The 72,089-nt window shown below is 41.4% G+C and overlaps 1 protein-coding gene across 1 annotated transcript; it reads right to left on the bottom strand.

The window, feature by feature from the left end:
* Positions 1-14,080: 14,080 nt before the first annotated feature.
* CCDC197 (coiled-coil domain containing 197) lies at positions 14,081-62,018 on the bottom strand. Its single transcript, XM_061612816.1, has 9 exons — positions 61,841-62,018; positions 46,137-46,179; positions 44,056-44,232; positions 41,536-41,693; positions 32,320-32,411; positions 20,578-20,750; positions 16,762-16,872; positions 15,616-15,732; positions 14,081-14,233 (listed from the first exon to the last, which is right to left on the bottom strand). The coding sequence occupies exons 1-9, from the start codon at positions 61,939-61,941 to the stop codon at positions 14,081-14,083; spliced, it is 1,125 nt and encodes a 374-aa protein (XP_061468800.1). The 5' UTR covers positions 61,942-62,018.
* Positions 62,019-72,089: the final 10,071 nt, after the last annotated feature.

Below are 72,089 nucleotides of genomic sequence, written 5' to 3'. Positions count from 1 at the left end.
TTAATTACTCTTATATCCTGTATTTCCTCTAAGGAACTAGGGGTAGGGTATACATGGTTTCTCTCCCCTCCTCCATTTTATTTCCGCAACAGCCTTGTGACGCAGGTTAGGCTACAAATAGTGATTGACCTGAGATCACTCAGTGGAGTTCACGGCTGATGGAGATACGAACACAGGTTTCCACCAATCCAGCATACTAACCACTACATCATACTTGCTGTCTTTATGAGTCACTGTGTTTTCATCCCCCCACCACAAAAAGACACTGCAAATGTAATTGGGTGTTAGATTTATGACACGAATAATAAGCGTCATTGACCTCTTCTATTTTTCACTCAAAAAAAAATTAACTGCCTCTTTCTTCAAGTAATTAATGAGATTAAGTCAACACATTTAACATTTCAGCTGCATTTGAAAAACCTTTCATCAGAATCTTTTTTTTTTCATGAAGCCTTTAAAAATAAATAAATACATACGAGGCTTCAAGGCTTCATCAATATAACTCTCTGCTCACTCTCTTTAGATTTCTTAATCTTAAAGAGTTCTACTTTAGGCTAATAGTTTTTCAGGAGACAGGTTTGCAGTACTCGGGGAGCCGGACTAATCCAAACTCAAAAGGATATTGTAAAGCTTCAGAAAAGAGCAACTCAAATGATCAAGGGGATGGCGCAACTTCTTTGTGAGGAAAGGTTACAACATCTGAGGCATTTTAGTTTAGAGAAAAGGTGAGGAAGAAGAAACATGATAGAGGTGTGTAAAATTCTCCATGGTGTGCAGAAAGCGGACAGGTTTTTCTTCTTGTCATATGATATTGAAAGGCAGAGTCATCCAGTGAAGTTGAATGGATCATTTTAGCTAAGCCTTAAACATAAGAGCCTCAGCTTGGCATGGAAAAATGTTTTTTTCCCTGGAAGACCTTGAATAATTCTCAAATTAATCCAAAGTGAGCTTGGAAAATCTCATGCACTTGTACTCTGTGCCTCCTTGAACATACTGTCTTCCTAGGACTGGTCAGTTACTGGATCCAACATCACCAGTTAGGATTTGAGATTATTTCCCAGATTTACTCAGAAGTTCTGTTACCCTTTTAATGTATTATTGGGCGGACATTTGTAAATGAGTCTCACAAGGTTGTTCTACTACGTGAAAGGGGCAAAGATTTTAAAAACTATTGATCCCTTCCCAACGTTTTCATTCCTAGCTCAGGCAAAAAGCTAACGTTATTTTTAGACAGTTTCTTTTAGCACAGGGAGACTACGGACTGAGTTTATTGGAATATATTTCCAAATGCAACTGTCTGCCTGTATTTTGTTTTTAGCAGTGGCACGTCTCTATATCTCAAGGTACAGATATATAAAAGTTACAAAAAATGTTGCTATCACTCAAGTTAAACAACAACTTTGCTGTATTGCTGGAAGGGGACCAAAAGACCATTTCAGCAAAGCATTTATCTAAAGGTAAGGGCATCAACTCACCTGACCTTCACCACTTTAGTCTACTAAGCCACAGTTAGGGATCCTGTGTCCCTCCAGATGTTGCTGAACTCCAGCTCCCATCAGCCCTAGCCAGCATAGCCAATGGTCTGGGATGATGGGAGTTGTAGTCAAGCAACCTCTGGAGGGCCACCTGCTCCCTACCCCTTCTCTGCTAAAAGTAGTCTGCTAGGTATATTGCATTATGGCTTGCCAGAATTTGCATTCTTGTCTGTTGGGTGCTTGACCACAACTTTTGTTTTTGAAGTCCCAACTGGAGATCTTACTAACAGGAGATCTTACCACCTTTGGGCCTGGTGGGTCCCAAGCCGCACAGGCCTGACTTACGCAAGGTCCAGATGATCACAGAGAATGAACAACACAATGTGCAACAAGGTGACCAGGCCCAGCACCAGCGGGTGGCCAGGTCGGGCACTGGCCAAAGGTCCCTGTGGTTGGCTGAAGGCCCCCAAGGCTGTGGCTGGGAGGGTGGAGCTCCTTCTCCATCATCCCTGCCAGAATCAGGTTGTGGGGAGTGATCACAAATTGTGACCAGATGCAGATCATGACGTGGGAGCTCCACTGCCCCAGGTGGCATCACTCCCACATGTGTGTTGCTGACACACACTTAGAAAAGCCTGCTTTTGCCACCTCTTGTGTCGCTGTATCAGTGTTCTGTGTGTGCATGCCTCTCACCACCCAAGATGGGGGGAATCAACATCTTGGGTGATGGCAGATATGCACAGGGGTGATGTCACCTGGGACAGTGGAGCTCTTGTTCCACAATCTGCACCACCGTCCAGTCACAATTTGCAATCACACCCCACAGCCTGATTGCAGAGCAGGAGCTCCACCCTGCCATCCTCAGGGGCCTTCGATTTAAGTCATACACCCTTAAGTCGCTTGATGTGACAGGAGACAAAGCAGAGAGTATCTTATCCTGATAGTTTACACTAGCGTTTGCCCACCTGGTGCTTCCAGATGTTCTGGCCTACAACTCCCATGAGCCCCAGGCTGATGGGAGTTGTAGTCCAGTGCAGTACATCTGGAAGGCACCAGGTGAGCAGAGGCTAGCTTACACACACTCTCCCTTTTGCTTCTTTGCTAGCTTGCAAACACATTTTGCCTCTTTGCTCCCCTCATTCTGATGAATAATGAAAGCTATTATTTTCTTTCAGGCCTTTTAATAGAATTAGTTGATTTTCCGTTCCTTGATTTTTGCCCTTTTGCAAATATGCCTATTTTTCTGTTGAGCATTGTTCGATAGTCACTGTAACTGACAAAAAAGGTTTCTTCCCACGTGTTCCAATGGGAATAAAAATAACTATGCAGCTCTGGGGCTGGCGTAGTCTTCTCCCTATTCTGGAGTTATGGGCTGGGAATTTCTAGGCAGATCCAAAGCCTCTCCTGACTGAGGGCAGATCAGCAATGGCAGTGCAACTTTCCATGAGTGCATTGGGGAGGCCTCTGTCTTCAGGCCTCTCCCCTGACCACCGATTCCTATTTCCACCTATGGAAAGGGAGGTCTGCAGTGTTCAATGGCATCTCAGCTGCCCTCCCTACATAGAGTATTTATTTTATTTATATCCACCATTCCTCCAAGGAGCTCAGTGTGGCATACTTGGTTCTCCTCCTCCTCTTTTTATCCTCACAACAACCTGTAATGTAGGTTAGGCTGAAAAACTGTAACTGGCCGAGTGAGCTTCATGGTTAGCGATGATTTAAACCCTGGTCTCCCTGGTCCTAGTCCAACACTCTAGCCACCACACCGCAATGGTCTACATATTTAATACATTCCCACACAATAAATAGGTAACAAATATTGAGGATGGTTGAATTCCAGCACCAACAAATATGGAAAGAAACGTTCAAAATATTCATCTTATTCAATAAAGATTCTGCCACCAAATGTGCATCCTAACATTTTTACTCTAACGATTTATTCAAAATATTTACCAATATGTAAATTACATCAGTGTAAACAAATAATAACATTTTATAGCAGAACTGTATCTCTTCATATAGTTTATAGAAATATATATATCATATTTTAATTCTTTGTGAGTCACTTGAGAGCTTTTGGCCAAAAGATGGCATAAAATGAATATTACCTTACACATATTTATTTATTACTGAATTTGATTTCTTCTCCACCCTTTACTATAATGTCTCAGGCAGAGCTTGGAAAAGTTACTTTTTTGAACTACAGCTCCCATCAGCCTAATCCAGTGGCCATGTTGCCTAGGGCTGATGGAAGTTGTAGTTCAAAAAAGTAACTTTTCCAAGCTCTGCTACAACAAATAAGACAGTTACAGTCCAGGAGGTTTCCAGACAATTATAGCTAGCAATATTTGGAAAATGGGCGGGGGAAAGTGCATTTGATTTACATTACAGGAGAAATTGGCTCCTTTATGATAGGATAACAAAAGATGGGTGAGAAATGTTGGCATTAGAAAGCTGAGTCATTCCCCGAGTTGGAAAAGGGTTAACAATAAATGACAGCATTGGAGGTGTAAACCACACAGCTGTGCCTTGTTAGGTTGCCGTACTATAAAGCCTAAGAACGGAAGACGGGTTGTGTGGGGGAAGGGGGGAAGCAAAGGTGTACGTGTTGACTACTTGCCAGGCTGTATCCTATAAAGTGGGTTTTGCATATCTATGTGTATGGACTCTCCTTTTGTTTCGGACAGCTCTCTTGCGTGAACTCATACCGCGCCCTGCTGGGATGGGGCACTGAACACCAACAGTTACAGTCCAGGAGGTTTCCAGACAAGATCATAGCTAGCAATATTTGGAAAATGGGCGGGGGAAAGTGCATTTGATTTACATTACAGGAGAAATTGGCTCCTTTATGATAGGATAACAAAAGATGGGTGAGAAATCCCTGTATGCCTGTGTGCCTCAATTTTCCCCATATAAAATGGGCACGTAGGACAATTACCCCTTGAGCTCACCTTCATCCACTTTGATGCAGCCTCCCAACATTCAGCACTCTCTTATTCCATTCTTCTTACATGTTGGAAGTGCCGCATGTATTCATATGGCAAAACAGGGAAATTATATCCGTGTAGAGAAGTGATCTCACTACCTTGCACAGTATAAAAGATTAATCTCATGTGCTCGCTCCAAGCCTTGAAATAAGAAATATTGCCTTAAAAAAAAGAGGTAATCCCAAAACTGATTACTTTGTATTCCTGCTGCTGTGATCATTAGGGTTGTCATTTATTCACCACTTCCTGCAATATAATGAGTCACCTTGGAGTATGTAAGAGGGCATTGTATATAAGCACAGAGTATCAGCTCCTTGCTGTGGTATCTCTGTGACATTTGGGCCACTGATCCCACACATCTTACAGAAATCTGTTTTCATTTCTGCACTGGGAAACAGTATTGATGTTTTCATTAGCACAGCCATTCCATTAATTTTAGCATGTGTTTTTAAATTGCTTTTCAAAAATGTGTTTTTAAATTTGTATATTTGTTTTAATGTTTTTAATTGTTGTAAACCGCCCAGAGAGCTTTGACTATGGGGCGGTATACAAATGCAATAAATAAATAAATAAAACTTTAAGGCAGTATTGATTACAAGCAAACATTCCTTATAATCTCATACATTAGGGCCAAGAACAAGATTTATTAGCATTCTGAATGGTAATCAATCATCATTTCTTTTCATGTACAGTCTGACACTTACATTATATTTGCAAGGTAGTTGTTCCTTCTCTGTAATGAGAACCTACCCTGCACTGGAAACATTATCCGCCTGTGCCCCATAGTCTCATTTCAAATAGTTCTGGGTAGAGATTCTTGAGGAATTTGATGTTTGTGAGTTCCAACTAACTTGATCTGCACCTCCCAGTCAAATTTATGTATTTATTCATTAATCGGCAAAAAACCTTGCGGTTTAAGAACATACCTATAGCCAACAGATATTTCTTTTAAACTTTAAAAAGCAGGGAAATTGGGCAGCTATAGTGAATGCACTAGGGGAGCAGGAGACCTGACCTCCTCTCTGAGATATTGTACTGCCCTACACATTTGTCAAAATGCAAACACAATTTGGGTTGGTCTTTCACAGTCCAATCCACTTCCTGTGTAGCTTGGAAGAATTTGGTAACATGAGAGAGAGTGTGCATATATATACACATACACATGCACCTATTGGGACCTTTTGGTGTCTTACATTGAAAAATGTATACACCTAGTGGCTTTCTAACTGTAAATGATAAGTGATACATGATTAGAAGACTCTTCCATTCCCCATAGTTTTGTACTGTCCAAAAGGATGTGTTGATAATTGTCTTGAACTGGATATATGACCAATACTGAATCTGACCAGCACTCCTATCCAGTACTCAGTTTTCAGTAATTTTGTTGAAGTCCAACAGTGCAATCCTAACCATGTCTACTCAGAAGTAAGCTCTACTGAATTCAGTGGGGCTCACTCCCAGGTAAGTGGGGTTAAGATTGCAGTCTGGACCGTAAGAATATAGATATAATTTAATGATTAGAAGATTATTTCATTTCCTATAGTTTTGTTCTAACCAGAGTAGAGATGGAAGGATCTGTCAATTTCACTTCTCTCCATTTCTCATTTTTCTAATCTCAGATTCAGTTCTCCACATTTCTGTGGCAACTTACAATTTTAAAAAAAATCCACATGAAAATTCTCCAGCATTTTAGTGCAAATATCTCCTCATACAAAAATGTGTTTATGCAGTTTTGACTAATGTACACATTTTTGCAAACAATTTCTCCTAATATAATGCATTTTTGTATGTTATTTTCACTAATATATTCATTTTTATGTACACTTTTGCCCTAATATATGCAATTTTGTAAACATTGGTTGGTTGGCAAACTGCATCACAAAATTCAAATACAGTAGGGCCCCACTCATACATCAGGTTAGGTTCCAGACCCCCGCCGGAAAGTGAAAACCACCAAAAAATGGATCAGCTGTAGTGCGGGGGTCTGGAACCTAACCCGCTGATCGCACCAGAGGTGGAGAAGATCAGATCTTCCCCTCCTCGGGTGCGATCAGCTCAAGCAGGGGAGTCTGGTCACGCCAGAAGAGAAGATTGGCTGTAGCAAGCTACAACTGATCTTCCCCTCCTCCGGCGTGATCAGCTGGAGTGCGGGAAGCTCCAGCCCCCCTCCAGCTGATCGCCCCGCTGGTGCCGTATTAACAGAATGCCAAAAAGCAGGGCACCGAGAAGCAGGGCCCTACTGTAAGTGCAAATTTTGAAGGATAAGTGTTTTGGTTCTCAGATTGTTTCAGAAAGTGAGAAATTGATAGGTTTGCCTTTTAAGATTTTCTTCCTGGTGAGATTTGACAGTGAAGATGGAAGCAAGATTCATGTAAAGGACACTTTGTAAGATTCAGGACTGTTTATGAATCAACTGAAGAAAGGCTTACAAAACTCTTGCTGAAGACACTGAGGGTAAACAACATTCACATTAAGGACTGCTGTGGACATGGTTGTAATAATGCTGAGCCTCATGCTGTGAACATGGTTATGATAATGGTGCCAACATGAAGGAACAACTAATGGGGAATTTTATATATCCACATATATAATCATAGATATTAGAAGGTATACGTTTTAAAATCACAAGCGATTAAGCATAGGCCTGTTGAGACCAGAGCTTGGAAAAGTTACTTTTTTGAACTACAACTCCCATCAGCCCCAGCCAGCATGGCCACTGGATTGTGCTGATGGGAGTTGTAGTTCCAAAAAAGTAACTTTTCCAAGCTCTGGTTGAGACCCTAAGATCCAGTCTCACAGAGAACCCTAAAAATCCATAGGCCTCAGAATCAGACCTGTGAATAAAGGCATATGGAAGCAGGCAAAGTAAATTCAGTTTGAACTCTTGTTTTCTTGGCAAAACTTGGCCAGTGAGTGACTTAACAAGTATTAATTAGTGTATTGTTTAAAGCCATGGGCATATAATCTGTGACTGATATATTATAAGACATAGTTGGCAATTACATTCTTTGTTTTAGTATTTTATAGAGCCAGAGCTCCAACTACTGGAGAAAGTTTTGTAACATTAGCAAAGCAGGAATGAGATAAACTTTACGCTTTAATATTAATTTCTAAAATAACCCAGTGAGTTAAATTGTAATTTTAATAAGTAGAATATAAGTTTGTAAGTGGGTATTAATGTTAAAAAGGGTATTGTGGAGTGGTTTGCCTTTTCCATTCCTCTGAGGCTGAGAGACAGGGGCTGATTCAGAATTAACCAGTGCCTTGTCTTAAATATATGGTCTCCAGGCACAGTACTGTACCTTAATCCTAACCCTTCCTCTATAGCCATGTATTTTTATAGTAATAATAACAATAATAACAATAATAACAATAATAATAATAATAATAATAATTAATTTGTTTGTTGCCTATCTGGCAAATAGCCACTCTAGGCGACGTACATTAAAATGAGATAAAATACAACAATACAACAATATCAAATGCAGTCATGTTAATAACAGTAGATAAAATACTGGACAGTCATCAGTACATATAAAAGCACTTATATTAGCAGCATATGATAGATGGTAAAATCATGAAGATTTACCCTTCCCAAGGACCTCAAAGGCCTGTTGGAAAAGCCATGTCTTCAGGGCCTTGCGGAATACCTCTAGGGAAGGGGCATGTCGAAGGTCACATGGGAGGGAGTTCCAGAGAGTGGGGGCCACCACAGAAAAGGCTCTCTCCCTAGTACCCACCAACCTAGCTGTTTTGGTTGGCGGGATTGCGAGAAGGCCTTGAGTGGCTGATCTAGTTGGGCAGCATAATTGGTGGCGGTGGAGGCGCTCTTTCAGGTAAGCTGGGCCGAAACCGTACAGGGTTTTAAAGGTTAATACCAACACCTTGAATCGGGCCCGGAAAATAACCGGCAGCCAGTGTAGATCAAATAATACTGGCGTAATGTGGTCTTGGCAGCGGCTGTTGGTAAGTAAGCACGCCGCTGCATTCTGTACAAGTTGTAATTTCCAGGTCGTTTTCAAGGGTAACCCCACGTAGAGCGCATTACAGTAGTCCAATCGAGAGGTGACCAGGGCATGCACCACGAGTGGGAGCTGTAAGGAAATGGGATTTCTGAGAAAGTATAAGGAATAAGAAACCTATAGCAACAAATACAGCTGTAGCTGCTTATAAACTTTCAGGCCCCCTAAGCTAAGCCAAACCCAACCTGACATTGTTAAGGAACATGTTAGCCTGGCCGATCAAGAACAATGGAACAATGGGTGTACCAGGTTTGCTTGAAGGCACATTAACAATAGTAACTGGTTTCAACTGGCCTGGAAGACCATTGGTCAAAGTGGACAGCAGAATAATGGTGATATTAGTAAGACAGACAGAAAATTGGAATGAGAAATACATTACCTAATGCTTTCTGATTGGTTTAGAAAGATTGCAGAGGAGAAACTGTGATGTTATGTGGGAAGGAACTTGTGGGATTGGTGAACTAATGTCACATGCTGCGTCTGTACTGCTTAAAAGAGCTTGCACAAAGTGCCTCAGTGCACTCTCTCCTGGATGTCTCAGAGGGACTGACCCTGGATATGCTTATAAAGAACAAAGGCCTACCTTTTTGCTTCAAGCCTGTGTCTTCAAATTTCTTCAAAGACCCCCAGCAAAAGATCCCATAGGAGAAAATTCTCCATCACAACAACAAAAGGTGTCCAGGTAAGGTTACTGATGAGCTTCATTCGTACTCTGTGGCTGTTATTCTCTCAATCTGATAGTTTCAGATGCAGCCTCATCATCAAAAAAAATCTATTACCCTTTTTGGCAAGTTATAATACATCTTCATACTATTCTCTGACTCTGTTCAATGCTGGCAGATACTAAAAGACAATGTGTCCAACCTCACCATGAAGCCACTAAGTGGTACTCACTGGGAAAGCTGGATAGACAGTGTGAAGCCTATTTGATATCAAACAAAAGATGTTGATGCTCTGGTGGAAGTAGCAGAGTTGCCTCAAGCAGATGCAGGTCTTTGCCAGGAAGCACAGTGCCTAACAGACCAGCTGCTGGACTTCAGGTTGTTGACATCAATAATAATATGGTACAACATTCTGTTCTATGGTAATATTGCAAGTGAGGCTCTAAAATTGCTTTACCATGGACATCGTAACTGCTGCCTCCTTTGTTATGAATGGACCTTGGACTTCCTCATGAGCATAGCTCACTAGAAATGCAAGTTCCCCTGTTGCGAGGGTAGCATGACCTTTTGCTGGAGTTATCCGCATGTCACCCCTAAGCCTGTATAAATTTACCCTTAACCCAATGACACACACAGAGAAAGTAAAACAAAGAATGGTTTTATTAATAGAAGAAATGAGGAAAAATACAGTTTACAATTACAATTAACAATGAGCAACTATTATTCATTCATTCAGCAACACTAGATAGACTAAAGCAAAGAGACTCAACTTATGCACACTTTCACATCAAGCTCACCCACACAGAAAGAATAAGGAAAGAAAGGAGCCCAGAAGTTGCATATACCTTTCCTGGAGAGTTGCTGTGAGTCTAAGGCTGAGAGAGACGTTCGTATCTGGCCCAATGAGCCAGGCTCCGCCCTTGTGTAACCAGAGCTAGATTTGAAAGATCTTGCCCAAATCCTTAGCTCTGAACTTCTGCAATTGTCCCGAAGATGCTGGGGAGCGTTGATAAATAAGGTAGCTGTTGAGTCCTCCAAGAGGAGGAACTGCTGATCCCTTCAAGCCCCTCATGTTTTATACCTTTTCTAACTGAACTGACGCCAATGTAAACGTGACCATGGAGATGGGGATGTGACAGATAAGAACAATGAAAGAGCACCTGATTCTTCAATTTTTCATAGGAGTCAGGAAGTCTATACCCTCAGGCTTTCAAGGTATGTAGCTACTCAGAGGTCACGGGGAGGCTGTTTCCCAGGAATCTTTGCTGTCGCAGGTTTTCCAAACTCTGGTTCACTGAGGTGAATCAAAGATTTAAAAACCCCAGTATTTTGTTCCTCATTACACCCTTAAGAATATAAGGAATCCATCACATTAAAACTTACCTGCGAACTACCATGGCGGATTAGAGCCTCACATCACTAACCTATCCATCGAAAATGCTCAAAACCGTGACTGTTCAACCACTGTGCTACAGCTTGCACAAGTCAAAGCCCCATTCTGAGCAGTGGCAGTGCACTATGCAGCACAGCAGAACTATCACAGGTTTTACTTTTTTTGTTGCTCTTACCTTTTGGTAAGCATTCTTTATTATAGAATATCCATTGTTTTTATCTTAAAAATAATAAAGAAAAGTTATAAATAAAAAAGGTGTCCAGCTGACCTCTTACAGCTTATGGCTTTTAAAAATTATTTATATAGTGCTTAGAGTGTTTGCAGTATTTGAAGTGCTAGGTAGTGTTGCCTCAAAGCTGTGTTCCACCGATTTTTACCTAGCGCAAATGACATCAGAGTGGACATTGACAACAACACCTACTTTAAAGCTAATTGAAGGAAGATAAGTTTAGCAGTTTAGTACCCAAACAACCTGCAGAACCTTAAAATATATGTATTACAGACACTTGCTTTTTGCCACACTTGCTTTCTGCCTCCCTGCTAACAGCAGTCAGTACATTAAAAAAACAGCCACTGAGCTCAGCTGGGCACCCTCTTCAGCTTGGCATCCCAGGTAACTGCCCAGCTCACCCACCCCTAAGGAAGGAAGGCCTTCAGATATAGTACTTCTGAGCCATTTAGGGCTTTCTAAGTTAAAACCATCACCTTGAATTGGGCTCAGAAACACTCTTTCTTACCTCACACTCTTTATCTCCCCAGCCCTCTTTCCACTGCTGGGTAACCTTTCCTTCTCCTGCAATACTCTCAGCTATCTCCCCCCAATGCTGCTATTAAGCTTTTTCCTTAGCTTAAGAGCAGTGTGTGTGGGGGGGGGGAAGGTTCAAACTTTCCTCTCCCTGCACATCCATTCTTTTACATTCTAGTCCTCAGGATACTATAGAACCATCAGAAACCCGCTGTAACAAGTTCACTGGGCACTTCCAAGATAAAATCTCACGCATCCACCGGGACTTAGACTCCAGTATTATGGCAGTTGAACCTAATGAGGTATCCAGAGCACGGTCTTGTCCTCATTTATTGGATGAGTTTCAGTTGGTACAGCTTGAGGACATTGACAAGGTGTTTGGACTGGTGCATGCAACCACCTCTGTACTGGATCCTTGCCCCTCTTGGCTAGTGAAAGCTGGCAGGGTTGGAACAGCCGGCTGGGCCAGGGAAGTGATAAATGCCTCCTTGAGAGATGGAGTGGTCCCTAGTTGCTTAAAAGAGGCAGTAGTGAGACCACTACTGAAGAAACCTTCCCTGGACCCAGATAATTTGAACAACTATAGACCGGTAGCGAATGTTCAATTCCTGGGCAAGGTCTTAGAACGGGTGGTCACCAGCCAGCTCCAGGTGCTCTTGGATGAAACCGATTATCTAGATCTGTTTCAATCTGGTTTTAGGCCCGGTTTTGGCACTGAAACAGCCTTGGTCGCCCTGTACAATGACCTATGTCGGGAGAGGGACAGAGGGAGTGTTACTCTGTTGATTCTCCTTGATCTCTCAGCTGCTTTTGATACCATCAACCATGGTATCCTTCTGGGGAGACTCACGGAGTTGGGAGTTGGAGGTACTGCTTGGCAGTGGCTCCGCTCCTACTTGGTGGATTGTCTCCAGAGGGTAGGGCTTGGGGAGCATTGTTCGACACCCTGGACTCTCCATTGTGGAGTCCCGCAGGGATCGGTCTTGTCCCCTATGCTTTTTAACATCTAGATGAAGCCGCTGGGTGCGGTCATCAGGAGCTTTGGAGTGCATTGTCACCAGTATGCTGATGACACGCAACTCTATTTCTCCTTTTCATCTTCTTCAGATGAGGCTGTTAATGTGCTGAACCAATGGACTGGATGAGAGCTAATAAACTGAGGCTCAATCCCGACAAGACTGAGACGCTGTTGGTGAGCGCCTTCTCTGACCAGATGGTGGATGTTCAACCTAGATGGGGTTACACTCCCCCTGAAGGAACAGGTTCATAGCTTGGGGGTTCTTTTCGATCCATTCCTGTCTCTCGAGGCGCAGGTGGCCTCAATGGCACGGAATGCGTTCTACCACCTTCGGTTGGTAGCCCAGCTACGTCCCTATCTGGAAAGCGACGACCTCGCTTCAGTTGTGCATGCTCTGGTAACCTCTAGATTGGATTACTGCAATGTGCTCTATGTGGGGCTGCCTTTGAAGACAGTTCGGAAACTACAGCTAGTGCAAAACGCAGCTGCTAGACTGTTGACGAGGACTAGGCGATCCGCACATATAACACCTGTTCTGGCTCGTTTGCACTGGCTACCTATTTGTTTCCAGGCCAAATTCAAAGTGCTAGTTTTGACTTTTAAAGCCTTACACGGCGTGGAACCACAATACCTAGCGGAACGCCTCTCCCGATATGAACCTACCTGTTCACTACGTTCAACATCTAAGGCCCTCCTCCGAGTTCCGACTCACAGAGAAGCTGTAACAAGATCTAGGGCCTTTTCAGTGGTTGCCCCCAAATTATGGAACAGTCTCCTCGATGAGGTGCGCCTGGCGCCTACACTTTTATCTTTTTGGCACCAGGTTAAAACCTTTTTATTCTCCCAGGCATTTTAATCTATCTTTTTAGCTTTTAATATCAGGTTGTTAATTGTTTAATATATATGCTTTACTGTTTTTGTGATCCTATTGTATTTTATCCTATGTTGTGCACCGCCCTGAGAGCCTTCGGGCTGTGGGCGATATATAAATCGAATAAAATAAATAAAATAAAATAAAATAAATAAATAATTTGTGCTGCTCAGCAGACAGAAACAGATGAGAATGGTGAAAAGGGGGCTGGACTACAGACAAAAGGTTAATATTTTTCTGGAGGCGCACACCTTCCTGCTGTTCACCTTATCAGTGGGCGTGTATATTGTGGGCTGTGTAAGATTAGGCAGTGGGCCAGAAGCAGTTCAGGGGGCTCAGTCTGCACCCTTCTGAACAAGAACTAGAAAAAAGGCATGATTCTTGGGGACTATGCATACTGACCGGTGAATGTCAAAATGCAATCAAGATATGAACATTCCTCAAGGCCTGTTGGAGATTGTTGAGCAGGAAATCTGCACAATTCCCTCTTCATGGAAAGTCAATGTGGAGATTCTCCATGAGTCCTGGTGAATGTGCATAACAGCCAGTTATTAAGCACATTATTCACTCAACTTGCAGTCCCCTAAACATATATATAAATGGAGGTTGAAGGGGTAGAGGTGGGGAAATGCAGTAAGAAAAATAGTAAATTAATCCATATAAAATAGAAGCATCCATGCTTCCAAAATACAGGGGAAAAATTGCAGAATCCAAGCATATTTGCAAAAACTCAGCCCAAAATCCCTTTCCCCTCTAAATCAAAGTATTTATGGCAATGTATTGACATGTGTTGTGCTGACATGTGCACACAACATGCTATAAACATTCCACTTGTCTGTGCAGTATATGGCGCATTTTGTTTTCTTATGCTGTCCTTCCTTGCAGAACTTTGTCTTCTAGCTCGTTCTTATTGGCAAAAGCTTATTTGCTTTTTAAGTTGTTCCTTCGAAAGAGCGGAGGAGGGCATTTCCTTCAAAAGATTGCAGGATGACCTTTCAAGTTCTCTGGACTGTAGTGTTTTTGTTTCCTCTTTCACCTGAGTTTTCCCCACAATGAACTCCTGATCAAAAAGAGAAACTTTTTAACAGAGCTTACTTTCTAAAATAACAGCTGATTGAGCAAAAGAACTCAAAAAGTGTATTGCAGGTTCTCTTGAAAAATTCATCTGGCTCAACCCCACACACCGGGCTGGTTTGCACGTAGCTCTAAGCCAGCCTTCCTGAACAAGGTAACCTCCAGATGTTTTGGTCTACAATTCCCATCATCCCTGACGATTGACCATGCCGGCTGGGGCTGGTGCAAGTTGTAGCCAAAGACATCCGCAGGAGACCAGGTTAAGGAAGGCTGCACTAAACCATGTTTAAGCACTATGTGCATGTGCTAGAAACAGGCCCGATTGAAGCCTCAGGCTCTCAAACCTCTCCCACCCCCTCCAGCTCCTTCATGGCCAGTTCCTAAACAAACCAAATTCAAATAATAGATTATGAAGTTGGCTTATTTAACCAACAAGAGTCCGATTCATATATCACAATGCAAGATTCTTTAAAACAGAAACTAAATGCTGCAGAAGTTCTTCTCATGGCTGTGCAAGAAAAGTTAGGAGCACATAAGCTGGAGTCTTCACTCAGGCTTAGATGATGATGATTAGATGTCTTACCCGTCCTTCACCAGAAGGTCCCATGGTGGGTAGGGATTCCAGTGGAAATGGGAAGAGAAACAGCGCAGTCATCCTATGTCTAGATTGGAAATCAATCCAGCGAATACGATTGGTATTCACTGTTGGTGTTGTTTCCAGTCTGCAACAATATGTAATTGACTATAGTTTTCTCCCCATTAGCACTTGGTTTCCTTTGCACTGAAATGAATGGTGTGGGATAATGTAATAATGATATAATTAATTATGTAAAATTCTGCCAGAGTGGACAGCAGAAGAAATAACACAGATTTTTTGGAAGCCAAACTGCAGCAGAACGGAAACAGTGTTGTACACAATGAACAATGGTTGGAACAGAAATCGATGCCTTCTTACACCCCTAAGGTCGGGTTACAACCATTTAAAAATACAGTATTAAAATATCTGAAACAGATTGCAATCAAAAGAATAGGGTGAATACTAAAAATATTATATCAGGTATCAAAGACCACGTTAAAGAAGTTTAGAACATGCACGTAATGCTAAACCATGGTAAGCCTTCTTTAGTTCTCCAAACAGCAGCCAACAGATGACCCCAAGTCTTCCCTTGTATCACAGCATCTACAGCCTTTGAACATGAAAATGATATTTTTCATGAGCATTAGTCAGTCATTGATATTGCTCCACCCACTGCTCCAAGGTGCATGCTTGATCCACTTAGATTTTAATTGTTCATAATAGTTATGGATAAGATGTTGCACTCAGTCTTGGACAATTTTGATTTCAGAAGTACTAATGGCTCTACTTACTTGGATCATGTCCAGCTTGGACAGCAATGGCATTTTGTCCAAAGGACCATAATGCCACAGGTAGCACTGTTCTGCCAGGTTGGAGATTGCTAAGAGCATCCTGCTTAGTTCTTGCCTCTATATGAGGATAAAGAAGTGGATGAATTAGGCCCTTCTAACTATTATACAACCACATATACCTGGAATAGTCAAAGAAGACCACCTTTATCAAGGCTGAGGGCAGCATTCAAAAAATGAACAAATGAACAAAATACAGCCATGCTTATTCATGTTTATTGGCTCCTAGGGATGTCTGTTGTTGTGGGAGAAGGCAGTAACAAGGATCACATTCTCAACCCAACAGCAAAAAAGGAGTGTGTGGCTAAGACTATAATGAAGGGACCCTGAACTTCTAGATTTGCTATTACACTACTGAAGCACAATAACCAGCAGTAGACTTGGCCCACATGTTAATCTGGAAAATAAATGTTTTTAGCATGCACCTAAAGCTCATAAATCATTGGCTCACATTACTCCTCCCGTCCACAACAGTGTGGACCACTAGGAGATGATTGCCAGCTGAGCAGCATCTACCAATGCCTTCCCCCAGTGATTGTGGTGGCAACTGCATCTCCTCAGGGCACTCTCAGCTGGACACCCTGGCACCTAGCCAGCCAGGAATGCAGGAGCTGTTGGCTATATTTGCCTTTACCTATTGTTAATGAAAAGAGCAAGATTCATAAAATATAAAATATTCTCCACTGATCAAACTAGGCTGTTGAGATGCTAAGGCAGTCTTTTCCCCAAACTGGAGCCTTCCAGATGCTTTCCCTGACCCATAAAATCGGACCCTGTTTTATGTCCCTGCATTCTTTGAATTCCAACTTTTCTACTAGAGTTGTACTGGTTTAATGTTGTATTTTTTTTAATGATACTGTTTATAGTTTTGATGTTGGATGTTGCTTTGAGATTTTACAAGTATTACAGGGTTTATAAATGCCTTTAGATAAATAAAAGAAAACACAACTCCATTAGCCCAGCCAGCATGTCCGAGGCAAATGGGAGCTGTAGTCCAAAATATCTGGAAGGCATCAGGTTGGATGAAGGCTGTGCTAAGGCCACACCTTGAAGTGGATAGGGCGGGGAAGGGGACATAAAGAAACTTACCTTTTCACTGGAGAAGCCTTCATTATAGTTAATGTACTGATACAACCGAATGTTTTTCTCTTGTAACGCATTCTGCTTTGACTGAAATGCAGAAATTTTGCTGATCAGCATCTAGGGAAAATCATAACAACATGGGAAATTAGGACGCACTGACATTTCCTTTATTTTATTTCATTTTAATTTAAGTTAAGCAGGGCCAGCAGCAGACTTCAAGGGGCTCTCAGCGCAGTGAGGCCAGTGATGCCCTCCTCAACACCCATACAAACAAGAACACCTCAATGCAGATGGGAGCCAAGCATGGGACCTTAGCCAGGGAGGGTAGGGAAACTTTAACCCTATACCACCTCCCCCCTCCCCGTGGTCACAATACGGATCAGGCCCCCAGCATATACTCCTTGCATGGGGTGGAAAGCTTTAAAGCTTTTGCTACAATACAAATAGCAGGGATAGGGGAAGGTTGATTCTGATAACCACAATCAGTGGCAAAGCTCCGACCTCCATTCAATTATTCTTATCTGACAGCCGCCGCCCCCTGCCATCTGCTATTCATTTAATAACAAAATCACAAGAAGTTGTGGCAGTGAAACATATGAAGAGGCCGGGTTGAGGGCTCAGTGAAGTGCCCTACTTGGAGCCATGATTGGGGATGATGGCCATTTTGCCTCACTGCTTCCAACTAATGGTTTGTCAGCCCTGCTCACAGCCCAGTTTCCTCCCTCCCTTTCCAAACCATTGTGTAGTGAGCACCTACATGCAAGCCGTTGGCTACTGGAAAAATTGTCTTCTTTTGGTACTCCTATTTACCATAAAGATGAATATTTCACTATCACCTCATCTGTAGTGGTATACTAGTAGTATATTAGTAATTCTAACAATACATAGTGAGAGGGAAGATGGACACTAGTAGTACAAAATGAGAGAATAAATGTGAAATAGTAGTACAGTAACAATACACTATGAGAGAATGAATGTACAATCGGAGTATACTAATAGGACACAATGAGAGGGAAGATGGGCACTAGTATTATTCACTAATAGGCAAAAAAGCTTGCAGTTTAAGAACGTACCTACAGTCCACAGATATTTCTATCAAACTTTAAAAAGCAGGGAAATTGGGCAGCTATAGTGAATGCACCAGGGAAGCAGGAGACCTGACCTCCTCTCGGAGATATTATACTGCCCTACATATTGGTCAAAATGCAAACACAATTTGGGTTGGTCTTTCACAGTCCACTTCCTGCGTAGCTTGGAAGAATTTGGTAACTGCCCAATTTCCCTGCTTTTAAAAGTTTGATAGAAATATCTGTGCGCTATAGGTACATTCTTAAACCGCAAGGTTTTTTGCCTAATAGTGAATTTCTCTGCTTTTTAATCTGAGAGGTAAGATATGGGATCCTGTGCAAGTTTGCTGAGAATGGATTGATCATTTGCATGCTTATTGAGTTCAGTGGGATTGCGTTCAGTGGGATTTACTCCCCTGCAATCATGCTTAGGATAGGTGAAACTGACCACAGGAGATGGGGAGGGGGGGAGGAGGATGGAAGCAGGAAGGAGGGGAAGGGGAGGAGAAGAGGACAGGTTTGATTATTTGCATGTTTATTGAGTTCAGTAGGATTTACTCCTGTGCAATCATGCTTACAATAGGTAAAACTGACTGGGGGAAGGGAGGGAGGGACGGCTGGAGTGGGCAGGGAAGGAGGAAGAAGGAAGAGGGGAGAGGAGAGAGGAAGGAGGGGAAAGGCAGGTCTGATCATTTGCATGCTTTTTGAGTTCAGTGGGATTTACACCTATGTAATCATAGTTAAGTAAAACTGACCATGGGGGAGGGGGAGGGGAGAGGAGAGGGAAGGCAAAAGAGAGGGGAAAGGGGAGGGGGAAGGAGGGGTTGGAGGGGAGGGGCAAAGGAAAGGGCAGGGGAGGGCAGGTTTGATCATTTGCATGCTTATTGATTTCAGTGGTATTTACTCCCATGCAATCATGCTTAAGATAGGTAATACTGACCAAGGGGAGGAGGAGGGGGAGGGGAGGGGAGGGGAGGGGCAAGAGGGAGGAGATAGGAGGGAGGAGAAGGGAGGGTGGGTTTGATCAGTTGCATACTTTTTAAGTTCAGTGGGATTTATTTCTGTGCAATCATGTTTGAAAATGGAAATGGACTGCCTTCAAGTCCATCCTGACTTATGTTGACCCTATGAATAGGGTTTTCATGGTAAACGGTATTCACAGGTGGTTTTACCAATGCCTTCCTCTGAGGCTGCGAGGCAGTGACTGGCTCAAGGTCACCCAGTGAGCTGTGTGGGGATTCGAACCCTGGTGTCCCAGGTCGTAGTCCAACACTGACCTGGGGGATGGGCAGGGAGGGTAGGAGGAGGGGGAGGAGAGGAGATTGTGTGGGTGGACACTGGGCAGAGGGGAAGCCCCTTTCTTTTCCAAAAGGAAAACATTGTGAACAGTATCATTGCTTTTCAGGGTTTCCCCCACCTTTGTATTCTACAGTAGGCACATGTAGCCTCCCACCCAAATTTAAACCAAAGCTGTCCCTGGCCACATCCACACCAGGTCTTTCTTTCACTTTGGACGGTCATGGCTTCTCTCAAAGAATCTTGGGAAGTGTAGTTAGTGAAGGGTGCTGAGAGTTGCTAGGAGAAGCCCTGTTCCCCTCACAGACCTTCAATCAGAGTGGCTGACTGTTAAACCAGTCTGGCCACTGGAGCTCTGTCAGGGGAATAGGAGTCTCCTCTCAGCACCCTTCACAAACTACACTTCCCAGGATTCTTTGGGGGAAGCCATGACTGTCTCACATGAAATCAAAGTCTGGTGTGGGTGTGGCCCCCTGCTTAGGCAAGCCCAGCAGCTGTGAGTCTGGCTTTTAGAACACTGACAGTTGGTTCTTACTGAGCATGCCCAACATTATCATTCAGTTCAATGCAGAATTTATTAAATTAATTAAAAATCAGCCAGCCTTTTTTTTTAACTTTTAAACTGCAGAAGATGAAGGTCAGAGTATGAGGCAAGGTCAGTAACAGGATTACAGGTACATAGGTGATTTTTTAATGAATATCAACAGATTATGAGAACTCTGACAGAAAAAAGTCCAAAAGGGGTCTGGTTTTCTCTCTCTCTTTAGACTGAACTCTCAATTCTTTCTGACTGTTTTGTTTATTGTCATGAAAACTGAGAGTGTTGTTAAGCAAGTGTTTCAGTACTATAAGTTTTGTAAGGTTTTGTTTTGAAATGAGCTTATGGGAAGCATCAGAATGGCATGGGGGTATTTTCAATTTAACATTGCGGAATGTGAAAAATCCACGCTGGCTATAGTATACAGCCACTGTTATGGCTGTATAATACTTAAGAAGAGGGGAAATGGACACTAGTACACTAATAGTACGCAATGGGATTAGAAATATACTCTAGTAATTCACTAGTAGTACAAAATGAAATGAGAACTGTACCCTAATACACAGTGAGAGTGGGAAAGCCATCGCCATATTTTTGGAAAACCCTTCCACTGACCACTCTCTTCCTGAAAAGGAAAAAAAACTTTCCAAGGCTTTGGGGTGTGACCAGAGATAATACCAATGACAGCCTGTTCAGAAGGGATCTCTGAGTGCTGAGAGGAAAGAATCATAGTTAATCCCACAGCAAGGGTTTGCTATGTGCTACTGACTGATACTTCTTAAAGCTTCATCCACTTCAGAAGGCAAAAGTGACCTCATCTAATGTTTCAGCAGAGAACTAGCATGCTTAGTGCGATGTACAACCAGGCCTGCAAAATGAATGGACCAAGTTCCACAAAACTACATGCTTGGTTATTATTACAACTGTTGCGGTGCTGTGTTCCTCATGTAAGTTGTTTAATTCACTTTGTGTCTTCTCCAGGTTATACAGCTGGGTGGACAAATTCTTCATCAAGTTTTGGTTTGCATCACACAGTGCCTTGTGCCTTTTTATGAGGGCTTTAACCACAGAGTCTTCCACGCCTCCCAGAAAGTCTGCAATGGGAAAGATGGAGGGTTATGCTAGACATAGAAAACACACATCAGGGTTATGTCTGCATCAACCAAAATTCAGATATCAGGTCTGTGCTGGATACTCTCTGGTTATTTGCATCTAACTCCTGCAAGTCCATCCAGAGCTTAATGTTACCCTTAGGCACATCCAGCCCTAGGGTTGCCATATTGCCCGGTTAGCTGGGTTTTACCCGGATTCTTTGCATGCCACCCGGCACCCATTTAACCCCTTAGGTGGCCCAGATTCTCAGCTTTAATTAAAAAAAAATTAAGTTTCTAGGTAGTCCGGTTCTCGAGATATACATAAAAACGTTAGCCGCCCCCCTGACTGTTAAATCTTTCTTTAAACAGTACTGTATAGCACTTCGTAGCTTTAACCCCGCCCGTTCAGGATTGCAGCCAATCAGTGAAGCCAGGGTTGCATTTGGTTGACCTGAGGCAGTGTCTAGAAAACCTCATTGCAATGCCAGAAAATGGTGGTTTCCCCCCGTTTATCTGAAAATCTCATAAATTGGGTAAGTATATACATTTCAGTTTTTTTCCTCTTGTGTGCAGGAGTCAGATCCTGGGCAGTGTTTTGAAAACCTTCCCAATACTTGCTTTTGTAAAAGCAATGCTAATCCCATATGCCCAGAGTAAATCCCATTGAATTCAATAGGACATGGTTATGAATGTGCTGAAAATCAATGGGACTTCGGAGTGAATGTAAAAAAGAATTGTGTTTGTGTTCTAACTCTTTCTGTCTTGTCTCCAGTCCTATTTTAAAGCAAGTAGGCAGGGCTTACTTGGGTATTACAGTTTTTATTCTGTAGGAAACTAATACTGATTTTTTTAAAACTAATACTGATTTTTCTGCAATGACCAACTGGTTTGACAATAAACTATTATATGGGCTGTATGTATTTATACATCTGCAGTGTGTGTGTGCATGTATGGAGTGTCATGCCCGCCCGACCCTCAGGGTCCCGGGAACATGCATCAGGCTCAGACCCCCACCCTTAGGGAAATGAGACTGGAACCGAAAAGCTATTACTTCACCCTTGCCAAGGCTGTGTACGCTCACAACAACCCTGCAAGGTAGAAGGTAGGCTGCCACCACCCCTGTATACTGGTCCACTCAGAGCCAGGGGATCTCTGAGCCCAGAAGGTATATAAAACCAAGGTCCTAAAAGGCAAGAGTCACAGTTACACTCCTTGCCAGGCACCTCTGGTTTAACACTTAAAATCCAAGCTTTTAACTTCTTAACCCTCTTTGGTAGTGAGTGACTGAGATTGGGTCAAAACACTGAATTTAGAGCCACCCCTTCTCTCAAATGAACACACCAGGTTAAATAGAAGTAGCTTTATTAAAATATATAAGTGCACATATCATATAGCAGCAAGTAATCCTTTAAGACCATTCACCCAACAGGGGTTTAGGTTCTTACAAGAGAATTCATACACACAACAAGAAAATAATAAACTAGCTCACCTAACTACTTACATACGAGGTAGTTGGTTGCGTGGCACCTCTCCTAAGAGAGATGGATGTTCAACATAAAGCAATGGAACCAGACATAGGTTGCCTTCCCATAAGCAACCCCAGGAACCATAAGGCAGAAAAGGTTTGGAACTCTGGTGCCAGTCAGCATAGGCAGAGAACAGAGAACAAAGGCTATGGGTCCCTAGCCCTATACTTAAGGGAAAAGGATCCTAACGGTCCAAGATTAATTGACCAATCAGGAATTGACTGATGTAACTTTCTTCTCGATGTTTCTCACATTTTCGCGCCTTCAGGCCCCCCTCCCAACGGTGTTTTCCAACTGCATAGGCCAAGGATGACCTTGGGTGCCAGGCACTTGCTAATCAGCAAAGATAAACAGGTGCAGCTTGTTAAGGCTTCTTCTAACCGTCTTCAGCTGGAAAAATGAAACTTAACTTTACAAATTGGCAAGGCTTGTCTTTTCTGACTGTAACCATCTCCCAGAGTCCCTTACTGGAGCCAAAGTGTTGTCAGCAGATTTTTAATAACTCATGACCATTACAGGTTCATGACATGGAGTGTTTCCAACAACCCTGTAAGGTAGGGTTGGAAACCAAGAAAGCTCACAACAAGAAATAAAGCCATTTAAAATCCAATAACCATAAAAACAAGTATAAACAGTTGCAAAACAGTGTAAAGTGGCATGATTTGGAATTTTGGGTTGTGTGAATGAAGTTGCTTATCACTTGAGGTTGCATTTCTGTCCCTGCTTGAGTAAGCCCCACTGAATACACTGGGACTTGCTTCTGAATAAATAAAGCTAGGATTGCACTATAGATATCTTTACAGTTTGTGTAAATAATAAATATATTTGATAGTCATGCTTATATAAATATTTCTTCATTTATCATACTTTTGGTTTTTGGTTAGGAATCCTGACTGGTTGTGAGATGCTTAGTTTTCTGCCTTACTCATAGAAATCTTGTTGTGGTTGGTATGGTATTGCATTTAAGAAATCATGGTACGAAATGGCCTGAATCAGTATAAGGCAGATTCCTTGGTTCCTAAAAGTGGGGAGAGACTCAAGGGCCACAGTGACTCCAACATTTATTTATGTATTTTTATTTAGAACATTTATATACCGCTTTATTGTAAAAAATCTCAAAGTGGTTTACAGAAAGAATTAAAACAATAAAATTATTGGCAAAAGCGTTAAGGACAGATACTTAAAAACATTCAAAATAATAAAACCAACAATGAGTTAAAAACAGATTTAAAAACACAATAGCTTCCACATGCCTGGAGAGGCTTACCTCACGAAAACTGATTTTAGCAGGTGCTGAAAGAGGCGTCTGCCTAATGTCAATAGGCAAGGAGTTCTAAATGTAGGTGCAGCCACTTTACAGGACTGATTTCTTACAAGAGCAGAACTCCCCAGAGATAAATTGTGGGCAAAATTAGAATCTGCAAACATTGATAGGAGACTATTACTCCTTATATGTAGTCTCTATTCAAATACTTGTGTTCACATTAGATATAATAATGCTGGCAATTTATCAAGGCGTATTCCAACGGTAAATGGAGTAAAACAAGGCTGTATATTAGCTCCAACGCTATTTAATTTTTATGTGAACTCTTTAATTAAAAGCCTTGCAAAAATCTCCTCTCACCATCCTACGCTCTCAAATAGGCCAATTTCAACATTGCTATATGCGGATGACGCTGTGTTGGTCTCTTTCCACTGTTGGCCTCCAGCGACTCCTCTCAGCTCTCACCAATTATTGTAAGAACGAAGCATTGGTAATTAATTATGACAAGACCAAGGTGATGGTTTTTACCAAGAAGCGTTTAAAACATCGATGGAGTCTGGGGGGTAATGTTATAGACCAAGTAACCACCTATGAATATCTTGGCATAGTCCTTCACTCTTCGGGCAAATGGCAATCCCAGGCGAAATGTGCAAGGATAAATGCCCAAAGAAGTGTAAATGCCCTCCTTTCCTTTTATTACAACAAGGGTGGCCAACATATTCCTTCAGTTTTAAAAGTATTCACCTCTAAAATTGTCTCACAATTACTGTATGGTGCACAGGCAAGTTTATACACTAATTTTTCCTTATTAGAATCCATACAAACTAAATTTCTTAGGTCCTGTTGGCTATTAAACCGAGAAAGCATAGGTTAAATTTCCACAAGTGAGCTACGTGACTTAGCAGCGAAAGTTGGCAGAGCTCGAGCCATCTTCAAGGACACGTTGCTAAGCAACCTAGGCTCGGGCAGCTGGCCTTATCTATATAGAGGGCCAGCAGACACTTGTGAGAGTGGGGGTCGAGGAGTTTGTACAGAGAGAGCTTGTGATATATTGTCAGTAAAGTGACTCTTAAAACTTATTGCTTGTCCGGCTCATTGCTTCAACTGGCATCTAGCCTGTCACTATACTGTTCTGCATCCTGGGCATCTGCTTGCGCCAGATACAACATCCAACAAGTGGTAGCAGAGGATGGTTACCTGGTGCTGAGGATTACCTGGTGCTGAGGATTACCTGGAGCTGAGGATTGCAGAAAAGCAGCAGAGAAAAGCCAGAACTGCAGACCAGCGAGTAAAACAGCAGAGAGACGGAGAAACCGAAAGCTGAGCTGAAAGCTGTGAGGGAGCCGTGGGGGGAAAAAACCTGACTGAAGGACAGAGGTGAGAAGCTCTAATTACAAAGGTGGTGAACTGTGAAAAGTGAAAGTATGTCTGTTACGTTATCGGCCGGGATTCCCTTATAAAGGCTGACAGGGAAAAATTATGGCACTTGGAAACAGAGAATGCAGGCTCTGCTAGTGAAAGAAGACCTGTGGAAAGCTATCGCAGAAGACCCACCCGCCGGGGTGCCTATTCCAGCAGATTGGAGAAGGCTGGATGAGAGGGCAAAGGCGTTAATTGTTCTTGCTATTGATGATTCTCAATTACTGCACATGCGTGATGCCACAACAGCAAAGGAAACCTGGGAAACTTTAAGAAATATTCATGTGAAAAAGACTGCCAGTTCTAAAATATATCTTGCCAGAAGATTGTATCAGATGCGCTTATCTGGAGATACAACCATGTCAGAGCATTTGTTGGAAATAAACAGACTGTTTACTGAGTTGTCAGAACGTGAAATTGAACATTCTCAAACGCAAAAAGTGTATATCACATTAGCTTCACTAGCTTCAAGTTATGATAGTCTGGTGAGCTCTTTGGAAGCAATGGACGATGCAAATCTCAATATGGATTATATAGAAGGAAAACTTTTACAAGAATTTCAAAGAAGGCAAGAAATGGCAAAGCAGGAAAGGACTGAGACTAAACACAACTTAGGAAAGCTGAACAACAAAGCAGCACAAGAGAGACTATATGGACAAAAGGCATGTTACTTTTGTGGTTCCAAACAACATCTTCAAAGGAATTGTGAAGCAAGAAGAAGAGAAAGAGGAAGAAAACCATGTGTACAGGTGATCTATGCTAGTAAGAATAAGCAATGTATGAACAATGAGCAGGGAAATAACTGTAAAGATTTATGGGCAATTGACAGTGGGTCAACAAATAGTATAATCAAAGATAAATCTATGTTTCATACATTTTGTGACGTAGAGGATCATGTAATAATGGCTGATGGATCTAAGAAACAGATCAAAAGTAGGAGTACAGTGAAATTAGCAGGTTTCAATACCATTATGACTGATGTGCTGTTTGTTCCTGATATCGAATGTAACATTATGGCTGTGTCGAAACTCAATGAAATGGGGTTCACAGTAATGTTCAAAAGGGGTTCAGTGCATGTAATGAGAGGAGAAAAAATATTCATGAAAGGAATAGTGAGGAACTCATTGTTCTTCTTACACGTGAAACAAACAAATCATGTACTCATGTGTGCTAATAAGAAACCCCATAATAATTGTGTTCATTTATGGCACAGAAAACTAGGCCATATAGGATATGAAAATGTGGTGAAAACAACAGAGAACAGTAATGATGTGACATTGAGAAACTGTGAAAAATATGTAGACTGCCACGTGTGTAAACAAACTAGGGCAGTTGTGGCTGCAAAGAACAAAGAAGCCATGCCCAGCACAAATGCACCTTATCAATTAATACACGTGGACTTAGTGGGGCCATTTCAACCTACTCAGGGGGGTGCAAGATATTTCCTGACAATAGTTGATGATTTTTCAAAATTCTGCACTGTTTATTTACTAAAAGCTAAAAGTGAAGCTGCAGAGAAACTGAAAAGATTTATTACAAAAATTGAAGTGCAGTTTGGTGTCAAAATACAGAGAATAAGATCAGATCAAGGAGGAGAGTTCTTAGGACACTCTTTTACTGAATACTTGGATAAAAGAGGAATAAAACAGGAGTTAACAGCCCCTTATAGTCCTCATCAGAACGGGTTAGCTGAATGCTGGAACAGGTTGCTTCAGGACTCAATAAGATCAATGCTATGTGACTCCTCTTTAACACAAGGTTTCTGGGGAGAGTGTGTTCTGTATTCAGCTTACATTCAAAACAGAATATTCCATAAGGCCACTGGAATGTCTCCTTATCAGAAATTGTATGACAGAAAACCCAGATTAAACCATTTGATTAGGTTTGGAGCAGAATGCTGGGTACATGTTCCCAAAAATAAAAGGACAGGGAAGCTGCAAAGGAGAGCAGACAGAGGGTACATGCTGGGATTTGAAAACACGTATTACAGAATATGGCTACCAAAACAAAGGTCTGTAGTGTTCAGCAGAAGTGTGCAAGCAATAGAGCAGGATTGGGAAGAGAAAACATATGTGGAGTTGGGAAACACTGAAGGTAGTAATGAACAAGAACAGGCAGACACAGTACCAATAAAACAAGAAGAAACAGGCAGCAGTAGTGAATCAAGTTCTAGCTCTGAGAGAGAAACAGAGGAATCGCCTGACACAGACACAGACACTAAGGCAGAAATACAACCACGCAGATCAGAGAGAACAACAAAAGGTATTCCACCTGTTAGATTTAAAATAAATTCCATTAAACATAGACTTCAGTAACTGGAAAAAGTGGGATGATGGAAATCATGAAGAGTAATGAAATATAATGAAAATGATGCTGAGATTGCAATGGAGTAACTGTATTACAAATGAAAGTGATGTAAACTGAAATAAAAGGAAATGTATCAGAAGAATAAAACCAAATGATGTAAATGTAATGACATGTAAAATGTAACACATGTAAATGGAAGAGAAATGTAACTGGCTGAATGTGGAAATTTAAGGTGGGGGGTTGTTGGCTATTAAACCGAGAAAGCATAGGTTAAATTTCCACAAGTGAGCTACGTGACTTAGCAGCGAAAGTTGGCAGAGCTCGAGCCATCTTCAAGGACACGTTGCTAAGCAACCTAGGCTCGGGCAGCTGGCCTTATCTATATAGAGGGCCAGCAGACACTTGTGAGAGTGGGGGTCGAGGAGTTTGTACAGAGAGAGCTTGTGATATATTGTCAGTAAAGTGACTCTTAAAACTTATTGCTTGTCCGGCTCATTGCTTCAACTGGCATCTAGCCTGTCACTATACTGTTCTGCATCCTGGGCATCTGCTTGCGCCAGATACAACATCCAACAGGTCCATCTTGGGAGTCCCTTCCTGCATCACTAACAACGTTTTACGTTTGGAAGTAGGACTCCCAACGCTTGAATCGCGTATTTGGATTCTTAAATTAAAATTTTGGTTAAAATTAGTTTTTTTTCCAACAGGATTGGCACCTTTAGTACTTACTGATTCCTTCCAATCAGATTGGAGGAACTCCTTATTACAAAAACTTACATCTTTAGGCCTATCCTTACCTTTCCTCCTATCTACGGGCTTCCAACAAACCAACCTAATAATTATTCAAAGAATTCTAGATATGGAAACCCAAAAACAGCGTATCCTCAAATATACAAATATAATTGGGGAATCATACAGCTCTCCTTATTTGCTTGCGAACCACTTGAGGCTTTTGGACAATTATAAAATAAGAAAAGCTTTTACAAAGGCCAAATACAATGTTTTACCCTCTGCCATATTAACTGGCAGATATCAGAAAATCCCTTTGTTAGAACGAGTCTGCCCTTGTGGCAGTGGCTCTTTAGAAAACATTGACCATGTCCTGCTAGATTGTGAATTTTATAACGAGTTGAGACAGTGATTTATTACTCCCCTTATTCAACAACTCCCTGGCCGAGACCCAGCAATATACATAAAATATCTCCTAGCAGATGTAGATCCTTTTGTTACATTTCCAGTCGCAAGGTATTGCGCGGCAGCCATAAAACAGCGCATATTAATGGTCTCACAAGAGGTTTTATAATTTTATATCTGGATAATTTAAAAATATTTCTACCCATGTATATTTTAATTAATTGTGGATTATGTATTATTGGATACTGTTTATTGCTGGTCTGACTGTATTAATAAAATTCTATTCTACAAGAGCAGAACAAGTACTGTACTATGTGGCACCCATAACATGGAAAGCACAGCTTGAACTTGGCCTGGAAGCAAATCAGCAACCAATGCAGATTTCAGAGCAGAGGTATTATGTGCTGATAGGATCTCACTCATGTCAGCAATTGTGCTGCAGCATTCTGCATTAACTGCAGTCCCCAGGTCAGGTTGTGCTGCATGGCGATTTCTGTGACCTTGGCTGACTGGCTGCTAGGATTTTTTTAGCTTGGGTTTTTGGTTATGAATCCTGACTGGTTGTGGGATGCTGAGTTTTCTGCCTTACTCATAGGAATCTTGTTGTGGTTGGTATGGTATTACATTTAGGAAAGTGTTACTGCCTTTTGTGTTGTTTTTTTCCTATTTGCATTTCACTTATCTTTAACCTCACTCCGTTACAGCCATAGAAGCAACAGCAGCATATGCAAGGTAATTAACTCCTATTAGTGATAAGAGCAAGAATTTATAATTATTATTTTAATTAAAACAAGAGGCTTATGAGTACTTTGAAGAGGACCAGATATTTATTTTCTTTCTGAACCCAGGACTTGGTCTTTCATGATGCCCGGTGGGGGGGGGGAGCAGGAGAGTAGTCGATAAGACAGACATCCTGGCATTGGTAATCTAATTAGCAAGGTATGTGTGGGGTTGTTGCACACTTTCAGGCCCAGTTTCAATTTGAGTATGGAGGTGGAAACTGTGTAGATGTGGTTGATCAAAGGGAGAAGAAATTTTGAGTTAAGCAAAGCTCTGCTTTTATAAAACCTAAGAAACATACAGATACTTTGAATGTCTGAGTGCCTGCACCAGTGGAATACTGGAGGAACTTGTAAAACTTGCTGCAACAGTATTTAGAACTGAGCATGTGGTGTGAAAAACTCCTTTTCCTAACATTTTGGCTTCTTGTTTTTCTCCACCCACCACATCTTTGAAATATATCGTATATGTAATGGTTAACCATACTAAAAAATGTAAATAAGTTTATTTTGGTCAATGACCAGCAAAGGTTAACCATACTGCTGCCCTGACTTACTTTATGTTTGTTGCTATTTTGTGTTTTTATTATGTTTTTATATTGATTGTGTATTTTTATTGTTTTTATTATATTTGTAAACTGTGCTGAGCTCTGTTTTTAACAGCAGAAGGGCAGGATATAAATCCTCTTAATCAATCAATAAATATTCCATAGTGTTGGAAACTAGAGTCTAGGCATTTAAGGCTGAAAATGTTGCTTTAAAAAAAAAGATTTCTCACATCTTTCCGTAGTTTTTAGTGGTAATTCCTAGGTACAAAAACAAAACAACTGGACAATGCAAATATTAATATGCAAACAATCTGCATAATATGCAAATTAGCCTGCCCGGATTTGTGGAACTGGAATATGGGAACCCTATCCAGCTCCCAAGTGTGGTTAAGGGAACTCACAACATAGGGCCAAACTTCATGTTACATTAGTTACAGATCTCTGTAGGTGTGTGAGAGTCCCCACGAATTGCTATCACCAGGGCCTTGATCTGGATTGGGACCCTAGCCCATGAAGAGTAGAGAGATTAAAATCTTTACCCCTTCACACTGTGGTCCTCATCTGAATCACCCCTCACCTCCTGCACCTGCAGTTTCCATTGGAGAAACACCTGCAGATGCAAAGGGCCTGATCCTATTAGGACCTTAATGGAGACAAAGATTAAAAGAAGAAGAAGAAACTGCTACCCCCTCTCCCATGCTAGGGTCCCAGTCAGTATCAGCTCCTTTGTGCTGGCAATTTGTGTTTGTAAAAACTGCACTTAAAAGCACAGACATGTAATGAACACAACATGTAGCTTAGTCCACAGATTTGGCAATTATCCCTTTAAAGTACTCCAAAGCAGCAATAAGGACAAAGCATATGTGCCCTTCAAGGGTGAAAAGGAGCATGTCTGCAAGACAGGTTTCCTGGAAGAGTTGTTGTTATATGCCTTCAAGTCGATTACGACTTATGGCGACCCTATGAATCTTTTTGGATAAATTCATAGGGTTTTATGGTAAGAGGTATTCAGAAGTGGTTTACCATTGCCTTCCTCTAAGACTATGGCACCCGGTATTCCCAGGCGATCTCCCATCCAGGTACTAACCAGCAGGGGCGTCACTAGGGCAGTGCAGCAGGTGTGGGCCGCACCGGGTTACACCACCAGATGGGGGTGACACCCAGAACCGCCCCCCCAGGCACTGCCTAGGCTCCAAGAGCCTTCGCATGGTGCGCCGGCTGCCTTCCTCGGCTGTTAGAAGGTGGAAGCGGCAGCAGCGAAGCGGCGGCGCGCTCCCGGGCCCTGTCGTTCGGCCGCGCGCTCCTAGAGAATCACTCACAGTCTCAGAGAGAAGGCGCTGCGGGCCGCACCGGGTGACACCAACCCTAGTGAAGCCACTGCTAACCAGGCCTGACCCTGCTTAGCTTCTGAGATCAGATGAGATTGGGCTTGTTCAGAGTAGTATGGCTATAGGCTCACTGGAAGAGTAGACAATAGTTATCACTATATGCGGGCCTGTATCCCAGAATGGGGAATGGCTTGCACAGGAGTACTGCCCTGAAGATCTCCCACATGTGTTCCAAGGTGGTGTATAGTCCTCTGAGAGGACCATACCTCTGGAGTGTATTTTTATTTTAACAAGTTTTTGTTGGTTTTGAAGGTGCTACAAAACACTTGGTTGTTTTTGGAGAGAAAGAAAACAAAGAACATAACGCAAATATTCAGTCATACAATATTGTCCATAAATTGATAGTCAATCTCACTGAGAGGCTTTTGTTTGAGAAACAAACGAGACAGGAAACAATCTTGCAAAGACAGGAAGGGGGTTTGTTTATGTATTTATAAAAATATTTGTATGCAGCTAGTCTTAAAAAAATCAAAGCTGTTTACATCAATCAAACATATATACAATAAAAACCAATCAGAAATTTTATATGCCAGGTGAAAGAATAGAACACACAGTATGGAATAGTGTGGATCCTACAGGCAGAACTCAGTTTGTGTTAGGGTTCAGCTGTAGAGAAAATAACAATTTATATATATCTGAGCATGTGCAAAGTGCCCCTACCAATTCCTTCCCTTGCCCACCTCTCCACCGAACCATTTGCATGTAACAAAACTCTACATTTGTCCTGTAACCGGTTGGGGGGAGGAAGAATAAGTTACAGCCACTTTATTTCAAAAGGGTAGGTGGGGAGACTGGTTGATCAGATAGTCATTGAGTCATATATTTACTTATTTATTATTCGATTTATATCCCGCCCTTCCTCCCAGCAGGAGCCCAGGGCAGCAAGCAGAAGAGCTAAAAACACTTTAACACATCATAAAAACAGATCTTAAAATACATTAAAACAAAACAACATTAAAAACATTTTTAAAAAAGCTTTATATATGAGGCCCAAGAATCTTTTGTGTTGCCTCTTTGAATATTTGCTTTATTTAAAGTTTGGGTATTTGTGCTACTCTTTAATGTCTCTTCAAACCTGGATGATGACAACTTTGAAAGCTGTCTCGTGGATCCTTTCAGGACCCAAAAGGCAAGCTAGAAATCTAAATACATATTTGTCAAGTATCGAGTCCCCAAAAGTAAACAGAGTTAACTGTTTAATGACTGTACTCACCAGGTAGCAATGCATTGATAACATTCTGCAAGAAATCTTCATACTTTTTGTATTTTGCCATCTTCTTCCGTAGTTCCTGTAATCTGAAGAAATATATATATATATATATATATCAGGGATGGTTGGAATGCCTCAGACATTCAGTGGCATCTTGTCAATAGATTTGTGATGAGACATTACTGGAAAGAAGCATTGCCATTCATAGCGGGGTGTTCAATGCTAGTCCTACTCAGGGTAGACCCATTGATATTAATAAGCATGACTAATTTAGGCTTATTGATTTCAATGGGTCTATTCTAAGTAGGATCCAGCTGAATACAACACATAGTGTTTAATGTTTCAGATACAGAAAATTATAGACTCCAACGTGTTGAATACATGTGTAAATCCACCCTAATGAACAGTTAGGGTGGGACCTATCCAGTAGGACCTACTCCCAAGGAAATGGTATAGAGAACATGAGGCATATGTGCCACTTCTCAACATACATGAGGATATGGTCTGAGGACACATGAGGCCCCCACCTTGCTGAAGCTAAGCAGCACTAAGTCTGGTCAGTATCTGGATGGGTAATCACCTGGGAAGAGCATGTTTGCTGCCTTGGATTTCATGAAGGAAAAAAGGTGAGATATAAATGTATAATATAGGAGATGGCTTGAGTGCAGATGAAGGCGAACTCCTAGTGGATGCAATTATACACTGGTAAGTGCCTATGGTAAGCTGTATTTAGGGGCAGTGAGGGCAGCAAAAAAACAATATTTTGCTGCCACTATCAAATCATCAATCTACCGCCCAGCAGAGCTCTTCAGAATTGTCCAGGGGCTATTACACTCTGGCCCCAGGGACATGGTAGAACCATCTGAGGCCCGCTGTAATGAATTTGCTAGGCACTTCCAGGATAAAATCTTTAGCATCCGCCAGGACTTAGACTCTAGTGTTATAGCAGGTGAATCAAGCGAGGTATCCAGAGCACAGCCTTGTCCCGATTTCTTGGATGAGTTTCAGTTGGTGCAGCTGACAAGGTGCTGTTGACGTGTGTGCGTTGTTGCGTGAAACAGCATACATTACGTTGGAGTTAAGTTGAGCAAGAAACTTCTTCAGAGCATTAGAGCATGTTAAGAGTCTTTATTAAGACATTATGGCCAAAGACTTAAGAGTAAATACATGTAGAGTTTCTTCAGTCACCCCCCTTCTGGTACATCTCTCTTCAAAGGTAAACACAGAAGACAACCTCTCAGTTCAGAGGCAATACACAGAAGAGACAGCTTAACACAGATAGCTGCTAGAACTTTTCCCAGTTTATCGCGATGGCTACCATAGCAACGGCCTTGGCAGTCCGTTCCCAGACTGGGCAAAGACATAACTCCCCCTAGTTACAGTTTTTCAGACTTGATGGAAAACAAACTCAGTGACAGTGAGGTTCAATGGTCAACAATCCCCCCTTTTTTTCCCCATCATGTCTGTAACTCATTACAACAATAACAACAATACATTTCTCCAATACATCTTGCAATACAGCTCACATTTCAGTACAGTTCAAAACATCTCTGTACATTTAGCTAGAACTTTATTCAATCAAACTTTGGCTGTACACATGTCAAATACAAAGTGTCAGAATCCATTTCCACTAGTTTATGCATTCCAGGACTGGATACCAACCCCACTGTGAATTTTTCAGGTGGTTTCCCTAAGTTTGATCTTGTAGAACGTCTTAAAGGTACCAGAGCTTCTGCTCTCTCAGTCCCCCTATCTGTGCTTGTGCTTGGCACAGCCTGCGCAGGAGATTCCATTTCCTCAGCCTTGCGTTTCTTTGATCTGCGTTTTGCACAAATGAGCTCATTCAAAGCATCTCTGAGAGGTATTTGTGTGCCTTCCACTTTAATGTCAAGATCTGGCTTAAATGATTGTTCTTGTGTGTCATCTGACCCTGTAAGAACAACTGTTTCCCTTTGATCCCAAGGTTTTTCTGAGACTTTAATGCTTCTGCTCAGAATTAACTGCTGTGTTTCTGGACACCAAACTCTGAAATATGCATTCTGAAATCCCAAAACAAAACCTTGCTGTGCCCTCGGCGCAAGCTTGCCCCTCCTTTTTCCCTGTGGAATGTGGATCCAGCACCTTGCCCCGAATTTTTGAATGTGTTGTATTTTCGGTTTTCTGCCAGTGATTTTCTCATAAGGAGACATTCCAAGTGCACTGTGTAATACCCTATTGTGAATGTAATTCGCATAAAGAATTGCTTCTCCCCAGAAAGAATTCCCTAAACTGCAATCCATCAGCATGGCTCTCATCGCTTCCTGAAGCACCCTATTTTTTCTCTCAGCAGATCCATTGGAAAACGGGCTAAAAGGAGCTGTGAAAGTCTGGCGTATTCCCTTACTCTCTTTTTTTTTTTTTTTTTTTTTTTCAATAATTTTTATTCAGATTTTCATAAAACATACAAAACAAAATCATAAAACATTCAAAGACAAAAAACAAAATCAAAAATAGTTAAACAAAAAGAAAAAAAGAAAAAAAAAAACAAAAATAAAAAATAAAGAGTAAAATATTGACTTCCCATTTGTCAAAGATCAAATCAGTTATAAGTCTATAATATATAACAATCCTGTCTCTTAAGTCATATTATAAAATCACTTTCCTCCAGTAGTTATCTTACTTAATCATCAAATCTCATAAACATTACTTTATTCTTTCCACAAAAAGTCAAAGAGAGGTTTCAATTCTTTAAGAAATATATCTATCAATTTTTTTTTCCAGATAAGCATATCGATTAATCCATCTCATTACTAATTATGATAATCTTATTGTCATAACCATAGTCAAAATAAACATTTCAATTAATCCATCACATCAGAATCTGTTAGGTTCAGTAATTTCAGTAGCCATTGTTCTATTATCTCTATTAGTTCCATTTTCCATCTTCCATCTTCAGTAGTCTTGTTAAATCCAGTAATTTCAATATCCAATATCCGTATTCCCTTACTCTCAAGGAAGTCACTTAACGCTTTGCTTGTGAATTCCCCCCCTTGATCTGAGTGAATCGCTTTCACAGTGACGTCATGTTGAGTTTTGATTCTCTTAATGAACAGTTTCAGCTTCTGCTCAGCTTCACTTTTCTGCTTAAGCAAATAAACATGAGTGTATTTCGTAAAATCATCAACCAGTACCATAAAGAATTTCGCACCTCCTTGTGAAGCATTTATTGGCCCTGATAAATCAACATGAACTAGCTGGTAGGGAGCTGTTGTGGTTCTTTCAGCCTCCCGGTTAATTGGTGCAATAGTCATTTTAGCTTTATGACAAGAATCACAATCCATTATCTGTCCACAATCCTTCAATTTCATGTTTTCACTATGCATGGGGGTTTTCTTAATCATGTCAAGGTTTGCATGCCCCAGCCTTTGATGCCATTCATGGACGCAGCCCTGATGTACCTGTGTCTTAGCGTTTAACACAGCACACCCTGCTTGACTGCTCTTTATTACAAACTGTGAATCATTAAGGCTTCCCTGCAAACACACTTGATCTCCCCTCATTATATAACATTGGTCTTTGTGGAACAATATAGAAAAATCACAACTCACCAGTTTTCGGGCTTCCACCCTTTTTTGTGATCCATCTGCAAGTTGCACAAAATCCTGCACTTCTTCTGAAGCATAAAACAAACTTCTGTCTTTAATTAATATATGGCTTGCACCGCTGTCAAGAAGCCAGTTAACAGGTGCTAAAGTTTGTGGCTTCTGTTTACAAACAAAGTTCACACTTCCCTGCTTCAAGCCTCCTTCCCTGGAGTTACGCTTGACTGCACAGTCTCTTTGAAGATGCCCACGAGCCCCACAGGCAAAACAAGACTTCAGCCGCTGCTGCTCCCGCTTGTTTTCCTGTCTGCAGCTGCTTTCTTCTTTCAGCTTGGCTCTTTGCTTTTCCTCAGCACTTTTCACCTCTTGTCTCCGCTGCCATTCCTGGGTCAGCTTTTCCTCAATAAACGCAACGTTCAGACCTCCGTCAGGCATGGCTTCGAAAGCCATGACCATATTATTCCAAGTCCCATCGAGCGAAGCCAGGATCAGATAGGTCTTCTGAAGTTCAGAGTGTTCGACGCCTCGGTCCATCAGCTCAGCAAACAGACGTCTGAATTCCGTGAGATGCTCACTCATTTCACACTCACCCGTGAAGCGCATCTGGTAAAGCTTCCGTGCCAAACACAATCTAGATCCCGCAGTCTGTTGCACATGAAGAGCCTCCAGCACGTCCCACATCTGTTTGGCGTTTGTAACATCTCTCACATGTAGCAGTTGAGAGTCATAGAGCCAGAAGTATAAAAGCCTGCGCCTTCTGATCTCTATGCGTCCAGGCCGCAGTCAGAACCGCCGGAGTGGGTCCATCTATTGTGTCCCATAAATCCTCTTTTATCAGCGAAGCCCGCATCCTCGGCTTCCAGCTGCCATAATTCTTTTCCGTCAATCTTTCCATTGGCAAGCCTCCCCCAGACAGGTTTACAGCCATGTTGCTCACCTCTGTCTGGTACAATCAATCAAGCTGCCCTCTGGAACTCCGTCTGCCGTTCAGACCAGCAACTTACTCCCGTGTAATGCGCTGTGGATCTGGGCCCATAACCCTTGTTGACGTGTGTGTGTTGTTGTGTGAAACAGCATACATTACGTTGGAGTTAAGTTGAGCAAGAAACTTCTTCAGAGCATTAGAGCATGTTAAGAGTCTTTATTAAGACATTATGGCCAAAGACTTAAGAGTAAATACATGTAGAGTTTCTTCAGTCACCCCCCTTCTGGTACATCTCTCTTCAAAGGTAAACACAAAAGACAACCTCTCAGTTCAGAGGCAATACACAGAAGAGACAGCTTAACACAGATAGCTGCTAGAACTTTTCCCAGTTTATCGCGATGGCTACCATAGCAACAGCCTTGGCAGTCCGTTCCCAGACTGGGCAAAGACATAACTCCCCCTAGTTACAGTTTTTCAGACTTGATGGAAAACAAACTCAGTGACAGTGCGGTTCAATGGTCAACAGGTGCTTGGATAGGTTCGTGCAACCACTTCTGTGCTGGATCCTTGCCCTTCTTGGCTAATAAAAGCTAGCAGGGATGGAACAGCTGGCTGGGCCAGGGAAGTGATTAATGCCTCTCTGTGAGAGGGGGTGGTCCCTGGCTGACAGAAAGAGGCAGTAGTGAGACCACTCCTGAAGAGACCCTCCCCGGACCCAGAAAATCTTAATAACTATAGGCCGGTAGCAAATGTTCCATTCCTGGGCAAGGTCCTGGAACGAGTGTCTGCAGGCCAGCTCCAGACACTCTTGGATGAGACTGATTATCTGGATCCATATCAGTCGGGTTTCAGGCCTGGTTTTGGCACGGAAACAGCCTTGGTCACCCTGTATGATGACCTTTGTTGGGAGAGAGACAGGGGGAGTGTGACTCTGTTGATTCTCCTTGATCTCTCAGCGGCTTTCAATACCATCGACCATGGTATCCTTCTGGGGAGACTAGCTGAGTTGGGAGTGGGAGGTACTGCATTGCGGTGGTTCCACTCCTACTTGGCAGGTCACCTCCAGAAGGTGGTGCTTGGGGAACATTGCTCGGCACCCTGGATTCTCCAGTATGGGGTTCCGCAGGGGTCAGTTCTGTCCCCCATGCTGTTCAACATCTACATGAAACCATTGGGTGCGGTCATCTGGAGCTTTGGAGTCCGTTGCCATCAGTATGCTGATGACATGCAGCTCTATTTCTCCTTTTCATCTTCTTCAGGTGAGGCTGTCAATGTGCTGAACTGGTGCCTGGCTGCGACAATGGACTGGATGAGGGCTAATAAATTGAGGCTCAATCCAGACAAGACTGAGATGCTGCTAGTGGGTGGTTCTTCTGACCGGATGGTGGATGTCCAACCTGTTCTGGATGGGGTTGCACTCCCCCTGAAGGAGCAGGTTCATAGCTTGGAGGTTCTCCTAGAACCATCTCTGCCACTTGAGGCTCAGGTAGCCTCGGTGGCACAGAGTGCCTTCTACCAACTTTGGTTGGTGGCCCACCTACGTCCCTATCTGGACAGGGATAACCTGGCTTCAGTTGTCCATGCTCTGGTAACCTCCATATTAGTTTACTGCAATGCACTCTATGTGGGGCTGCCTTTGAAGACGGTTTGGAAACTGCAGCTTGTGCAAAATGCAGCGGCCAGATTGGTAACAGGGATCAGACGGTTCGAACATATAAAACCGATTCTGGACCACTAGCATTGGCTGCCTATATGTTTCCGAGCTCGATTCAAGGTGCTGGTTTTGACCTATAAAGCCTTGCACGGCTTGGGACCACAATACCCAATGGAATGCCTCTCCCGATACAAACCCACCTGTACACTACGTTCAAGATCAAAGGCCCTCCTCCGGGTGCCTACTCCAAGGGAAGCTCGGAGGGTGGCAACAAGGGAGAGGGCCTTCTGAGTGGTGGCCCCCAAATTATGGAATGATGTTGCTGATGAGGTGTGCCTGGCACCAAGACTATTAACTTTTCAGCGCCAGGTCAAAACTTTCCTCTTCTCCCAGGCATTTTAGCATGTGTTTTAAATTGTTTTTATATTGTTTTAAATGTTAAAATTGTGTTTTAAATTGTTTTTAAAATATGTGTTTTAAATTGTATATTTGTTTTAATGTTTTTGATTGCTGAAAACCACCCAGAGAGCTTCGGCTATGAGGCAGTGTACAAGTGCAATAAATAAATAAATAAATATAACAGAACTGCAACTATAGTTCTGCATTTTACATTTGTGTTTAAAAAGCACCTTTTATTTTTATTTTTTGGTACAACAAAATAAATTACGATTTTATTATTTGATTTATATCCCACCTTCCCTCCCAGCAGGAGCCCAGGGCAGATGTAACTGAAGTTGTTTTTGTGGTTCACAATGGGTGGTGCTGGTCTGGCTGGACAGAGAAGTGCCGGCATCCAGGCACCCCAACCGCTTACAGGGATGGAAAGATCGGTCTGTTTCGGTTCTCTCAGTTTCTCATTTTTCCAGTGTTAAATTCAGTTCTCTACATTTCTACAGTGATCTGCGAATTTTTTTTTTTAAGTCCTCATGAAAATTCTCCACTAGTTTAGTTCGAATGTCTCCAAATAAACACATTTTTGTAGGCAATTTTGACAAAGGTTCACATTTTTGCAAGCCATTTCTCATCATATTATGCCTTTCCCCCTAATATATGCATTTTTGCAAGTATTGTTTAGTTGGTGAACTGCATCCCAAAATTCTAATAAATGCATATTGTTTTGGAAAGCGCAAATTTGATAAATTCTGCTTGAAATGCAGACTGAATTGAAATTCTCACCCATCCCTACCCACTTATCTCCCTTTCTCCCAGAATGCGTACAGGCCCCACACGAAAGTGGTTTGCCTGTTTTTTGTTGGAATAAGCAACAGACTTTCATTAATATGCACTGTACTGAGAAAAAAAAGCCACTAGAGGGCTAACAGATCTAGGAAGAAAAAGTGGCCTTCCTGACCTGTGAGTTTAGTTTCTCTTTCCACCTGGTTTGTTTGCTTCAGCTGATGTTGTTAAGTAAAAGATCCCATTTAAACAATGCAAACTCTGTCTTCCTTGTAGTAAGACAAAAACCTACTCTGCAACACTTTTTTGTTTGGTGTACATTTTGCATGCTTTAGGTTTGTTTTTGTTTTGGTTGAGGGTGTTTGGAGGTATTTTGCCTGGTTTTGCTGTGAGCATTGCCAGTTTTGCCTCTGTGAAATGGGTATTTTGTGGAGCTCACAACAGTTTCTTAGATTTCCAAATATGCCCCTAAGCCCAAAAAAGCTGGGAGACCCTTGGCCTGCTCTGAATGGTAGTAGAGAGACCTCTCTCTGCCTGAGATACCAGTGACAGCCAGTGCCAACTCCTGGACTGGATGTAAGTAAGAAGGAAGGCAGGTGAGGGCTGGCTGGGGGCAGACTGAAATTGGTGGAGCAGTGCCCCATTTGCCCTAATGGATGACTGGCTCACTCTGAAGAATCCAGCAGGTGGGGCCTGAAACAGTGTGCCCAATCCCAAGGTTAGAACCATCAAGATGCATCCTGAGGATCATAATAGTTTTGGGTTTCATTTCATTTATTTATTAAAATGTTTGTAACTGGCTCTGTATCAAGTTGTTCTCAAGGTGGGTTACAAGAATACATTTAGAACCACTATTCCATTCATAAACAGATAAAAAAATAACTATCTTAAAACAGAGCAGCCAGTTCTCTTATTATTACATAGCAGGGTTAACAATTCATAATTCCCTGACAAAATAGCCAGGTCTTAACCTGAAGCTTAAAGTAGGCTCAGGAGGGAATAAGAGATTCCACAGTTGGGGCGCCATTTTGTTTTTAAAGGAAGGAAAGGGCTGGCTGGGTTGGGAAACCATGGGCGGTATTCAACTAAATAATTACACTAGCAGAAAAATTTACAGTAGCGCAATGGTACTTCCCCCCTCTGTTCCCCCCATGCACTCCCTGCACAATCTCCAAATCTGCTCCAGAGTGTTTGGGGGGGGGAGGGAAACCCAGAACAGATCTAGCGGGTGAGCAGGGGGGAAGGAAGGGAGTCTCATTGCACAAGGAGAAATCTTTGCACTGAAGGAACCAGCGACGTAGTGCTACACTGAATACAACCCATTTTTCTTAGTTTTTAAAGATAATTATATATCTGCTCTACAGGAAATAAAATATGAAAGATTAATTTGTACTGAGTCCCCATTCTATAGGAAATATAGGGTTGTAGTCAATTAAGTCCTACTCAGAGTAAACCTACTGAAATTAATGAACCTAAGTTACTTTTGTCTATTAATTTCAATGAGTCTACTCTGCCTAGGACTAGCATTGAATACCACCAATAACTTTGATGATGATCTTGCCATGGCAAGAGGCCTCCAAATCGAGAGAGTCAACTATACATACTGGTTGGAGAATAAGATGCTGAGATACAATGGTATCATTAGGGGAAGACTTTGTGGCAGAAGTCCAGGGATCCACTCAGCAGAATGAATGGGAGGATCCCCAAATGCAGCAGGGCTGGCTTTCCCCCGTTTTGTGAAGTAAAACACATTTCTATCTAAAGATGGGGCCTCCCTAAAACCAAAATCTAAAACTTCCTAACTGCACCAGTGCCCAGTGCCCAAATAATTGTGGCTCAGCCTCAGATCAGTCTGAAAAGTACCTATCACATACCGAACATTGAGTTTTTTAAGCTCTTTTTTCAATTTGAATAGCTCACGCCTCTTCATTGCTTGACGCTTTTGTTCCTGGTGGTATTTCTGAAAGGCACGTGCTTTTTTCAGTTGACACTCTTTAAGATATACATCAAATTCAAGAGCTTGAGCCTTATTCTGACCAAAGAAGAAAAGAGAAAACATTGATTTTTGCATCAGTTTTGTTCAGCGTTCAAATGTGTTCCTAAAGTGGGACCACAGCTGTTTTATGGAATGTTAACTGCTAATAGTTGTAGAGCTAGTTTTATTGTCTTTAGCTTATTGTATTTGTAAGCTTTTGGATTTTACGTTTTTATCTGATTTTATTGTATACTGCTTCAGTGACTTTTTGTTGTGAAGCACTTTATAAATCTGCAAATAAAATACATAACAGTTTGGGGGGATGGCCCACTGCAGACATAGCACTGGGCAGGAGTTCACGTGTGCATGTGCACGGCCTCACTTCCTGTCTCAGTTGCATGAAACTGAACACCCCAATAGTAGTGCCTGAATGCTTCTGAGTTCAAACAAAGTGGAATCTTTTTACTAAAGTTCAAGCAAACATAATTTCCACCTGCTCTAGCAGTTCTGCTATTCAACATATCATTGATCAACATACCCATTTGCTGGAAATCTACTTTCCATATGTAATGTGCCTAAATTACAGTTTAGTGCAATAGAAATAAGCCTTGGGCTTGCTTGTTCCTGCTCTCCTTCTCTGATACAGCTATTAAGATAAAATAAAGCTTCTGCTTTTAAAATAACCTGAGATCCTTGTAAAGGCAATCATGATATTTATTTATTTATTATTACATTTATATCCCACCTTTCCTCCAAGAAGCTCAAAGTAGTTCCCCATTTTATCTTCACAACAACCCTATGAGGTAGGTTAGGCTAAGAGACAACAACTTGCCAAAAGTCACCCAGGAAGATGCATGGCTTCTTCTTTTTCAAAGCATTGTTTTGTTTGTAAGTCATCCAGGAAATATTTATTGATGTGCAGCTATATAAATTCAGTATTATAAAGTCCAAAGTCAGATGTACTCTGGTTAAACTATGGTTTGTTCCAACAAGCTACGATCAAACTGTGGTTTATGATTCTGTCTTGTTACCAACTTGCTTATTAATTCCTCACAGTGTAACTAATCAGAGGTCCTCTGGTCAGACATACTGGGCAGCTTTAATTTAAAGGAGGAAGCAGATACTTCTAAACTCCTACTCACAACTGCACCCCAGGAGGAGGGGGGAGGGGAAAATGTGTGAACTCCAGGTTTGTTGAGGCTCGTTCCCACAGTGCTGAACTCTGGCTAAACAGCAGATGTGAAGCAGGCCATAGACTGAGGGTTCATCTGCATGGTGGTTTACTGTGTGTTTAGCGCTGCTCACATTTATTTATTTATTGCACTTGTATACCGCCCCATAGCCGAAGCTCTCTGGACAGTTTACAGCAATCAAAAACATTAAAACAAATATACAATTTAAAACACATATTTTAAAAACAATTTAAAACACAATTTTAAAATGTAAAACAATATAAAAACAATTTAAAACACATGCTAAAATGCCTGGGAGAAGAGGAAAGTCTTGACCTGGCACCGAAAAGATAACAGTGTTGTTGCCAGGCGTACCTCGTCCTTTTAATTCGCATGGTTCACATGACGTTACTGGCAAACAGAAGCTATCACACAATTTTTCCCTTGTAAATCTGTACTAACCCAATCCTCTAATAATACAAAAAGGGAAGGAAAAAACACCTTCACTTTGTATCTCTAGTGCTTACACATGCTTTGGTCCAATGTTTTTAGGTGGGTGTGTCAATCGTTCCCCTCTCCACACCCACTCCCTTTCAGAGCTTGGAAAAGTTACTTTTTTTTAACTACAACTCCCATCAGCCCAATCCAGTGACCATGCTGGCTGGGGCTGATGGGAGTTGTAGTTCAAAAAAGTAACTTTTCCAAGCTCTCCTCCATTCGTTCATTTTATTTCCTGTAGGATGAAAAGTAACGTCTGGCTCCTCTCCCCCATTCTGCTAGCATTTTTATGTTGCTGCAAACAGTGTCTTTATTTATTTATTTATTTATTTATTTATTTATTTATTTATTTATTTTCCTTTTCCCCTTAACTTGTGCACAAAAGCATAACACTGCTCAAACAAAGATTTGTATTTCAGCTGTATCCTACCAGGGAAAACACAGATATTCACACTTCCAGGGTTTTTTTTTAAAGGAACCCACTGCAGCATGCTTGAATGTCAAGCAACCAGAGGGAGTGGAAATGTTAAATTAGAGGGTGTGGTCATTAGGAAACTGCATGATTGATCCTTCCCTTCAGTGTGAATAGAAAACACCATGTTTGCAGCTGGCATTGAGCCCTTACTGTGGGCAGTGCAAATAGAAAATGGAGATAAAAACAGCATCTTTAGTACAAAGATGCTCCCGTGTGGATAAGCCCTGAGTCCCAATTCCAAGTGCCTTCATTACAGATCCAAAGTGATGGTTACCTCCTGATCTTTTTGTTCAAGTGCCCCTCTTCTCTGGGCCAACACTTCCATTTTCTCTTGAAATTCTTGCTTCTTTGCAGCCAGTTCTGCAGAAAACTTCTCATTTTCAGCTCCTTTCTTCAGAAGTTGGAATGTTTCTAATGCTTTTCTGCGATGCCGCAGAATCTCACTGGAGGCCTAACAAAACAAATTGTGGGTTGCATTTTTAAAATATATGGCCAGCTCCAAACGGGGATGCCATTTAAGGAAAGGAAAAGGGGGGCAGTTTTTAGCTCAGATATGAGCATTCCTCTAAAGCACCAATAATCGTATTGTTTTATTGTAATAATGTTTATTTATTTATTGAACTTTATATACCGCTTGATTGTAAAAAACCTCCAAGCAGTTGACAAAAGACATTAAAAATTATCTATAAAATAGTTAAAAATAATCAATTAAAACATTTTAAAAACAGCAACAGACAATAGAAATTAAAACACATCAGCATCTATGCATCTGGACAGGCTTGTCTAAACAAAAAATGTTTTTTGCAGGTGCCAAAAAGAATACAGTGAAGATTCCTGCCTGGTGTCAATAGGCAAGGAGTTCCAAAGAGCTGGTGCTGCCACACTAAAAGAACAATTTCTTACAAGTGCAGAACAGTTGTTCTGTGGCACCTGTATCTGTTCTGCAGATTGAAGTGCTCAAGTGGGCACATATGGGGTAAGGCAGTCCCGCAAGTAAATTGGTCCCAAGCTGTTAAGGACTTTATATACCAATAGTAACACCTTGAACTTGTGATTAAATGGATTAAACTATGGATTAAATAAAATATATTGATAAAAATACATATATTATCTGTATAAAAGAGTCAAGCCACACATTGTGCTATATTTCCACAGCATCATTTTAGGAGTATAATTAATACATAGATATTTTTATACGGTTGCAAGCATGTTTGTATGTATCTGTCTATTTGCTGGTTACTTTAGGAAATCTAGCGTATATAACAATGCATACAATAGGTGAGAATTGCTTGTATTTTTAACAGATCCAGGGTAACAAAAAACTAATTTCTCATTGAAATTAAGGAGTGAGAGACACACAAAAAATCCATTGGATAAGCTCGGCATTGAGATTTTTAGAAAGTTCCATCCCTACTAGTGACTATGTGGTCACACACAGGTAATTGGTAACAGATTTTTTAACAAATCAGATTTTTCCTGGAAAGGATAAATCCAGATTAAATTGGAGAGGAGGGAGAGAGAAAATACAAGCTGGCATTCTGATGCCAATGATGTCTGTAGGCTCTGCAAAACAATTTACATGCACAAGGAGTACTCATCTCACGATACATACTAGTCAGGAATAGGGATGGGGCAGAAATTCAATTCAGTTCATATTTAAAACTAAATCTATCCAATTTGCACTTTCCAAAATGCTGTGAGAACCAAAACATAGCCGTGCTTCAAAATTCACACTTATCCAAATGTTGCTATACAGTTCTCCAACCAAACAATGTTTACAAAAATGCATATATTGGGTAAAAGTGTGCCTTAAAATGAATATATTAGTGAAAACAGCATACAGAAATGCACTGTACTAGGAAACATCCCTTGCAAAAATGGGTACATTAGTCCAAACTGCATACAAAAATGTGTTTATTAGGAGAAATTTGCATAATTTGAATTTAAGATTGGAAAAATTAGAAACCGAGAGAACCGAGATTGGCAGCTCCTTCTGTCTCTAGTCTATGCAGCAAGGAGGGTGACCGTGTGATTTTCTAAGGTTCTGTAACATGTGAAGAGGCTACATGAGTAAAGCAAGCTCTCTGCTGCAGGTGGGTGCTCATTTCCACCCTCCTGTCTCCATGTTGAATTAACACAGCAGGCAAACTCCCAAGTAGGGCTCTAACGGTTACAAGAATATTATCTCCCTCGATACCACTGCAATTCCACTGGCAGTGTTATTATTGGGGAAGCTGGAACTGCCAAAATTCTACATTCTGTACACCTAATACAGACACAGAAGCCTGGTCCTATATTTAACCGGGCACTCTTATCTGAGAAAGAGAATGACAAGGCATAAAAAGGGCAACTGACCTCACGCATGATGGGGATTTGAGGCACATCACTCTCGTCTTCCCTGCAAAAAGAAAAGGTAGAATTACTGCCATGGGCCCCTTGCTACCTTCTAGAAATGACTCTCTGTGTATGAAAGACAGTTCCCAAAGTTCCATCACATTCTGGTGTGACCAAGAAAAGGAGCCTAGGATGAGCCTATTCAGATGAAGGGGGTGGACTATGCAGAGCTTGGAAGTAATTAGTTACAAGTAACAAATTACTTGTAATTTATTACTTTTTTGAGGAACAAGTGGGTAATTCCTTTCCATTTTGATTGTAATAGAATGAGGAATAATTGTTATTACTTTTTTGGAGTAATTGTAATGTTTCCAGCATTACTTTTGGGCATTACTTGGGCGGGGTAAGCAGGGGAAGTCTTCCGCTCCACTGATTTGTGGATGAAAATCCTGTGCCTCAAACTGGGCTTCTGTGCTGCGTTGCTCTTCCCTCATGCTCTGTGGGTGGGTAGGCGGTGACGAGGGAGGAGGTGGAGGGTGAGATGGGGTGGAGTTGAGAAAACAATTGTTTAAAAAAATGGATGGTGGTGGTGAAGAATGGAGTGGAGGGAAAAAGGAGCTGGAGGGCAAGAACATGGATAAAGGAGAAGGAAGCAACAGCAGAATGGAGATAAAGAACTGTGGAGGTGAAAGATGCACTTAGCACACAAAGTGGCCTCCACCACCCTCTCTGGCTACTGTGCTGCATTTGCAGTATTTTAACTTTTTTGCATCTCAGGGGGAAATGTTTGCTTGGGTGAGTGTCCCTTAGTTGGTGGCAGGGCAGGGTCCGGGAGGTGGTTAAGTGGGAGAGATTATGCTTGCTGGCTGAGGGGGGGGGTTGCATTTGGTTTGACGTAGTGGCCTCTGCCTCCCCCCCACCTCTCTTACCAGCGGAGAGACCACCATTGCTATCTTATGGATAAAAAGAATTCTACTACCTCTGTACGTGTGTGTTGATTATTAATGTTGTTTTAGGCTACTTAGACGTGCAGCAGCCAAGGCCAGCACCCTGTAAGCGTTTTTTAAAAAAGGTAAGTGAAATGTAATTGCAGTGATTACTTTTGAGAAAAAGTAATCAGTGACTTCCGGGAAGGGTGACTTCGCTTGTGCCTGCTTTTGAGACGGGCTCCCGCCTCAAAAGAAGCTTATTCAGATATAAATCAGTCAGAACATTTTTTTTTTGACTGATGAAATTTCTCCCAGGCAGGGAGAAACGTAGAGATCAACCTCAAAAGCCTGTTTTTGTTGGGAGGACTGGATTTCATTAATTTATGAGAAAAGGTCCAGCCAGCAATGCCGGACGGACTTCCGAACAAGCTCTATCTGATTAATGCGATACGTTTATCTTTTCTTCAAAGAGAAAACGGACTAACAGGCAAGCACCCTTCTTTCTATTATTTTTTTTACTTGGTTTAAATTGTTGCAGCAAAAAGAGATTTGTCAAATGAATCAGCTTTAAAGAACTTCTGGGTGAGCTATAACTCTTCTCTGTTATTCACGAAATTAACAGCTTATCTCTGTTTCTATTGCAAAAAGCTGTCCTGGAAGTGCATTCTAAAGATATAAACAGAAGAGGGATTTCTATTCCGAGGAACATTATATTGTCTGGGACTATTCTCTTTTTGGTCTATTTTATTTTGACAAATCTGCTTCTTCACGACGCCACTAACTGTTTTGATGCTGGGAACTAAATTTGTTTTGTATTCTTGAACATAGAGAGATAAGGCAGGCTGCTCTGTTTATATTGTGATGTCATCAAGCCTGGAATATTAACCCAATTGTTGCTGAAATAAGAAGTGGTTCTTCTTTATTTTTGTTTTGTTTTGTTTTCGTGGTTTTAAAAATGGCAATCAAGAAAGTGGCTGAGAATCTGGAAGTAATTATGTTTCAGAAAATAATGGATGAGATTGAGATAACGAAACAAACCCTGCGACAGGGCAGTAAGGAGCTGAAAATTGAACTGAGCAAAATGACGCAGGAGCTTAAAGAAATAGGGGATCCTGTGAGAGAGGAGAATGAGATCAGAGATGAGAAAAGAAAAAATAAAGGGAAGATACAAGCCCTGGAGATTGGAACAAATGTGGAATTGGAAAAAGATCTGGAGTTTATGGATATTAGAAATAAAATCTACTGTTTGGAATTTAACGTTATCTCTGAAGAAATTAATGAAGATATTAGAGATAAAGTTATCAATGGCTTGGATAATCTTCTGGACTGGAATGACGTGATGGAGCTTGATATAGAGAAAATCTATGGAATTAACTGCAGCCATGTGACAATGGAAAAACTCTCAAGAGATGAGCCAGTGCATTTTGTAAAAAAGAAGAACAGAGATATGACTTTACAACAATATTTCAGCAACTTATTCAGAATTGATGGCAAGAAAATATTTGGGATAGAGGAAATTCCCATCAGACTCTTATTATATGACTATGGCTATGACAGCAAGATTATTATGGAATACTGATAATGGAAGATTGGATACTGAAATTACTGGACTTAACAGGACTATTGAAGATGGAAGATGGAATTAATAGGGATAATGGAATAATGGCTATTGAAATTATTGGACCTAACAGATTTTGATGAGATGGATTAATCGATATGTTTATTTGGACTATGGTTATGACAATAAGATTATTATTATTATTAACGAGATGGATTAATCGACATGTTTATTTGGAGAAAAATTGATAGATATATTTCTTAAAGAATTGAAACCTCTCTTTGACTTTTTGTGGAAAGAATAAAGTAATGTTTATGAGATTTGATGATTAATTAAGATAACTACTGGAGGAAAGTGATTTTATAATATAATTTAAGAGACAGGATTGTTATATATTGTAGACCTATAACTGATTTGATCTGCGACAAATGGGAAGTCAACATTTTATTTTTTTTGTTTAATCATTTTTGTTTTGTTTTGTTTTTTGTCTTTGAATGTTTTATGATTTTGTTTTGTATGTTTTATGAAAATTTGAATAAAAATTATTGTAAAAAAAAGAGAGAAAAAGTAATCAGTTACTTTCAGAGCAATTGTAATTGTAATGGTAATTACTACTTTATTGGGCCATGTAATTGTAACTGTAATTTGTTACTTTTAAAAAGTAATCTTCTAAGCTCTTGGACTATGGAGATAGGCACAGGTCTTGATTCTCAAGGATTGGGGCCACATCCACACCAGATTTTTATTCCATAGCCATGGCTTCCCTCAAAGAATCCTGGGAAGTATAGTTTGTGAAGGGTGCTGAGAGTTGTTAGGAGACGGTTGCTCCACTCACAGAGCTCCAATTCCCAGAATTCTCTGGGAAGAGGAGCTGATTGTTAAACCGCTCTGGCAATTGGAGCTCTGTCAGGGGAATAGGCATCTCTTTTAGATCTCTCAGCACCCTTCACAAACTACACTTCCCAGGATTCTTTGGGGGAAGCCATGGCTGTTTAATGTGGAATAAATGTTTGGTGTGGATGTGGTAGGGAGCACCTCCCCCTAAGTTGTATCCCCAAGTGCATCCCTTTACTTTCTTTCTCAGACTTATGTCTTATAGTGGCAGCATTATTGTGTCCCTGAGGTAATGCCTTGTGTGTAGTTAAGCAGGGCAACAGCAGGGAGGAGCCGGCATTGCCCTGCGAGCATTGGCTCCTTGCCTGCCTGCTCTGTGTGTGGCAGGGAGCGGAGTGTCACTAGCATGGATGTTGGGGGACTGGCTATCTGGCAGAGTTGCCATGTCTTTTCTGGAGCGATGCCATTTCCTTCTCAACTTTTCTGCTGGAAGCACACAGAATCCCAACTAATCTACCCTGAATAAGCTGGCGGCTTCTGACATGAGGCACCCACTTGATGGCTCCACCACTCAAGTTCCTTTGTTGCATGTTCCAGTCTCCTGTAGGGATTATTTACAAAATTGCTATCTGGAAATATATAATACATAGGCCTGAGTTTATCTAAACTTTACATTTTGGCTTTGGTCAGAGTTCAAAGCTGGGGAAAAAAAGGCTAGCCTCATTACTGCAGGGGTGGGCACCATTTTTTCTGTTCAGGGCCATATTCTGCTCTGGGTAATCTTTTGAGGGCCACATGCCCACAGTGGATGGAGCCAGACCCAATCATGGGCAAACCCAGAGGCAAAAGTATTTTGGATTAACAAATCCAGAATAAAGAGTGCCCTGCTTCAGTTTTCACCATGGCGATCTCCAATTAGAATTCCCTGTCATACAAAAGTCTACTTAGATTAGAAGTAAAGCCCACTTGGATTTTCTTTTTTGGGGGGGGGGTTATTCTCAGATAAGGATGCAGAGGATTTTCCCCCCAAAGTACAGAAGACAAAAATTACCACCATTTTGGAAAGCAAATGAAAGTAATTCCTTTCTGAATTTGTGTGCTGTACACACTCTCTCTCTCTCTCTCTCTCTCTCTCACACACACACACACACACAGCAAAATCCTAACAATTTCTTCTCATACAGCTAGGGGTGGGGTGGTGGTAGAAACAAATTGATTTACAATACTGCCTCCTCAAATTATTCTGAAACTACATGGAAAGTGTGTGTGTGGAGGGGGAAAAGCTTTAAAAAGCCAAGAAAAATAATGAGGAAGTAAACAGGAACTAAGTTATTCTGATGACAGAATAGGATAGTGGCAGGTGTTGGGGACCGCATAAAATGAGGTTGGGGCCGCATGCAGCCTCTAGGCTGAAGGTTGCCCACCTGTGCATGACTGCATGCTCCTTAAAGTCCCAGGATCTAAATATGTAACATTTAGAGACTGACACAGTAGCAATAGCAGCAGTATCTAGGAGTGACTGCAGATAGCAAGAGACATCACAATGCCATCACTATGGCATCTCCTTGCTTCATCCTTGAACACCCTCCTGTCCAGGGAAAATCCCTTAACATGTTAAGTTTACAGGAGACTTCCCCCCCTTTCAACACAAAGAGGCAGTTAGGAACCTAGGAAGCTGCCTTATACTGAGTCAGACCATTGGTCCATCTAGCAGAGTGTTGTCTACACTGACTGGCAGCGGCTCTCTGGGACTTTAGACAAGATTTACTCCCAGCCCTATCTGGAGATGCCGGGGATTGAACCTGGGACCTTTTGCATGCAAAGCAGATGCTCTACCACTGAGCTCTGGCCCTTCCTCATTATTAAGGGCAGCAGCTCCTTCCTGAATAGTATCCCTAATGACATAGGGCTGCAAGGTCACATCTCACAGATCCAAGTGAGACCTCTGCATTCATGAATGCAGCAGGAACAGAAACAAAGCAACTGTAATATTGCCTGATAGTTTCTTTCCCTGGTGCTGCCACCCACTTTCCAGAATTAGAACCATCTTTGCTAACCTGCTAATTCCCATGAGCTGCTGATAGTTGTCGTCCAAGCACAGCAGGAGAGGATGCAGGACTGATGGCAGGACAAGCAATAACTCATATTTGAACACATTCATATTTAAAAGAAAACTCAGACTGTGATCCTATACACAGTTACCTGGGAATAAGTCCCATTGGATTTACGTCGGAGAAGGCACATAGAGTTGGGCTGTTAATGGATTTAATATATGTTTTAACTGATTAATCAGTGAAGGAATTTATTAAATAATACATACATTTACATAAGGGGGAAAACTCTGCACTGGGTTGAATGCAGCTAAGTGGTGCTTAGAGTAGACCCACTGGAATCAATCGATGTGACTAACTTAAGCCCACTGATTTCAAAGGATCTACTTGAGCATGACTTAGTTGGATACAACCCTTTGAATTTTTTGGATGAATGTGTATGTTACAGCAGGCATCATCTTAGAAGAGGAATCCCAAAATCTTGCTTATGCAGCAGAAAATGGCTCTAACATGGCACTTCTCATCTGCAGTTTTATAGGTCACTTATAAAAACCCTATAAAAGTGCAGATGACAAGTGTAATGTTACAGCCATATTGAGGAGTCTGCTGTTTGATTAATTAGGGGGGTCTGCATAGTTAATCAATATGTCTTCAAGTGATTAATCCAAGGGCGGGGCCCTCCAGATGTTGCTGAACTACAACTCCCATCATCCCTGTCCATTGCCCATTCTTGCTAAGGCTGATGGGATTTGAAGTTCAGCAACATGTGGAGAGCCAAAGGTTCCCCACCCCTGTACTAACCTAACTGATTCAAAGCTCCAGTCCTATCCTGGGATGGAGTAAGCCCCACTGAGCTCGGTACTAACTGCTCAGTAGACATGTATAGGATTGTGCTATTATTGACTAAATATTGCAGTCCTATATATTACAGAGTGGAATACTTTGGGGGGGGGCAAACCTGTGGCCTCCAGATGTTGTTGGACTCTAACTCCCATCATTTCTGACTAGGGATGGCTAAGAATTTCAATTCAGTTCGCATTTGAAGCTGAATCTATCAAATCCACACTTTCTGAAACAAGAAATTGTTTGCAAAAATGTGTACATTAGTCAAAACTGCCTACAAAAATGTGTTTATTAGGAGAAGTTCGCACTAAAATTCTGGATAATTTTTATGAGGATTTTTTTTTAAAAAAATGGCAAATTGCTGCAGAAATATGGAGAACTGAATTTCTGATTGGATAAAATGAGAACCAGAGTGAACTGAAATTGACAGGTCTCTCCATCCCTATTCCTGACCATTGGTCATGTTGGCTGGACCTGGTGGGAATCAGGGTCCAACAACATCTAAAAGGCCACAGATTTCCTACCCCTGCTTTATCCCACTGAAATAATATGTAGTAGGGATATGCACAGTATTCGACTGAGGTGCGAGCCAAATCAGGCCTACATAGCCCCAGATCTCTGTGGGTTAGGATGGGTGGCCCAGAGTGATCCAGAGCTATCAGGGGGCAGAAAGAAGAGGCAGGCATGTAGGGGAAGAAGGCAAAACCAGGAAAAGGAGGCACTCTTTGCAGGAGAAGAAAAGGAGGCATCTCTCTTTCCACAGTGCCTCCTCAAACTCTGCACGGTATCCAAGTCCCCTTCGTGAGTGGCTTCCCTTCATGCAGGGAAGCTGCTCACAAAGAAGCACCCCGCAGGAGGGAATCCTCTTGCTTATCAGCTTGCAAGTGGGAGGACTCATCCTGTGCAGTGCTGTTCACTGCTTCTTCATGGGTAGCTTCCCTACATGCAGAGAAGCTGCTCACAAAGGGGCAGCAACCCGCAATCCTCCCACTGATCAGCTGACAATCCAGAGGATTCATCCTGGAGGTGCCAGTCACTGTTCATTTGTGGTTGGCTTCCCTGCATGCAGAGAGGCTGCTCGCAAAGAAGCAATGATCAGTACTGCGCTACCTGTCTGCTCTCAATGGGGAGAGGGAGAGGAAATGCAGCGTCTCCTTTCCTCACCCCTTCCCAATCATTTTTTTTTTCAATAATTTTTATTCAGATTTTCATAAAACATACAAGACGAAATCATAAAACATTCAAAGACAAAAAACAAAATCAAAAATAGTTAAACAAAAAGAAAAAAAGAAAAAAAAAACAAAAATAAAAAATAAAGAGTAAAATATTGACTTCCCATTTGTCAAAGATCAAATCAGTTATAAGTCTATAATATATAACAATCCTGTCTCTTAAGTCATATTATAAAATCACTTTCCTCCAGTAGTTATCTTACTTAATCATCAAATCTCATAAACATTACTTTATTCTTTCCACAAAAAGTCAAAGAGAGGTTTCAATTCTTTAAGAAATATATCTATCAATTTTTTTTTCCAGATAAGCATATCGATTAATCCATCTCATTACTAATTATGATAATCTTATTGTCATAACCATAGTCAAAATAAACATTTCAATTAATCCATCACATCAGAATCTGTTAGGTTCAGTAATTTCAGTAGCCATTGTTCTATTATCCCTATTAGTTCCATTTTCCATCTTCCATCTTCAGTAGTCTTGTTAAGTCCAGTAATTTCAGTATCCAATCTTCCATTATCAGTATTCCATAATAATCTTGCTGTCAAAGCCATAGTCATATAGTAAGAGTCTGATGGGAATTACCTCTATCCCAAATATTTTCTTGCCATCCATTCTGAATAGGTTGCTGAAATACTGCTGTAAAATCATATCTCTGTTCTTTTTTTCAAAATACACTGGGTCATCTCTTGAAAGTTTTTCCATTGTCACATGGCTGCAGTTAATTCCATAGATTTTCTCTATATTGGGCTCCATCACATCATTCCAGTCCAGAAGATTATCCATGCCATTGATAACTTTATCTCTAGAATCTTCATTAATTTCTTCAGAGATAACATTGAGTTCCAAACAATTGATTTTATTTCTAAAGTCCATAGACTCCAAATCTTGTTCCTGTTCCACGTTTGTTCCAATCTCCGGGATCTCCTCTCTCACAGGGACCCCTGTTCCAGTCTCCAGGGTCTCCTCTCTCACAGGGACCCCTGTTCCAGTCTCCAGGGTCTCCTCTCTCACAAGGACCCCTATGTCTTTAATCTCCTGTGTCTCCAAACAATAGATTTTGTTTCTAAAGTCCATAGACTCCAAATCTTTTTCCTGTTCCACGTTTGTTCCAATCTCCGGGGTCTCCTCTCTCACAGGGACCCCTTCCAGGGTCACCTCTCTCACAGGGACCCCTATATCTTTAATCTCCTGCTTCATTTTACTCAATTCAATTTTCAGCTCCTTACAACCCTGTCGCAGGTTTTGTTTCGTTATCTCAATCTCATCCATTATTTTCTGAAACATAGTTATTTCCAGATTCTCAGCCACTTTCTTAATTGCCATTTTAAAAGAAAAATATAGGAAAACCACTTCTTATTTCAGCAACAATTGGGTTAATACTCCAAACTTGGTGACATCACAGTATAAACAGAGCAGACAGCCTTATCTCTCCATGCTTAAGTAAACAAAATGCAGTTCCCAGGATCGAAACAATTAATGGCGGTCGTCAGGAAACAGATTCGTCAAAATAAAATAGACCAAAAAGAGAGTAGTCTCAGACAATATAATATTCTTCAAAATAAAAATCTGGAATAGAAATCCCTCTTCTGTGTATATCTTTAGAATGCAAATCCAGGACAGCTTTTTGCAACAAAAACAGAGATAAGCTATTAATTAGTGAGTAGCAGAGAGAAGTTATGGCTCCCCAGTGAGATGTCAAAAACCGATCAATCTGGCAAATCTCTTTTAAACAGCAACAATTTAAGTCAAGTAAAAGAAAAATATAGAAAGAAGGGTGCTTGCCTGTTAGTGCGTTCTCTCTTAGAAGATAAGATGAACGTTCGCTTTATCAGATAGAGCTTGTTGTTGAAAATCCGTCCCACCTTCGTCGGCTGGACCTCGTCCCATAAATTAATGAGATCTGGTCGTCCCAACAAAAATAGGCTTTGAGGTTAATCTCTTCGTTTCTCCCTACCCGGGAGAAGTTTAATCAGTCAAAAAAAAAAAAAATCTGACTGATATATCTGAATAAGCTTCTTTTGAGGCAGGAGCCCGTCTCAAAAGCAGGCACAGGCTAAGTCACCCTTCCCGGAAGTCCCCTTCCCAATCATTTTAAAAAAAAAAAAAAAAAATGCCCTTCCCAATCATTTTTAAACCCTTTTTAAAATTAAAACAGGGTTGAAAATAGGGTTGCCAGGTCAGAAGCATCCCAAACCCTGAGATTTGGGGGGCAGGCCCGAGTGATGTCATGGGGTGGGTCCAAGTGACATCATGGGGGCTTGAGTGACATCACAGGGTGGGTCCAAGTGATGTCATTAAGCATGATACATTAAGCATCTACCACAGTTGCTTGGGGCTTACAGTTCATACAAAAACATTTCTCTGACTGGAAATTAAGATAGAAATCTTAGCTAAAAGACGGAGCCAGGGTAGGGAACATTTAATCTAGCCAGCTCGCTTCTGGCAAAAAGGGTTTAAGTGCCCTCAGGCCAGGCCAGTCACCAGAAGGCCATTGTAGGAAGAAAGGAGCCTAGTGTTGTGGAGATGGAAGCACTCAGGAGTAAAGATGGATGCCCTTGAAGACTGCAATTCTAAACATACTTACTAAGGGACTAAGCCCCATAGAACTCAAGAGGACTGTAGATATGGTTTGGATTGTGTTGTTGGTAAAGCTTGACTAGGGATCCTCTGCAAAGATATCCATATCCAAGCAGGGTTGAAGATCCCCTGCCTGGAATGCCCTGCCCCTACCTTTTATCATGGCTGCTCCAAATTTCTTTACAGATTTGACCCTTCACTTCAGAAAGAGGTCTGAGAAATGAGTAAGAAAATTCTCTACCCTTTTCAGTCTCCCCTGTGGGCTGCTATAGACTCACTTCATCAGCCAACCCAATTCCAGTGAATATAATTGACAGAGAGAACGCACACATGATTTGGTCTACACTCATAGGCAGCAGCTTGGGAACAACAACAATTGCAGCCATGCTGCCCAGTATGTGAATTCTCTTTTACCACTACAGGACAAGAAACAAACAACAAAGTGCATCATCAGTGGGTTTAAGAAGGTTGAATGGAGCACATGGAACCATTGTTGTTGTTTCTGTGGATGAAAGGGAGTGAGGATAAAAGTAAATGAAATGCAAATAGAAAAAGAAAAGACAGTGATGATTTCTTAAATGCAATACCATACCAACCACAGCAAGATTCCTATGAGTGAGGCAGAAAACTAAGAATCTCACAACCAGTCAGGATTCCTAACCAAAACTAAAAACATCTTGGCAGCTAGTCAGCCAAGGTCACAGAAATCTCCCTGCAGCAGAACCTGACCCGGGGGCTGAAGTTAGTACAGAATGCTATGGCACAATTGCTGACATGAGTGAGACCCTATCAGCACATAATACCTCTGCTCTGAAATCTGCATTGGTTGCTGATTTGCTACCAGGCCAAGTTCAAGCTGTGCTTTCCATGTTATGGGTGCCACATAGTACTTGTTCTGCTCTTGTAAGAAACCAATCCTTTAGTGCACCAGCACCTACGCTTTGGAACTCCCTACCTATTGACATTGGCAGGTGCCTTCATTGTACACTTTCTGGCACCTTCTAAAAATATTTTTGTTTAGGCAAGCCTACCCAGGCATGTAGAAGCTATTATTTTTTATCTATTTTAACTCATTGTTGGTTTTATTATTTTGAATATTTTTAAATACCTGTCTTTTACTGTTTTTGCCAAAATATTTGCAACCTGGGTGGCTAACCAGCACCTCACTGTAGTGAGCACAGCAGTGTTTCTATTCCTGTAGGGCTGTTTTTGTCCTTCGCCATCAAGTACTCAAGAACAAGAAGAAAAAATAGCCACTATGATTTTGAGTATAGTGAGTGCTTTAAAAGAGGAAAGGGTAGCTTAGGGTAGATTTTTTTTTTAGATAACTTTAGGTTATCTCTTTATTTCACTTTTTAGCAGTAAGCTCCCAATCTTGGTCTACTCATCATAATAACTGCAGAATAAACAAACTCTTACTTCTTACTGAAGGCAAACTGCTGACTGGGTAGAGAATACAATTGAAATTGAAATAGAAAAGCAGAGCAAAGTCCAAGGGGTGGAGTCTAATTCTAGCCCATAATACAACATTCTAATATTAAACTCTTCAAGGGTCATGTTACTTTACAGGCTTTCCCCCCCCCTAAGGATGGCTTACATAATTCTAGGGTGATTGTGATCATGAAAAATCCACCCTCAGTCAGCAAAGGTCTTGAATGAGCAGACTTCTGGGGACTTCCAGATGAGGTTTTTCTTGCACACTTGCCCTGCCTTGTTCACTGAATTTTTCAGAGGGTCCTATTCTTAAATTGCTCCTTCCTTAAAACAAGCTATCATTCTTTAAATGAAGACTGTCATGGTATGCCATGTCATAAATTAAAAGATGTTTTTCAAAAAACTAAAAAAATCTGAGGGGCGGGGGAAGAAGCACGGGTCTATGTTAATTTTTACCTCAGTAGTCCCTTCAGTACCACTCCATATATGTGTGTATGTGTGTGTATATGCATATATATTATTTTATTATTTTAATTGCATTTTATGTATTTTAATTTACTTTAATGTTTTTGTGATTTTTATTGTGTACAATTTTATTATGTACAGGCTCGATTTTATTGTAAGGTGCCCTGAGTGCTCTATTATAGGGTAGAAGGGCGGGATAGAAATATTTTAAATATATAAATAAATAGGGGTGTGCACCCATTTGCCCCACCCTGGCTACAGGGCTGCCTCCGACTTTGTCACAAGTTAGGAATCCTGCTTGCTAAAGGATGAGTAGGAGAAGTCACAGCTTCATTACCTCCCACCTTATTGGTGGAAGAAATTATTATTGTTGTTATTATTATTATTATTATTACCTGCCCTTCACTAGCAGATGGGACAAAACAATCTAAAATTCAATATTAAAAGCAGTTAAAGTAAATTACAGTCACTGGAATAAGGTAGGTCTTAAAACACATATCTCAGGTGTCAAAGGTCAAGATAAAGAGGTACATCTTCAGCATACAGTGGAAACTATATAATGGAAGTGCCTCTGGATTGCACATGCTGGCTGGGGCTGATGGGAGTTGTAATCCAGAATTTCTGGAGGGCACCAGGTTGGTAACAGCTGCAATCTAAAAAAGTTTGTGTATTAACATTTCCATGTTAAAGCCAAATTTTGTGTGGATAGCTTTGTTAATTTTTTTGTTTAAAGAATTTTAGGAAACAATCGGTTTTAAAGGTTAACTTAGAATATGCCCTCAGAGTCTGTCTGCATAGGGCAAATACCAATTTGCTGTTATTAATTTATCCTTAATGATGCAAGACCCCTTTCAGGGACTAAACCTGACATCAGCGTCCCCCACTCTGGTGTCTTCCAGATGTTTTACTACAGTTTCCATCATTCCTGATTTGAGATGCAAAGGCTCAGGAAAAAAAACTGGAAAAATTGGGAGGAAAGGAGGGTTAAAAAGGGAGGAACCCCCTCCCATTTTCCTGGTTTTTTTCCCCAGACCTTCACATCTCTGTTCCTGATCATTGGCTATGCTGACTGGAGCTGATGGGAGTTGGAGTCTAAAATACTGTATCTGGAGGGTACCAGGCTATTCCATATAGCATGCCAGATATCTCAATAGGCACTTGCAACGAACACATCTTAATGGATAGATTAAGTGGCTAGAAAATAATCCCATGGCAAATCAAGGTCCTAGTGTGAGTAACCAACAGTGGAATGTAAATCCAAGTTGCAATTACACATACTTTAATCCTGCAGCTGTGCCCCACAAGAGATCATTTTCCATTCCAGCAAGTAGGGTTGCTGAAAAACACGCACGCGTGCTGCTCTTATGGCTCTGTCTAGAGTGTGACGTGAGGAAATCGGCTAAAGGAATCTCTTCAGTGCAAGGAGATAAACACTGACCTGCATCAGAGGATCATTTCTCAAGTTCTCCGATTGCTCCCCTTCATATTGTGGGAAGTGAGAGCAATCTTCCCTGCCCAACCATCCAGCAAAAGAAATGGAGGAGACTTTCAATTCAGTTTGCATTTATATTATTTATTTATTACATTTATATACTGCCCCATAGCTGAAGCTCTCTGGGCGGTTTACATTTAGAAGCAAACCTATCTAATGTGTGCTTTCTGGAAAAATATGAGAAATAAAACACAGCCATCTGTCAAAATTCACATTCTCCAAATTTTGCAATGCAGTTGTCCAATCAATGTTTTTAAAAATGCATATATTAGAAGAGTCTGTACATAAAAATGAATATATTTGTGACAATAACATACAAACATGCATTGTTTTAGGGGACACTGCATTGCAAAAATGTGTGTATTGGGCAAAATTGCATACAAACATGTATATTAGGGGAAATTTGTACTAAAATACTGACTAATTTTCATGAGGATATAGATATAGATGCAGCTTGTTGCAGAAATGTAGAGGGCTGAATTTACATCTGGAAAAATGAGAAACAAAGAGAACTGAAACTGACAGAAGTGCTCATCTCTACACATCAGTGATGTGAGCTGGGAATTTCTCTAATGCTTTATTTTTCCATGGAACATTTTCCATTTCAGAATGCCAGTAGAACTCTCAGTGTGAATAAGGACCCTGACAAATCAGGGTCGCCAGTCAGTTTACTGATATTTAAGCAACCATCAGTAGAACCCCCCTGTAGACCTTCCCCACACAACATGGAGAAGCTCAGGGACAGGGTCATGACACAAATGTGAGGCCATTGCAGGTGAGACTACCCTGCATGCCCTTCCCCTCCCCACAATTTCACCATTCACATGTCCAGACCAAGCCTGAACACGCTTACAGCTGAAGTTTAGGAGAAAGAGATATGTCAAGGCTACTGTAAAGCATTATCTGGCAGACCAATGGCCTATTGCAGACAGTTAGCTAAAGAGACACGCCCCTGTGTAGCAGCTGCACATAGTTCTTCAAATCCATCTTGGCCTTTTCAGAACTGTCTCCACCAGTTACGTGTATGTTAATGATGATCCATGTGGGTTAGTCAGACCTCCCTATGATTATTACCAGTTCAGTGCCCGCATGGTTTGCTGCTTTCTGTAATGTCTTTGCTCCAGTTTCTCATGAGTAGATTAAATTATGTCAACAGCTAGAAAATTCCACTGTGTGTTTCAACTTTTTTTTTTTTGCATGAAAATTTATTTGCCCTGTGCAATACAAACTTCAAATATGGGGCTGCCTGTTGGAACCGTTTTGCATGCCACATTAATGTTGGTTTGGCTTTTTAACACTGTGGAAAGCAGCAGCAGCAGTGATGCCATCTCTGGCCACAGCTCTGTGCAGTTTGATGGGATCAGTTTGTACTCCACCACCAAATGATGTGATCTGAGTAAGAAGGGGGGGGTTGTACTATTGGAAACCTTTTGTGTGCTAATGCAGAAATTATCATTTCCCTGGGTAAGAGGGCCCAACAATGAAAATGCAGCTAGCCTGCTGGAAAATAGGTATGCCCGGGTAACAAGAACAGAAATCAGTAGCATGCCCTGGTGGGTTCCAGCAATTGCATTAGCCCTAGGCATGTGTTCTGGTGAACATATGTGGGTTTAAAGGGGGAAGGGGGACAAGGTTGTGCATGAAAGCCCCGTGCTCGTTAGAAGCTTCCCCGCGATCAGGGGGTCATGTGTCCTACTTTACAGAGGACATTCCTCCATTCAAAAGCATCCTGTATTTGAAGGGCTATCAGAGGACAATCTTCTCTTTGGCGGTACCCTTCCTTTGAGGATCTCTCTGGTGCTAGTACAGTTTAAAGATAAATTAACCCAAAGAAGGGAGAGGAGGTGCTTTGATGTTGTCCATCCGCATTAACACCTGGACAGCAGAGTAAGCTTGGTGGAGATCCTCAGAGCCAGGGGCCAAATGTGACCCTCCAGCCCTCTCTATCCAGCCCTCGGGATTCTGCCCAGGCCACGCCCCCTGCTGAGCCACATCCCTCACCAGGCCACTATCCCCCTCCTCAAAGGCTTTTGCCTGGCTTGAAAGTGCTCTATATGACAATGATCATGCCTCTGGCTTGCCTGGATGGAGAGATGTCTGCAGGTATAGAAATGTTTCTCTTATTTTGCATGGTTTGAATGTAGCCTTCTGTATAAGGGGCTATGAGCAGCATCTCATGGCCCTGCTGATCACTAGCATGTGGCCCCCAGAAGGCTTCCCATGAGAGAGTGCGGCCTTCAGATTGACAAATTTTCCCTGCCCCTGTTTTAAGTGATACATCACACATGCTATGATCACCTTACCTGTGTTCTCCTAGCTGAGTCAAAAAAAAATTTCTTCTCCTGTCTTCAGCTTGCAGAAAGTATTGGGGATCATTATCCCTTATCATCATCAGAGCAGCCATGCTTCTTTAGGAATGAAGGTCTGAGGGGTGGAAAAACTTTTTTTTCTACCTGCACAAAAAATCCTGTGCAGCAATTCCACGCCACCCTTGGAAATGAGGAAGGGAAGATGTGTCTGGTTTGTTTTGTTTTTTTAAAGCTTCTCTCAGCACAACCAAAGGAGCACAACTGTGTTGCTTTAGCTGCATTACAAAGACATATGTGGGTGAGCAGCACACCCAGATCTAGTTGCAAAGCTGGAAGCGCAGGGTTCAATGTGGGAGGTGAGCTTTCTGGGTTGCTACAGTTACCATCCTGCTGTCAGATCCTTCCTGTGTTCCCCTAGCAACTCCCAGCACACAGAGTGTGGATCAAGGCCTTGAGTGCCTAAGGAGAGTTGCCTTTGCATTTCTCTGCAGCATAGCTATACACAAAACAGCACAAACATTACAGCAGCTAGAGTGCACTTGGATGAAGATATCTTTGTTTCCGTAGTGTGAAACGGTGCCTAGAACAGGTGATCTTAAAAAAAAAAAAGCAGACTTGGGAATATTTAATACTCCAGTAGGAATAGCCTGAGGGACTACAGTTAAGTGGTTACAGCACATGTTTTGCATGCAGGTAGTCCCTGCTTCATTACCTGATATCTCCAGTTAAAAGGTTCAGATTGCAAAAGAGGAGAGAAATCTCAGTCTGAGGCTGTGGAGATTCACTGCCAGTCATGCTAGTGGGCTAATCAACAAGTAGCCTTATCTGGTATGAGGCAGCTTCCCGTGTTCCTAAGCAAGTATTGTATTAAAATGGTTTGAAAGGAGGATGCATCATCTGGGGCCTCCCCTCCACTTTTTATTTTGTATAGGTTTCACCACCTCTATATAAAGGCATGGCTGCATCTTTTAGAGAAATTACACTCACACTCTCTCTTTCATTCATAGGCCCATCTGTACTATACATTTAAAGCAGTATTTTACCATTCTAAACAGTCATGGCTTCCCCCAAAGAATGTTGGGAAATGTAGCTTGTTAAGGGTGTTTAGAGTTGTGAGGATACTCCTGTTCCCTCCACGGAGCTACAATTCCCAGAGTTCCCTGGGAAGAGGGATTGATTGTTAAACCACTCTGGAAACTGTAGCTATGTGAGGGGAGTAGGGGTCTCCTAACAACACTCAGCACCCTTTACCAACTACAGTTCCCAACATTCGTTGGGGAAAGCCATGGCTGTTTAAAGTGGTATAATCATGCTTTAAATGTATAGATGGGGTCAGACATATCCTCTGGGTGCTTCCAGACATGGATGATATAGCAGCGCTCCATTCTGCTTTAAGCTGCATGTTGAATAACAATTTGGCTTCCAGACTTCTGAAATGCAAATAACTATCTGTAGTCAGATAGGTAGCTCCTTTCCCCCAGCCTCAAATGTTGGGGTGGGGGAGTTTCATTTGAACCATGGAAGAAATGGTTAAATTTCTCTGCCCCACTCGCAACACTCCCAATCATGATTACCTTCTCCCCACACTTCTGCTGCAATTTGATGCTGCTGCTGGTGGTGGAGAAACAAAGAAATAGATCTAAAGAGAAGGGCTACCATTAAAGTGATAGAGTGGTATTCCTAGAAAGGAGAGATGGACCATAGAGAAGGAAATGGTTAGAGCAATTTATATAGGTCATAACTGGCCAAATAATCCACTGAACAGTTGTGCACTGGGTCATTAGTATCTAGGGAATTTGTGCAGTTGTTCCATTGTGTTTTTAAAAGCCAAATTTCCTGAGCTCTGGAGAAAAAAAGGAAGATGAACAGGTAAAACATGGAAGTAGGATGTTTTGTTCATGATATTATGGAGATACCCTATAAAAAGTAAATCAACAAAGTGTGGCTATTCTACAGTAAAAGCCCGGTGTGGAAGCCGCCAATGTTTCAGACAGACTACGTTTTTCAGGATAGGGTTACCAACTGATCTGGAGCCACATCAACAAAGCCTGCCCTTTTTCTGGGACTTTGATGACAGCTGATCTACAAAAATCAGCAGGTGTTTGTGTGGTGATGGAACATTAACACCTGCAAATGTCTGCAGAGTCAGAGCTGGGGGAGGGAGGTGGCTGTGTATATGATATGTATATGTAACCATTGCTATATGTAATTTTCTGCTCAGTATTTCTAATGTCATGAAGTTACCCTGAGTGCCCTCCAGGGAGAAGACTAGGGTATGAATAAACAAGGGAGCAAGACTGAGGCTGTGGCATGTGGGGAGGAGTGTTTTTAATTCTTTTGCCCCTCCCATAGTCCCAATTGCCATTGGATGGCCCCAGTGCTTTTTTTGGTTAAAAAAAAGCGCTGGTACTCATATCTTGAGAAAAATGCCAAAATGTCTGCCATGGGCAACAATAACAAAAAAGAGATGCTGATATTTTGTACTGGTGAGCACCTTGGACAGCACCTTGCAAGTTCAGATGAAAACCCAGAGTGGACTCACTGCCCCGCTGACATAGGAGCCACCAGTCTCCACTAACTGTCACATACAAAAGTATCCTGGCTGCCCCATTGTTGCTATTCGCAAAGGAAAGAAGGTCATAATCCAGAGCCTTCAGCCAGCAGCAGCAGGGCTTAATGGAGCTGGATAGCCACATCTACAGCCTTGGTGCTCACATCAGCTAGGGCCTCACTATATCAGCTTCAAAACTGGCACAACACAGAGACCTGGATCAGGCCCATTGCCATCACGTGATGGTAGCAGGGCTAGCTCAGGATCCAATAGATCCTGTGCCACCCCAGCTCTGCCCCTCCCCCCAAAATGCTGTACTGGCTGCTGCCAGCAGGGATACTGCTGCCATAGCTGCTGTCCTTCTGCCATTTGGGCAGGTGGAGGGACCCAGGGTATGGTCTGAAAGCACATGAGGCCACTATCATGCTGAAGCTAAGCAGGCCTTTGTCTGGTCAATGCCTGGATGGGAGACCCAGAGGTTGGAAGTAACTCGTTATTTTTAACGAGTTACTTGTAATTAGTTATAATTTTAAATAACGAGTGGGTAATTCCATTACATTTGGTAAGTAAAGGAACGACTAGTAATTTCCCTACTTTTCAGCTGCAACTTTAACGTTTCCACGTTAGGTTGGACGTTACTTGGGGGCGGGAACAAGGGGAAGTCAGCTCCTGGCTGTGATTGGTTAACACAAGACATGTGCCTCACACTGATTGGACCTCTGCGCAGACTCTCTCTTCCCTCGTGATCTGTGTTAGGAGGCACGAGGGAAGAGGTGAATAGGCAGGGCCTGCTACCGTCTGACTCTGAGAGGAAAAAATGGACGCCGGAGGAAAAAGCCAGGGCAAGGAAGGCAGCAGCAGAATGGCGAAGAGCTGTGGAGGTGAGTGACGATGATTTGTGTGTGTGTGTGTGTGTGCCCCGGTGTGTGTGTTTTTGGCTGGAGTCTCTGGTTTTCGGGGGGGGGCTCCGGCTCTCTGACTACCACCCCTTACTCTCCGGACTCTCAGCTTCAATTTTTTTAAAAAAGTAAGTTTCTAGGTGGTCTAATTCCCGAGAAATACACCAAAATGTCACCCCCCGCACTACTTTTTTTTAAACAGATCCATGCTCTAGCTACAACTCCCATCAGCCCAATCCAGTGGCCATGCTGGCTGTGGCTGATGGGAGTTGTAGTTTAAAAAAGTAACTTTTCAAAGCTCTGGCTGTAACCCCGCCCTTTCATGATTGAAGCCAATGACGCCAGAGTTGTGACTTGTTGATCCAGGCATGCCTAGGCTGAATGTCAGAATATGGTGGCTTTGAGTTTTTTGCAGTTTGTGTAAGTAATATGGCTTAATGTTTTTTTTCCTCTTCTGTCCAAGAGTCAGACCCTGGGCTATGAAATATGAAAGTATTTAATCCAATATCTGCTTTTCTGGGAGTAAAGCCATTTCTGGGAGTAAAGCATGTACCTGGAGTAAACCCCATTGAACTCCATCAGGACTTGCTTTTGAGTAGACATGGTTAGAATTGTGCTGTAAATTAATGGGACTTGTGAGTAAACATAGTGCAGACTTGTGTTTGTGTTGTAAATCTCTCTCCCTCCAACCCTATTTTTAAAGAAATTAGGCAGGGTTTATCACAGTTTTTATTATGTAGGAAACAAATACTCATTTTTTAAAAAAATGAATGAAGTTTATTTATTTATTTATTTTTATTATTTGATTTATATCCCACCCTTCCTCCCAGTAGGAGCCCAGGGCAGCAAACAAAAGCACTAAAAACACTTTAAAAATCATAAAAACAGACTTTAAAATATATTAAAACAAAACATATATTAAAAGAAAAAGTTTAAAAACATATTAAAAAGCAATTTCAACACAGACGCAGACTGGGATAAGGTCTCAACTTAAAGGACTTGTTAAAAGAACAAGTTCCTTATCATTTGAGGCTGCAGTTTTCCCTGGTTGAGTAAGCCCCATTGAATACATTGGGACTTGCTTCTGAGTAAACAAACATAGGATTGCACTATAAATATCTTTACAGGTTATATAAATAAACATATTTGATAGTCATGCTTATATAAATATTTTCATAGAATCATAGAATAGTAGAGTTGGAAGGGGCCTATAAGGCCATCAAGTCCAACCCCCTGCTCAATGCAGGGATCCAAATCAAAGCATTCCCGACAGATGGCTGTCCAGCTGCTTCTTGAATGCCTCCAGTGTCGGAGATCCCACTACCTCTCTAGTAATTAGTTCCATTGTTGTATGGCTCTAACAGTTAGGAAGCTTTTCCTGATGTCCAGTCGAAATCTGGGATCATCGAGAAGAGATCCCGGCCCTCCTCTGTGTGGCAACCTTTCAAGTACTTGAACAGTGCTATCATATATCCCCTCAGTCTTCTCTTCTCCAGGTTAAATATGCCCAGTTCCTTCAGTCTCTCCTCATAGGGCGTTGTTTCCAGTCCCCTGATCATCCTTGTTGCCCTCTTTTGAACCTGTTCCAGTTTGTCTGCATCCTTCTTGAAGTGCAGAGACCAGAACTGGACACAGCACTCAAGATGAGGCCTAACCAGTGCTGAATAGAGGGGAACTAATACTTCACATGATTTGGAAACTATGCTTCTGTTAATGCAGCCTGATATAGCATTTGCCTTTTTTGCAGCCACATCACACTGTTGGCTCATATTCAGTTGTGATCAACAACAATTCCAAGATCCTTCTTGCATGTCGTACTGCTGAGCCAAGTATCCCCCATCTTATAACTGTGCATTTGGTTTCTTTTTCCTAAGTGTAGAACTTTGCATTTATCCCTGTTGAATTTCATTCTGTTGTTTTCAGCCCAATGCTCCAGCCTATCAAGGTCCCTTTGAATTTTCTTTCTGTCTTCCACGGTATTAGCTATGCCCCCCAATTTTGTATCATCTGCAAATTTGATAAGCATGCTCTGTACCTCCTCATCCAAGTAGTTAATAAAAATGTTGAAGAGCACTGGGCCCAGGACCAAGCCCTGTGGTACCCCACTCATTACTTCCACCCAGTTTTGTCATGCTGTGTCCCTATAAGTATCCAATTGCATACTATGGTTGTACAATACTTCCTTTACATTTTAAGTATGCCTTGGGGTAGTCATGGTTCTCCATTGTTTTCATCCTGAGGGGCAGATAGGCTGAGAAATGGTGAGTAGCCCATGGTCACCCACTACACTTTATAGCTTATTTCCATTTTGAAAAATTAATTAAAACAATTTACATGCAGGCAAAATTTATTAAGCGGATTCACACAATATGTGTAAAGCATATCCGACTCGCATTTAAAGCGCATGACTTCCCCTAAAGAATTCTGGGAAGTGTCATTTCCCCCTCACAGTTATAGTTCTCACCACTCTTAACAAACTGCAGTTCCCATGATTCTGTGGTGGGATTCATGTGCTTCAAATGGGTGTTGAATGTGCTTTAAAGGAATGGTGTGGATCTGCCCTAGGTATGATGTTCATTCAAGAGTGAATTGAAAAGAACAATTTTAAAAGATACTTCTTACTCTTACTCATTTTTCAGACCTCTTTCTGAAGTAAAGGGTCAAATCTGTAAAAACATTTGGAGCAGCCACATTAAAAGATAAGGGCAGGGTATTCCAGGCAGGGGGTTGCCAACCCTGCTTGGATATAGATGTCTTTGCAGAAGAACCCTAGTCAAGGTTTACCAACAGCACAGTCCAAACTATATCTACTTAGAAGTCAGTCCTGTTGAGTTCTATGGGGCTTAATCCCTTGGTAAGTGTGTTTAGAATTGCAGCCTTCAGGAGCCTCCATCTTTACTCCCCAAAGCTCCCATCTAACATCTCCACAACACTAGGCTCCTTTGTCTCTGCTGTGGCCTTCTGGTGACTGCCCTAGCCTGAAGGCACTTAACCCTTCTTGCTGAAAGCAAGTAGGCTAGATTAAATGTTCCCTACCCAGGCTCATATATATAAAATATAAAAGATAAAAGATAAATGGCATTTTGTCAAAAGTATTCTTGTCTACATTTTATACCTCATCCTTGGTTTTCCAAGCTTGGCATGGAATGCTTCTCATACAGAATTAATTTGAAATGCTGCATATTTATTATCATAATCATCATATTCAAAATAAAAAATATATGTACCGCCTTCAAGTTGATTCCAACTTATGGTGACCCTATGAATAGGGTTTTCATGAGGCTGAGAGGCAGTGACTGGCCCAAGGTCACTCAGTGAGCTTCATAGCTATGTGGGGATTTGAACCCTAGTCTCATTTTGTTCTCACAACAACCTTGTGAGATAGTAGGTTAGACTGGCCCAGGCAGGGTTATAAAGATGGGTGTACTTAATGAGGACAGTGATCAGTCTTCAGATAAAGACCAGGAAGGAGATGACTTAGCAGATGACTTCTTTAACTTTCTGCCCCAGGGCAAGAAGTCAGCAGTGGACACTGCTGAGGAGGAACTGGTGAGGTAGCTGAGGTCTCCCAGCAGGGAAGTGTCATCACTCCATGGCTTTCCACGTGTGCTGCTGTGTTTTTTGCAGCACAACACAGGCATGCCTTCAAGCGCCACAGTAGAACGCCTGTTTAGTACTGGTGGCAACGTAATGACTGTAAAAAGACATTCCTTGTCTGACATGCTCTTTGAGCATCTTGTTCTTTTGAGACATAACAGAAACATATTATAAAAGCATTTCAAGTGTAAAATTTGATTTCAAGAGTTGGGGTATCTTCATTGCTTGGGGGGATGTGAGATTCTGTTATGCCATTATGTTAATCTTATGGATAATTTTTTTTATTCTACTACCCCCTGTGTGTGTGTTTATTTTTAATATTGTTTTAGGCTTCTTAGATGTGCAGCAGCCAAGGCCAGCACCTTGTAGGAGTTTTTTTTTAAAAAAAGTAACTGAAATGTAATTGTAGTGATTACTTTTGAGAAAAAGTAAAGTAATCAGTTACTTTCAGAGCAATTGTAATTGTAATGGTAATTACTACTTTTTTGGCCAAGTAATTGTAACTGTAATTTATTACTTTTTAAAAGTAATCTTCCAAGCTCTGGGGAGACCACCTGGGAACCACATGTATATGCTGCCTTTGATTTCTTGATGAAATAAAGTTGGGATATAAATAAGCACATAAATAAATAAAATAATCGAAACCACCTCTGGAATGGCAAATTCGGGTTTAGATTTTCTTTATTTATTTATTAGATTTATATCCCACCGTTCCTCCCAGTAGGAGCCCAGGGCGGCAAACGAAAGCACTAAAAGCACTTTAAAACATCATAAAAACAGTCTTCAAACATTAACCTCATTTTAGTATGTCAACCAAACTTTAAACTGTGGCTAATCTTAATTATGGTTTGTTATAACAAGCTAGCTCCATAAAATATGGTTTGAAGTTGGCTTGTTTCCACTAACTATACTTAAGATTAACCACTGTTTGGACAACACAGCGGTTAAGTTAAAAAGCAAGTGAAAACCAAAATGCCTGCTCTAGCCATGCTGGCGGGGAAGCTCAAGAGCCCAAGCTCACAATGGCTTATTTATGTCCAAATGAGGTAAATAAAACAGCAGAATAGAAGACAATGGTATTTAAAATAGTGTCATTCTCTGTTAAATCACTGGCTTAAAACAGAAAATCTAAAAAAGTTAGGTAAATAACTTTTTATTGGCACTGAAAACTTATCAAGGTTTCCACCTGGCAAGGCCTCCAGGGGAGGACATTCCGAAGATAGGATGCCACCACTGAAAAGGCCTTATTATATGTTCCACTATTTTGAAATAGATAAAGATACATTTGTGAAGGTTGGGAGATATTTTTTTCCACTGGTGATCTTAGGATTTGTGTAGTTCAAAACCTTGGCTATTGTCTCTTGCTTGAAAAAATACTTAAGTGTGTGTGTGCACACACACACAGTGGCTATATAATAGCTTCTCTCTCATTCAAGCTATCAATTTATCATTTCCCCACATTTTTCTTCTGTTAGCATGATTAGGGCAATAAGTATTTTTGTCTTCCTTTATTTAAAATTGCTGAAAATTATCTGTACTAGATGCTTGGAGTGCATTTTAAATATCCCAAGCTCATCAAATCTACGATTGCTGTACAGTTTGTTTATCACACTATTCAACAGAATCCAGGAGTCTGCAACAATTGGCAAGAATATGGTTATTTTTAACTTGCTACACACTCTTATGGTATGTTGTGCAACAGATATCCTCTCGTGTCATCTGACATTTTGTCCAGACACTTGTGCTAAATTTAGCTTCTCAGGAGGGATACAGGACAAATGAATAAATGCCAGTTTTTCAAAACAAGATCGTGGCATGGGAAGGTTTGATTCCTTGAAAACAAAAATTAAAGAACTAACAGCCAGTTTAATCATTACAAGTTGCATTTTTAATATTGTGTTGTATTTTGTTTTGCTTTTTTTTGCTCTGTAAAGGCACCCAGAGAAAACTGATGACGATCAGTCATGTACATTTAATAAATAACAAAAATTATAGCAAGAATGTTACATGTGGAACCTGGCCTTCTGAATGGGGTCCTCATGTACTTCTGGGGTTGAATTAAAAATGTTTGTGGTCCTGCTCACCAGCTTCTATAAAAGCAAATAAATTATACAATGATATGTACAAAAAACACTGGCATGACATGGAGAATCTTCATACCCCTGACTAGCATTCCTGGCAACAGCAGCAGCTGTCACTTGCATGAATAATCTCCAGATAAGCAAACTGCTTGATATGTTCAGTTGACTTCCACGTGCTTTTGGAGAGGGAAAACTGGCCCTAAATGCTATGTATTCCAGAAAGGTAAACAAGGTAAGCAATGCTTTGAAAATTTACAGGACCATCACAGAATTATTTGAAGAACTCTCTGCACATCCATATGAGACTATGTGAGACCATCTGGGCCCTTAGATAAGCTCCAGAGGCCTTGCGGTCTGGCCTGTCACTAAGGTCAATCAGGCTGGTGGGTACTAAGGATAGGGACTTTTCAGTGGTGTCCCCGTACTTGCAGAATTCTCTCTCCATGCCCTCTTCCCCCAAGAACTCCACTTGGGGGGCCCTTTCTTGTGGCCCATTAGGGGTCTCTAAAGACTTTTTATTATCTTATTGCTGGCTCGTTATATATGTTTTTAATCTGTTGTTCTATTAGGTTTGCTCCATTGTTTTGTTTTTAACACTTTTATTGTAAGTTGCGAGAACTTGCCCTAAAAAGTGGGATAATATAATAATTATTGTTTTGGTTTTGTAACTTAGGCTGAGTTTGAGAAACCTAGGCTACATCTGCACTATACATTTAAATCACTATCATATCACTGTAAAAAAAGTCATGGCTTCCTCCAAAGAATGCTAGGAACTGTAGCTTGTTAAGGATGCTGAGAGTTGTTAGGAGACCCTGTTCCACTCACAGAGCTACAGTTGCCAGAATGTCTTAACAATCAATCCCTTTTCCCAGGGAACTCTGACAACTGTAGCACTTTGAACGGACTAGAGGTCTCCTAACAACTCTCAGCATACTAAACAAGCTACAGTTCCCAGCATTCTTTAGGGGAAAATCATGACTTTTAAAGTAGTATAAGAGTGCTTTAAATGTATAATGTGGATGTTCCCGAAGTTTTGGACCTCTACTCTCCCTGTACCATTGCTTAATAATGTCTAAAAGGTGGCATATGTGGTTCCCAGGAGGTCGCCATATTTG

Source organism: Rhineura floridana, chromosome 2 (assembly GCF_030035675.1).
Source record: "Rhineura floridana isolate rRhiFlo1 chromosome 2, rRhiFlo1.hap2, whole genome shotgun sequence".
Taxonomy (NCBI): domain Eukaryota; kingdom Metazoa; phylum Chordata; class Lepidosauria; order Squamata; family Rhineuridae; genus Rhineura; species Rhineura floridana.
Note: the sequence above shows the minus strand (reverse complement) of the source record. Positions and strands in the feature narration are given on the sequence as shown.

Bases quoted from the DNA above. Each gene is read 5' to 3' on its own strand.
- CCDC197 (XM_061612816.1), bottom strand. From the start codon at position 61,941: ATGGCTGCTCTGATGATGATAAGGGATAATGATCCCCAATACTTTCTG. The intron at 41,694-44,055 runs GTAACCATCACT...TTCTTTGGTCAG, and splicing joins TTGAACAAAAAGATCAGGAG to AATAAGGCTCAAGCTCTTGA. The intron at 15,733-16,761 runs GTAAGTTTCTTT...ATCCTCATATAG, and splicing joins AAGGCTTCTCCAGTGAAAAG to AGGCAAGAACTAAGCAGGAT.